At 43.3% G+C, this 71,842-nt stretch overlaps 1 protein-coding gene across 3 annotated transcripts; it reads left to right on the forward strand.

Annotated features, from left to right (window-relative positions):
- The first annotated feature begins 26,277 nt into the window (after nucleotides 1–26,277).
- ENTPD4 (ectonucleoside triphosphate diphosphohydrolase 4) lies at nucleotides 26,278–54,179 on the forward strand. Of its 3 annotated transcripts, none has more exons than XM_058550515.1 (13): nucleotides 26,278–26,370; nucleotides 34,493–34,579; nucleotides 35,765–35,962; nucleotides 36,485–36,690; nucleotides 40,137–40,287; nucleotides 40,794–40,897; nucleotides 42,697–42,756; nucleotides 43,040–43,194; nucleotides 44,804–44,970; nucleotides 48,468–48,792; nucleotides 50,431–50,516; nucleotides 51,702–51,863; nucleotides 53,276–54,179. In XM_058550515.1, the coding sequence occupies exons 2-13, from the start codon at nucleotides 34,572–34,574 to the stop codon at nucleotides 53,502–53,504; spliced, it is 1,851 nt and encodes a 616-aa protein (XP_058406498.1). In that variant the 5' UTR covers nucleotides 26,278–26,370; nucleotides 34,493–34,571; the 3' UTR covers nucleotides 53,505–54,179. The 3 variants fall into 3 exon arrangements, with proteins under 3 accessions (XP_058406498.1, XP_058406500.1, XP_058406499.1); XM_058550517.1 differs by having other exon boundaries at nucleotides 43,040–43,170; XM_058550516.1 differs by lacking the exon at nucleotides 26,278–26,370 and adding an exon at nucleotides 28,010–28,033.
- Nucleotides 54,180–71,842: the final 17,663 nt, after the last annotated feature.

The following is a 71,842-nucleotide window of genomic DNA, read 5'->3' on the forward strand; positions in this document are numbered from 1 at the left end:
GCGGAACGCACACACTTAACCACTAAGCCACCGGGCTGGCCCCCTTGCCTCCCTCTTTAAGGACCCTTAGGATTATGTTCAGGGCCCACCTGGATAGTCCAGGCTGATCTCATCTCAAGCTCCTTGATTTATCACACCCGCAAGTCCCTATTACCATATAAAGTAACATTCACAGGTTCCAGGGATGACTACGTGGGTATTTTGGGGAGGGCTGTTATTCAGCCTTCCACGCTACTCATCAAATCTTGTTTACACTGTGCATTTACTCATGCCTCCGTTTAGCGATGGAGCAAAGACAAACTTCAGACCTCATGCCTGGTACTGGAGACGGGGCTGGGTTGGCAGTGAGGAGCCCTGAGTTTGAATCTCAGTCTACCACCACCGCAGCAGGGTGGCTGGGAACAGATGGACCTGCTCTGAAATCCTGGTCCTGACTTATTAACCAAGTGACCTCGAACAACTTGGGTAACTCATCTGGGGAGTACCTGCACCTCCCGGGCAGAGCCGTCCCTGAGACGAGAGGAGCTACCGTGGGGAAAGTGCCTGGCGGCGTGGGGGTTGAGGAAACAGCTGTCCTCCCTGTTAAACCTTGCTTGTCCTTCCTCCCCCACTTCACAGGGATGAAATGATGCCTGTGATTTTTTTTTTTAATTTCTAAAAGTTAAAAAGAACTCACAAATATAAATTTATGTGATTATAATAGACAAGGTAATTTCAGCTCACCCTCTCATCATGTTTCTCCTAAACTGACAGCTAGGCTTAGGGCACAGAAAGCAATGGGTCTCCACATCTTTAGTTGGAGGGGTGAGTGAAGTTCATGTAGAGAACAGCTTAGGGTATAAATGGATCACAGGGATGAACAAAAAAGAAGAAAAGAAATATGAGAGAATATGGGCTCATGGGGTTTCAGAAGATACTAAGGACCATCTGAGCTCACCTCGCCCTGGATATCATGCTGGATGATTTAAGCAAGTCAGTTCTTTGAGTTTCAGTGTCACCGTCCGTGAAATGGGCAGTGTGAAGAGTATCCCATCTGGCTCTAATTATATACAAATAGCAATTATATGCAAGTCGAGGTGGTGTTTGTGCAGTGTCATGTAAATGGCGTTCTGCTCTACAAATCTAAGGCGGCATCATACCCACGTCTCAGAACGTGCTCAGGAGGGGCAATGATTCTCACGCAACTTCAAAATGTGCCTTCCGCGTCAGCATGGAAACAACGTGCAGCACAACTAAAAGAGGACTTTGCCACAAATAATGTAAACAAGTCACTCTAGATCTCTCAGCCTCATTCCCTTCCTACCTAACCAACACAGACACTTCCTTCTTCACGACGCGCTGCGGGGCTGGGTGCATTCGTACCCAGATGCCTTGAAGGAAAGGCAGCCTGCCAAATCAGGTCAGCCCTTCATCTCCAAACCTCTGGGTGTCTCATTTCAGTCCAGACTCCAAACTCAAACATTGTTTCTTGTTTCTCAGGGATATGGCTTTGAAATGGCTCATTTGGAGACTTCCTGCTCTTAGGTCACCCTGTAGGACCCTAGTAGTGAAAGGATCAGAAGCAGCCAGCTTACTTTTCCTTGAGCGCCCAAGAAGTGAGGGGAAATCTCCCCAGGATGATGCTCTCTGGGCTTTGTCAGCACAAAAGGCCTGAGCAGTAGATGAGCCCCTCCTCTCCCTGGGCCCCCGCTGGGCTCATTGTCGGGTGTAGTCCTCCTCTGCAGTTTGCTTCTAAGGGTCAGATCTCATGGTTTTCTATTCTGGCTTTGCTCCAGCTATTTTCTGGGACGGTCTTAATCTTGGGGACTCAGTGTCCCCACCTTCTCATTAAGTGGGGTGTGCCCAGTTGATCATAGATAAGTAGGATTTTCTACTTGCAATCTTCTAGTACAACCCCCTCATTTTGCAGATAAGGAAACTGAGGCCCAGGGAAGGGAAGTGACTTGGCAGAGGTCGAACAGGGGTTGTGTGTGAGTTTATGTGTGTCTTTGTCTTGTCTCCTCAGCAACTCAGGGGCAAGGGCGGTGGCTTACCTGCCTTTTGAGTCACTCCAGGTGCCCAGGCCCACAGTGGAGTTCTGTAGACCCTTGATCGGGAGGACTGACTGATGGGACAAAGGACTAGTGGGTTTTGTTTGGGGATAAGATGTCAAGTGTTCCAGACTGTGAAGCAGGCCCATGTGGGCAAGTATGAGTGTGGGCTCTGGGCAGCCACTAATCAGCTGGGTGACCTTGGACAAGTTTCTCGACTTCTCTAAGCCTCCATTTCTTCAACTACTATAAGATGCAGATGATGATACCTACTCCACGTGGTCTGAGGCTTTAGTAAGATTTAATAAGCCTGATACACTCAATAGGTATGAGCTTATTTTTGTTTTAGTTCTTATTGTAATTAGGTAGAGATAAGTGTAGGGTCCCTAGGGGAGGTGGAGAAACAATGGAAATGCAGTGGAAAGATGGGGTAAAGCACGGGGAAACCAGTGTCTTGCTGACACTCCTGAGGTTGGGGAACGTTGCAGGATTGCAGGAAGCTGCAGCGAGTCTGGTGGAGAAGGTGAGGGGGAGTGACACAAAGCAACTCCAGGTCCTGTGACTCGCTGCCACTCTGGCAAGATGCTCAGGAGATGCGAGGCACGTGGAGGTTCAGCTGGGCCGTGGAGATAAGACGGGCCAAGTGTACAGCTGGGTGGGCCCCTCTGCTGGGTGGAAACTGAAGGGATACTGACAAAGCTATGGGGGCAGAATTCCCCTCTCGCCCTGGAAGAAAATGGTGGCACAGAGATAGATTGGCTGCAAAGCGCTTTTGAGGAAATCTCATTGAGGTCAAAATGTAGGCACTAAAGCCCAGGTTAGCTCAGAAAATGGTTTCCAGCAGTGTGGCCCTGGGTGACAGGTGAGGTTTGACATATGTGTGGTTCTTCCAGCTCCTGAGTGGGGCCCTCTCCCAGGTGTCAATCCTGTGAGTTATTGCAGTGTCATTGTGTTCTCAACAAACCTCCGCTTATCCCTGCAAAAGTGTTAACTGATAATTAAGCAGTGAGATAATTACCAAACCAGAGGCATCTGACAAGTTAGTGGAGGAAGAATAAAGAGGGAAACCAGTAAGAGCAAGGAAATTGGCTCTGGAATCTGGAAGACTTGGGTCTGAGTTCCAGCTGTGCCACTGCTTTGTTCAAGCTGCATTTCTTTTCTGGGGCTCAGTTTCCTCATCTATGAAATAACAATCTTTCTTGTCCCCTACGTGGAAGGCTCCAGTGAGATACTTGTCTGTAAAGGTGCCTGGTGAACTGTCAAAGGCTGTAAACTTGTAGGAGGTTGTTGTTGCCACTTGTCCCTCCCGCAGGTTGTTTCAGGGAATTCTGAAGTTGGGAGGCGAGTTTTCAGCTGTGCCTCAGATGATAGAGCTGGGGACCCTCGCCCCCACCAAGCTGCATTTGGAGAGAGTGTGTGCCCTCCAGGCTCCAGCCAGAGCCACAGGCCTTCTGAATTAAACAGCCGCGAGCTTGGTTGAAACCTGAAATCCTCTGACCTGATGGAAACCAAGCTTTTCCACTGAATCAGAGCAGGCCTGCTGACAACTGCCCCCTGAGAAAGCGCGGAAGTGAAACCTCTGGTGGTTTGGTCCTGTGCTGGCCACCAGGCCACTGCATCCTTCCAAGGGCCTGCACTCCTTGCAGGAGGCACTCTTCTTACCTGGACGGCCCTAAGCCTTCAGGATTCCCCGAATGTGGGAGCGAAGTAAGACAATGACTCTGCTAGCTCCTTGAAGCTGCTGTGTGGGCACGGTGGTGAGGGGGGCTGAAGGAGAAGTGCAAGTGTGTGTGGAGGTGAGGGAGCGAGAGAGACTGCAAGGCAGGAAGAGAGCACAGGCAAGAAAAGGGGGAGAGGGCCGTTCAGTCTCTCACTTGAAAATGCTGTTTGCGAGTTGGCTGTATGTCAGCCCGGTGGTGGATAGGAAGATGGCGAGAGCAGAGAGAAAAGGGAAAATGAAAATGGGTAGGAGGAAAAAGAGCTGGAAAGACGGCTGTTCAAACGAATATTCAGAGCTGTAGATTCCCGGGCAGGGAATCTTGTCTGTGGCTGTGTGGGAAACCTCTCCTGTCGGGTCGTTTTACCCTCCTGGGTTTACTTAACCAAAGATGTGTGTACAAAGCAATTACAGGGGCTCTTGCCTGAAAAGCAGCAGCAGTTCATTCCAGGTCCTAACTTAAGGCAGGTGCTCTGTGAATAGCAATGGACGGCCAAGGGGTTTCCAGGGATCAGTTCTCCAAAAGAAGCGGGGTCTGGGTCTGACCAAGTTTTATAGCGTCTTGAAGCCCAAGTGAGAGGCCCGAGGGAGCGGAGGAGCCTGGTTTTCTTTGTGGCTCCCTGAGGGCCTGGCCTGGCCTACCCCGGGACTGTGAATGCTTCCCACTCTCAGTGGGGACCACTTCCTGTAGATTCAGGCACATAATTTGCACTCTGCGACAAGGAGGCAGATAGCACAATCCATTTCAGTAATTTAACAGCAAAATGTCCTTCTCTAAGAAATGTGCAGGGCGTGTTTCAGGCCTTGCTTCGCCCATTCTCACACCCCCACTAGGAGTCTAGGGGAATTCACTGTGGCCAACTGACCTACAATGAGTACATACTGTATGCCAGGCAATGCGCTAGGAGCTAAAGATACAACAGTGAACACAGTCCATTTCCCACCCTTCAGCCGCTCTCAATCTTGTGGGAGAGAATATAATCAAATCCGTTTCACAGATGAAGAAACTGAAGCTATAAGACTGTGATGTCATTGCAACATTCATTTGTTCTTTCTTTCATCCATTTACTCAGAAAACTTTCATTGAGTCCACGTGACTCAGGACCTGTACTGGGTGCTGCAGGCTGATACAGAGAAAAGTCAGGCACAACCCACCCCACAACGGGACACCCACACAGAAAACAACAAACGTATGGAACACTTTGGGAGTTTATATTTTGGCTGTGCACTGGAGTCTTATGACTTTTATCTGCATAGTTTCTGCTTTATCATATAAATGCCATTCACTGGGGTAATGGGAAATTATCGAGTGTGTGTGTGTGTGTGTGTGTGTGTGTGTATGTGTGTGTGTACGTACAGAGGCTACTGAATGCTGCCTCAGATCTCAGGGAGATGGCGGGAGAAGGAAGACCAGAAAAGGACATAAGAAAAGAAAGCCAGAGCCAGTTTAAATGATGGGGTGGCACCTGCAGGAGGAGGGGGAGACAGTGTGACCTAGAGCAGGGCTGGGCATTCAACCTGCATCAGGACAGTGGTTAAGAGCATGGACTGGGGATGGTCGATTAGATCTGCCATTTACCAGCTGTGGATCTTGAGGAAGTGGCTCAATCTCTCTAATCAGCTTCCTGATCTGTAAAATGAGGATAACCGTATCTCATAAGGTGTGTACAGACCTTATATTGTGAGGATTCGCTGAAATACTCTGTGTAATATGACTGGGGTGTTGTAGGAACTCAGCAAGCTATTGTCATCCTTCAGCATCATCACCGCTGTCAAAAGTGCCCCACTGGGAAGGAGTAGGAAAGAAGGTGACAGAACAAGGGGATTTTTCTGGTTCGGTTGGGGCGGGGAAGAATGAGTGGGTAGAAGGCCCCCTCCCTGTCTCTCTGGGGATTTCAAGCAGCCATGGGAGAGACCCACACCCTGGGCGGGTCTTGCAGGGCCCAGGCTGTTCCGGCTGGGAGGGAGTGTGTTCCATCCAACCATGAGTGACGGGGGTGAGCCCTTGCTCTGGGGGTGAGGCCCTGGGGCCCTTGAACAAGGGCAGCAGTTTATCAGTCCTGTCTCCACCCAACCCCAGGAGCCTCCCCAGAGAGGGACAGGCTCAGCTCGTCAGTTTCCTCCCCTACAGCAGGTGCTTTTTGTTTTAAAATAATTGTGCATCTTTTTCTATTTACACAAATAATAAATGCTTGCATTTGGAAAGTGTAGAACAGTCAAAACAACGTTTACAGTTACCCTGAGCCTCACCACCCGAAGCAATCACCCTTTTGTCTTCCACACTATTTTTAGTGCATTAGTTTTTACTTTTTAAAAAATAATATAGTTGTAATCAGAATATAATTTTATTCTACTTTCTCACTTAACATTACTTCATTAACAAGCTTTTGTTATTATAGACTTTATATACACAGTTTTAAAACTCTGCCTTTTATTAGATGATGTGTTCCTATCCAATCGTTCCTGCATTGTTAGACTGTTTCCGATTTTACACTGTTACAAATAATATCACGTTCACATCTTTGTATGCAGCATATTCTGTAATATGAATTATTTCCTTAGACTAAATCCCCAAAATGGAATTCATATTGTTAAAGGCACGAACATTTAAAGGCTTTTTATACATATATTAGGTATCTCAATTGGTTTTCCAGTTTTCCATTATAGTATATGTAGTATATGCTCATATAAAAATGTTAAAACATAGAGCTAAGTAAAATGAATGGAAAAAATTATTAATAATCCAACCATCCAAAAATAACCACTGTGACACTTTCATATACTTCCTTCCACATTGTTCTGGGATTGTTTTATACATATAAAAATTGTGTTGTTCACCTATTTCTCCACATCACTAAGAATCCTTCAAAAACATGATTTTTAATTACTACAAAATGGCCCATTGTGCATGTATATCATAATTTATATCTTATTGGTAATTGTGGGAATTTCCCCCCAATGCTTTGCTATTATAAATGACACTAAAGCAGACGCTCAAAGGTCACTACATTCATGAGGGAGACCTGATCTTAGTGGGAGTCACAGAATTATAGATCTCAAGCACTCACGTACCTCAAGAGATGCACTCATTCAGCACCTTGCAACTAGATTCGAAATCGTTTATATACTTATTTCACAGATGAGGTATACTGCCCTAAAGAGAATTTACAGTGGCTTGTACAAGTTCGTAGATCTAGGAGGTATCAAAGATAAGAACTGAAACCTAATGTGTTGGGTCCAACGCTCCTTTCACACATGATTCAATATGATTGTTTTTATTTTAAAAAAGAATTCTTGTTTTCTGAGTATTTTGAGAGCTAGGTGTGCATAAGATGATAATATGTTAAGGGAAGCCTAAAGAAGATTGACTTTTTATTCATTATCAGCCCTAGGGAAGGTCTCTATTGGTGTGTCACAGGTCTCTATCTCGACTCTATCCTGGCCAACATTGTGATGAAGATAAATAAAGCGGAAACATGAAAACATATAACTAATATGCTGAATGACAAAAGCAAGATTCCAAACTTGGACCTAAAGGATGGACCAAAACTCTTCCTATTAGGAAGAAGTATGAAGAGTTCCTTTCTACCCAGAAAGAATTTTTTTTAAAGGAAAGAAAAAGAAACTATACACAGAAAGGAGGAAAATTGACTTGATAGCATGTCTACTAAAAGAATTTTGAAAATGCAGTTCACTCCCTCCTCTTCGTGCTGGTCAACAACGTAACACACAGAGCCGCCAAGCTGCACAACTCCAGGGGCATCATTTACATGCACTTCAGTGAGACAGCCTTGGATACGGCTGCCAAAAAGTTGCAGTGATTTTTGGATGTATTAATAGAACTGTAGGGCTGTTAAAAAAAAAATTTCATGATACTTGTCAAAGACAATAAGGCAAACTTTATTCAAACGGGACTACTACAATGGGTTTTGTAGCAGGAGAGAGATTGGACTCAACTCTGAATACGACAAGGACAAGTGGAGATTTATAGCCAAGGAGCAGGTCAGTGGATGGAAAATTACTGAGGAAGCATCAAGCGTAAGGGAGAATCTAGCTAAACCAACTTGGCAGGATTTTTGCTGAAGGCAGGCCAGGGTAGTAAGATATCGAGTGTGGGGGGATAAGGAATTTGCTCAGAAATCAAGGGTGGGGATTTTTGCTAAACTGACCCAGCAGAATTCTTGTTAAAACTAGACTAAGGTGAACATAGAAGCCCAGGAGTCAGGGGCTAATTGAGGAGAGAGTTCAGATGAGCCCAACTAGAATTAGGTCAAGGAGAGAATCTTTGTCAGGGTCCAGAGTAATTATGCTCAGCCAGGCCTCCAACGGGGCCATATTTTTAGGTGGGTACTGACCAACTTTAGTATACAGAGAGAAAGGTGACCAGGATGATCAAAGGTCTGGGAAACAAAGAAAAATGTCCCATTTACCTTTCAGAAGACATTTATTGAGTACCTACTATGTGCCAGTTGGATAGCACAGAAAACAGAAACTAAATTGCTGTCCCAAAGAACTTTACATTCTGATGTGAATACGGGGAGAGAGAGAAAACAAGCTAGTATATGGAAAAAATAAGCAGGATAATTATAGTATGATCAATACTTGGAAAGAAATAAATGGAGGAATGGTGGAGAGTTGGCTATAACCTCCAGAGCAATTAGTGAGGCAGAGGAAAATCAAGAGTTAGGGGTGTGACAGAAACAGAGGAAATTTAGAAAAGCAGGGAAAGTTTGATTGAGTTTCGTGCTGCTGGGAGCGCAAGGGAGATGGGAACAGAGAAGCAACCACAGAATTTGGCAAGATGGAAGTCATCTGTTACCATAACACTAGGGAAGCTATAGTTGGAGTATTGAGAATGGAAGCCCAGTTGGAGTGGGATGAAGAGAGAATAGGAAGTGAGAAAGTAGAAAAAACCCTTTCCAGAAGTTTTGCTGTGAATGGGGAGCAGAGAATAGGATGGTAGCTAGTGGAGGATATAGAGGCAAGGAAGGATATATTTCAAAAGATGGAAGGTGTCAGGACACAATTGTGTGCTGCTGGGAAGGATCCAGCAGAGGAGGGGAAGTGATGATCAGGAGGCGGGGAGGGAGAAATAGAGGCACATGATCTTTGAGATGGCAAGTGGAGGTGGCTCCAGAGCACAGGTGGAGGGCTTGGCCTTTGAGAGGAGCAGGTGGACTTAGAATCCTTACAAGGGAAAGAAAACAGAAAATAGGAGTTCAGCTCCCAGTAAGTTTGTAGACTTGGTGATAGGAAGATGTCACATGCTTCCATTTCTTAATGAAGTACGAGACTGAAGTTGGGTGGAGAAAGCAGGTTTGAGAAGAGAGGAAGGATATGAAGTAAGTGCCTCGGAAAGTGAGAGTCCACACTGACGGGGAAAGGTAGCAGGGATTGCAGGGTAGAGTAGAATGCCCATTTGAGGTTTGTGCAAGCCTCAGACACGGGCTCTGGCTAAGTTAAGCAACAAATCTGTTGGAAGAATGGAGAGAGTTCACATGGTCATAGGAAAAGCTGAGGGACCGGAGTACCAGGGACCAGCTTAGCACCAGGGAGCTCGATAGCAGGACTCACAGACGGCGGTAGAATGCAGCTGTTGGGATGAATGAATTCCATCCCTCCACATCCAAATTCCAAGGAGAGAGCATCTGACTGGCCAGACTGAGACAAAGAACAATGATTTGATTGAAAGTCTCACCAAGACTGTTCACTGGGAGATGGATACTTTGTCCTGCAAAATTGTGATATTATTACCCGAAGAAGAGGGAAAAGATTCTGGACAGGCAAAATCAGATGACTACTACGTAGTCATGAATTAAACTGTAACCAATCAGTAGGATTGTGTGTTTTCTCCAGCAATATTCAGCCTCTCTGGGGCAAGCTCAAAGAAAGTGGGTCATTGGGATTGAGCTAAATAAGCATTGTGGAATAAGGAGCTTATGATAGTAATTAGACCTTACACAATCATGGGAGGAGCTGGGGAAATAAAAGTCCAAATTTGGAGCTGAAAGGATCAGAGAAAAGCCACTAACCAGCCCTGGCACTGGAACGAATGGGCATTTGCGGGAATTCTGGGAGCTGGCCACATCCAGCTGCTGCAGTAGGACCACAAAGAGAGCTGGTGGAGAAGTCCATGGACGGTTGCTGGCTCTCTCTGCAGCTACTGCCTCTGTGTGTCCACACCAAATTGTCTGGGGTGGGCCTGGGATCACTGTTGGTCAGCAGGGCCAGCAGTTGGGAAGAGTGACCCAGAGAGGGGAAGAGCAAGTACCAAATGGAACCTCTGGCAATTCTGTGTCTGCCTCAAGCCATCAACAACCTTCAGAGTGTGATGGCTGCTGTTTTACTTTGCCTCCCAAATCTTGCACAACTTCACTTTTGGCCACTCTAACCCTGAACCATTCAGAGAAAGGGATTCTGGGAAACACATTTCTCAGGATAAATAAGTCATCAATATAAGACTACAGCATGGTAAATATAATGGAAGAAAAGACATACAAAGGAATTTAGAGTATTTTCAGGGGAGTGACTATAATGATGGATTATAGGATGCAGAATATGGGGATCACATGAATTGGCACTCTCAAGGTCACAGAATTTTTGCCCTGGGGGTGCTAAAGTGAGTGAGCGGTAAGGATAAAAGATGATAGGAGGTGGGATATGAATTTGAGATTTTGGATGTGTTGTGGTTACCAGTGATAACGAGGTCTGAGGTGCCTGCGGTGATGGAGACTCGTGTGTTGGAAGAATCATTCGTGTGGATGTTGACGTTGCTGAGAATGTGGCTAGAGGGGCCAGAGAGGAAGTCAATGGGCCTAGAGCCGCAGTTGTCAGTGTGTGCGTGGCAATGACAGGCAGATTGCGAGGCGGAGCAGTTAGGACAGGTGGTGACCAAGCTTGAAAGAAGCTGGAGAGTTTGAAGTAGAAGGAAGAGAAGTGGTTTTAAAATGGCAGTAGAGAGCAAGAAGCACGTGTTCCATGAGGGCGCAATGAAATGTCCCCCCAGGGGGGTGGCGGGTGAGTCAGGTTAGGGATTAGATTAGGACTTTTCCGTTTCAAATGTCAGAAATCCAACTCAAACTAGGTCAAACAAAAGAAAAGAGAATTTATTCACTCATATACCTGGAAATACAGCAGGTCTGCTGGCTTCAGTCCTGGCTGCATCAGGGCCCCAAACCGTGTCCTCAGGTGCTCTCCTTCAGTCTCCGCTCCCCTCTTCTCTGTGTAGGCTCCGTTCTCAGGCAGCCTCTCCCCACAGCAGCAGATGGCTGCCTAACAGCTCTGGGCGAACACGGTCTTTGGTGCCTGCCTCTACCCTCATCACACCAGTGAAATCCCAACTGGAACCATCAACTCTGGTTAGTGCAGGCGCATCTCTAGGTGGCCAGGCCTGGCTCCACTCCCCACCCGTGGTGCGCAGAACCCACCAGAACCACATGTTGGCAAGTAGTGGAATGGTTCTTCAAAGGAAAGTTGTGATACTGTCTATCATCAAGAGAATGAGGGCAGGGTGATGTTGAATCACTGCTGAGACTGGGATTTGGAGTTCTGGTGGTCACTGAGGAAAACAGGGATATGAGGCATGGTGGCATTGGCACTGATAATTTCTTTAGCGAAAGTGGGCAGTCTTCGTGTTACCTCTGAATCCCTAGAGCACCAGAATGAGGCCTTGGCCATAGCGCCATTTAGCGCTGTGTCATGGTGTAGTGGGGAAGCCAGGGTGCAAGGTGGCCTCCCTGTGACTGTGATTGCTCACTCACTTAGCTCCAGAGAGCTTGTGGTCCAGGAGAGGCAAGGAGTCGTCTGAAAACGTCTGAAGGTAGTGGGGAAGTTTTGAGAAAGAGTTAGGGAAAATGTGATTGATAGTAGCTCTTTGCAATTTGAGGAGCTGACCTCTGGAAGCAGGAGGAAACGTAATCCACGTGGCTCCAGAGCAGAATCAGCACCAATGTGGAGAAGCTAGAGTCAAGTTTTGAGCTAATAATTACAATTAGAACTGTCTAATGAAGAAGTGGGCTCTCTTCCAAGGTAGTGAATTCACTGTCCCTAAAAGTGTTTAAGCAGTGATTTGAATGCCTCTAGTCAGATATTATATAAAGGCTCATATTTTAGGGGTGAGATCAAGGCAGAACACTTTTAAGGTAGCTTCCAGATTTAAGTTCTATGACTTTATTCCCACTCGGAAGGAGGCAGAAACCATAAGCCAAACAGTGCAGTGGCTACATGTTGTCGTCAATATCCTCTCACTTCTCTTTGTTGACTCCTTTTTTTCTGTCTCCAGACACCTCCATCCCACCCCTAGGAGCTTGATGCTCTCGTGATGCCTACTGGATTCCCACCCAGGTTTGCCTTCTAGACACAACGTCCCTGCTGCAAAGTCAGTCCTCTTCTTCTCCATCAAAATGTCCAGGATCTGACAGACGAACAGCCTACTATCAACAAACAATACAGATGTGAACTAACACTGTGAATGTCAGAAGTGGAGAAACTGAGCTGTGTTGGAGGAACTATAAACTTAATTATAAACAGTCTGCCATACATTTTTAATCATTTTTCATTTATTAGTTTCTGTGTTCACTGTGTTAAATATGTTTTGTTAATCTTGTCTCCTCCAATCAGATTGTTAGAACCTATGGGCAGGAGTTTTATGATATAATCTTCTGAATCCCCCACAAAACTTGGTATTTCAGTAATAGGAGATCAGTCGATTAAAATCAAGGTGAGCAGCTCTATTCGTGAGCTGGTTTTTTCATTTGTTCAAAACACGTATGAAGACCGTCTACACGCCAGGCACTGTGGTGGCTGGGAGGGTGTAGAGGTGAGCGGAACGGACCCCTGCTCCAAATGGAGATGCAGTGGGACAGAAAGTGCCCACTGAGCGCTGGGCGCTGCGCTGGGCACGCTGCACCATCATCGCGTTTCACTCTTCGACAACCCCTCGGACAGGGATGATTAGTTTCGTTTTCGAAGAAAACCAAGGCCCAGAAATGACTGCCCAGAAAATGAGAGCCTACACTCAAACCCAAGTCAGTCTGCCTCCACGTTGCCCATAAACAAATAAACAAAATACAATTACAGAACAAATCGGTTTTCATTGGGGAAGACACACTTTTTCTTTGGGGAGCCCCAGGAACAAAAGGATCATTTTTCACCTATGATTGGGTCCAGAGAGTAGAGCAAAAACTGCCTACTTTAGTCCTGGCGGATACCAACATGGAATTCAGCAAAACCAGGGGCAAGAGCGGCTGCGTCTTACCAGGCCAAACTCTGTGCGCGACCCTGCACTGCCGAGGAGGGATAGAGGCGCCGCAGAGGGACAAGTTCCCAGCCCTTCTCGCTGCTCTGCAGTGAGAGCCGCAGCTCGGGTGCCATCTAGTGGTGAGTCCTAAGCCTCGCTGTACGGCTCGAAAAGGATCTGGTGCCAACGTGCCTTCATGATCCGTGAAGAGCTAAGATTGAGAGTCAGCTGTAATGGGTAGGTCCTAAACCCCAGGACAGAACCCGTCATAGCATCCCAAAAGAAATTCATTTGCTGTTCATGTTGCCGTCAGGTCCGTATCCCTGAACTCGGTGGCCTCTCTCAGTCCACACCTTCTCCTTCCAGGCTTTCTGGAAAGAAATTTGAATGCCCTTCTAAACTCTCTTTTGTATTTCCATTCATATTATTCACAAATGAAAAAAAAGCCTCAATCTAGACTTGCAGTTCCAAAACACACACATACACACAGACACACACACACACACACATGCACACACACACCCCACCTGTTGGCAGGGTCATTCATCAGAGAGCCTTTCCAGGGGAACTTTTCCTAAACACAAGAGCCAGGCAGGAAAAATCCAGCAGCTTGGGAAGGCAAAGGGAGAAGGACCACCAAGAAAGAAAATGCTGTTCTTGCAAAAGGAACCCCTGTAATGGGGCATCCTCAGCAGCCACTCAAGGTACCAGGCCACCATCACCTGCTCTCCTGTCCTCTCTCATTGCCTGGTATGCCACAACGCAGCTCCAGCCCCACTTTCCAACAGGGCAGGCAGTTGTGCAGAACCTGGACCTGGACAGGGAGGGAGACAGGCAGTTTCAATGGGCCAGAGATGAAGACTTGGCTTTGGTGTCAGAGGCGATGGAGAGTCTACATGGCATCCCAGAGGATTTTCTCTGACTATGACTGGGTAATGGAGAGTTCTCCAAGCTAGACTGACTTTTGCACTTGATTCACCCAATTTAGTAATTCATTATATAAGTGAATGAAAATGTTATAAATTCTGTGAAATCGCATATTTTTAGTTAAATATATTTCCATTTTAGATCTTGTGGTAGGCAGAATAATCCCTCCCTCCAAAAATGTCCACATCTTAATCCCCAGAACCTGTGAATACATTAACTTGCATGGCCAAAGAGACTTTACAGATGTGATTAAGGTTAAGGACCTTGAAATGGGAAGATTATCTTGGATTATCTAGGTGGGTCCAATCTAATCCCATTAGACCTTTAAAAGCAAAGAAACTTTCCAGGCTGTGGTCAGAGAGAGAGATGACAACAGTAGAAGAGTCCAAGAGATTTGATGTTGTTGGCTTTGAAGACGGAGAAAGGAGGCCATACACAAACCAAGGATTGTGGGCAGCCTCTAGCAGCTGGAAAAATGAAAGAAAACAGATTCTCCCCTAGAGTCTCTAGAAAAGAATGCAACCCTGTGGACATCTTGATTTTAGCCTAGCGACATCCATGTCAGACTTCTGCAGAACTGTAAGATGATTTGTGTTGTTTTCAGCCACCAAATTTGTGGTAAATTGTTACAGAGCCATAAAAGCTCATACAGCCCTCCTGTGGAATTTGAGATCTCCAAGTCTCCTCCTTCAGCGTCAAAACAAGACTCGCCTAGAGCTGTCCTGCCTCTGTCTCTGAGAGGGGCGAGGTCTTTGGATTTTGTTTCAGGACCTGGGGGAAAGGTGTCATTTCTGTTAATCTCTTTTATTACTCAGAACCAAAAGATCTACTCTGTTCCACCTAATGAGCCTCCAATGAATGTCTTTAGGCTCTTCAAAGACTTGGGGGCTGTTGGGGATGGCCTCATCATTGACTTGGACACACTCTAGAAACAGATACATGAATATCTAGTTGGGCACAAATTGGATCGTCTGTATCAGGAAGTGTTGGCTCCTTAAGAAATACTGATTGAATCATAAAGTTGTCCAAACCTCCTTACTGTGTAATTCCATTCTTGGAATTTTTTATTTGAAACTAATTCAAAGAAGCTAAGTAAAATGTGCATGAAAATTTTTATGAAAAGATTATCTGTAACAGTAAAAGCAACAACAATAACAAAGGAAACAGTCAAAATTCCAACATAAGGAAAACTTCAATAAATTACTAATTGATGCCATTATGGAACCATTAAGAATTACAATTATTCATACTATGGAAACATAGGGAAATATTCTCATTATGCTCAATGGAAACAGCATATTATAAAATAGTATTCATTCAATAATCTTTTTTGACCATATGCTATGTATCAGAGATTGTACCAAGCCCCGGGTAATTAAGGTGAGCCAAAGTGGATATATAGACTGAGGTACACCATGATTGCAAAAAGGTAAAATGGACTATACACATGGAAGGAGATGGACCAAAAAAAATGAAGTAAGGTGTTCTGTTAGGGCTTGGTAAATATTCTACTTAACCTTCTGAAATTATCTTTTCAGTTATAATCATTATATTAAGAGACAGGGCAGGAAGAAATCTAAACCTCTGGAGCTAAGTTCCAGCACAGAGCAGGAGTGGCAGCAGGCTCCTTGCTGAGGAAGTGGGGTCATGCATATACTGTTTAGAAACACAACAAACCACAGCCTGGCAGGTCAGGAGGCCAGGCTCTTCCGCAGCAGGGGAACAGGAATCCAGCTGTACACACAGGTCCTTCCCAGATGGGGCCAGCTCTCGGAGGCCACATTCGAGCCTGACCTGACCCCCTTTGTATATTTGGGAAACTTTCACTACACTAGGCATGGCCCTGTGGGATGGCAGCACCTGTCTCTACCTGTCTGCCCAGATGCTGAGAGGTTAACTGTGAAAGCAGATGCTGCATTGCTCATCCTTTTTATGCCGCTGTCTGTGTCAGGCAAAACACATACACTGGGCCTGCCTCAGTTTCCCTGTGTGAACAAGGAAATTCTGGGCTTGCTAATTTCTAAAGTGCCTTCTAAAGACTGGAGCTATGGGAGCTGAGCTGGTCTCTAGGCCAAGTCAGATGAATCCTAAGTAGGCACAGCCCCTGACCACTAGCTTATAATCTGAAAACACTTTTATGATGGTGCCGACGTGAAGAACAGTTAAACGACTGAACAACTCGTGAGCACATGACAAAAGTGAAAGACTCGTTAGCAATGAACGCTAATTGTCCAACACATATGTGTGGGCTAGGCTATTGTTAGGAAGGCCTTTACAGAGCTCTCGTCTTCTCTCTGCATTTATCTTCTCCTACCAACTAGAAGTTGCTTTTGAATAACAATTAACAGCTGACTTTATCAACTCTTATTACATGCCAGGCACTGTGCTTAGCACTTCACTTGAATTATTTCATTTAATCCTCTCAGCAGTCCAAATAGATGGTAACATGGTCTCCATTATACCTTTGAGGAAATGGGAGCTTAACCAAGTTAGTAACTGGCCCAAGCTCTCAGAACTAATAAAGGCCCAAGACTTGGAAATCCAGGTTGAGAATTCTCACCCACGCTGTATCATTGCAATTGGAACTTTGTGTCTGATTAATTCTACTCGTTCTTCCAAATCCAGCAAATAAAACAGCCTTCTCTGCCCTTACCACTGTCCCACCTCCAACCAATCTCCCAGCCTCTTGTGCGTTGTGTCTCTATGGGCTGCTGTTGCTGCCCACCTGATGTCCGTTACCCCTGTGTCCTCCTCTCAGGCTCTCATTTCGAATATACTTTAGCTCTAGTCCTCTCTCCACTGTACCACGTCCTGCCCTCTATGGTCCTCTATACTATACCTTAGGTATCATTTGAAATGTAAGTAGGCATCAAAATCACCTGGAGGCTTGTGAAAACACAGACCACTGGGCCTCACTCCCAGAGTTTCTGATGCAGTAGGTCTGGGGTTGGGCGGATAAGTTGCATTTCGAGCAAGTTTCCAGATGAGGCTCATGCTGTTGATTCTGGTGTCACACTTTGAGAATCCCTGCCCTGGGGAGCCTGCATTCTACTATATTTTCCTGCACTGCCAACCTTCCCCCTAAACAAACTCTTCCCAATGTCTTATACAGGGAAACCTGGCTTTCCACGGAAGGCACTCGACCCAGGGGTTTTTCTCCTAGATCCCTGATCTCAAAGCAAGGAAGAATGGTTCCCACTGATACTTCTAACGCTGTTGTCTCACAATTTCTTTATTCTTCCAACTCCAATAACCATTTCCATACCAGCTGCTCATAGCAAATATGGCTATTTCCTGCCCTCCACCCACCATCACAAAGAAGAGAAGGATTTCCAGCCACCATTCCAGGTAACCCTCACAGCCTATTTGCTTCTTCCCAACTACTTAGCTGCTAGAGACTGTCACAAAACTAGGACTGGTTCCATTATGTATTCGAGCCTCCTAACCTCAGATGGAACCTCACAACTGCTCAGTTATCTTTATAATCAGTCTTGGTTGATTCACCTGTCACCTTCCTGCTGGCTCTATTTTAACCCCTGCCAGTCCCCTCTAGCCCCTACCTCCTCCACTCCCTCCTCTCTGGGTTTGTGGCCTTGCCACCAAAATAGCTGACAAAATGGAGATCAGCTATGAGCTACCTCAGTGTCCATCTTATTCCCTTCAAAATAGCTCTTCTTCTTCACTCATTCTCCCTTCCTTCCTTCCTATTTCAAAAGAAGAGGAGTTTTCAAAACCACAGTGGATACCACCTCACACCCATCAAGATGACTACTATCAAAAAAACAGAAAATCGCAAGTGTTGGCGAAGATGTGGAGAAAATGGGACCCTTGTGCACTGTTTATGGGAATGTAAAATGGTGCAGCTTATGGAAAACAGTATGGCGGTTCCTCTATTAAAATTTTAATATTTTGATTTAATTTAATTTTAATATTTTAATATTTAAATTTTAATTTCTATTAAAAATAGAATTACTATATGCTCCGGCAATCCAGCTTCTGAGTATATATCCACAAGAACTGAGAGCAGGGTCTCAGAGAGAGATCTGTATGCCTGTGTTCATTGTGGCACTATTCACAATAGCCAAAATGAGGAAGCAACCCAAGTGTGCATCAACAGATAAATGGCTAAACAAAATGTGGTATATACATACAATGGATATTATTCAGTCTTAAAAAGGAAGGAAATTCTGACACATGCTACAGCATGTATGAACCTTGAGTTCATTATGCTAAGTTAAATAAGCCAGTCTCAAAAGATAAACATTGTATGATTCCACTTTTATGAGATATCTAGGGTACTCAAATTCATAGAGACAGAAGGTAGAATAGTGACTGCCAGGAGCCTGGGGGGAAGGGAATGGGGAGTTATTGTTTAATGGGTACAGAGTTTCAGTTTTGCAAGAGGAAAAAGTTTGGGAGGCTGGTTGCCCAACAATGTGAATATACTTAACACCGCTGAACTGTAGTCTTAAAAATAAAGATGGTAAATTTTATGTTGTGTGTATTTTACCACATTTAAAAAAAAAAAGAGGAGTCTTTCCTTCTCCTCACATGAATTGTTCTCTTTGTGTCCTCAATCTTATCTCATACCACCTTTTCCAGGAGGCTATTCCTTCTGTTTCTCCCTTCTAGGATTGCTACAGACATTTGAGGGCCGGGGCTAAGAGTACATGCATATATTTAGAGATGTTGAAAATTATAAACCCAGGTAACACACAAGTAAATAAAATATTTTATCCTTCTAACTTGAAAAATATATCTTTGTAACAACAAAACAGAAAAGTGTGGAAGCTGTGGTTTCTCTAACACAGAAAGTCAGTAAACTACCAACGCTCTGGCTTTGTCCTTAAGCTGCGCTCTCCGCACTCCACCGGCCATTTCTGCACGGCAGAGCAGCCCAGGCCAGGCCACGCTCTGGGGCCCAGCAGAGGTTTCCACAGATCAAGGGAAGCCTGCACCCTCTGGCAAACTTCTTTGCCATGAGCAGGCTATGCATTTCTGCAGTAGCCACGGAGCTGAGAGTTTTGCAGTCACACGGGGCCTGGCTCTGAGAAGAGCCCCACTTTTGGTTTCATGTTCTGCTGTCACTGTCTTCAAATTCTTAATATTTGAACAATGTCCCTGTATAAGACATTTCAACATTTTCATTTGCACTGCGTCCGCATGTTATGTGGCCAGTCCTAGAGAGCCACACACTCCTGAGAGAGCCTGAACCTCAGCCTGGGGACAGGGCCGGAAGGGGTCTGGGGACTGCTCCCTGAGTCCTCAGGTCCTTCCTGTCCACTCCCACTCAGCCTAGAGAGAGGAGCTGCTTTTCAGCACCTGCTTCTTCTGGACTCCTTTGTGAAACCTCTTCTTTTAACAGTTAACCACCTTCTACTAGTTTACAATTGTTTGTACTAAATGTTTCCTGTTCAAATAACGTATATGCTTTCTGCCTCCTGACTAATATAGGGAGACAGACAGTAAACTAACAAAATAAGAAAATATATAGTATGTAGATGGTGGTACATGCTACAGAGGAAAAGTAAAGCAGAGAATGGGCATAGAGAGTGTAGGGTAGCAGGGGGACAGCTTGCACTTTTAATGGAGGTCAGAGAAGAATGTTGGACTGAGAAGACACATTTGACTCCTTGTCCCCAATTCCCACTGAAATGACGAGAAAGTGTAAAAATAAGGTTCAACCTGCATCATTCAAGTGGAAAATTCTCCATCCAAGTCCAGAAACTCTAAGGAATTTTCTGCTAGACACACAGGGCACGGAGGATGGGAATATTGTGAGGAGAGATAAAGCTTCTCCCTGGATCACCCACTGCTTTCTCTCCCTTTCCTGTCCCCTCTCTTTGTTGACTTTGAAGGGTGGTAAGCAGAGAAGTGACCTCTCTTGCCAAGCTCTATCTATATTCACAGATGTCTCCCTCTGATCAGGAAGGAAAGTAATATCATTCATTCATTCATTGATTCATTCACTAATCACTTGGAAAACATGTTTTGAGGACCTCGTATGTGCCTAGCACAGTGCTAGGTACCTACTGGAGGGTATGAAGTAGAAGACACAGTCCCTGTCTTCAAAGAGATCACAGATTAAGGGGGGAGGATATGGGAGATAAGACATGTATGCAAATAAGTATTATGCAAAGCTAAGAAGCATAATGAGCAAGTTGGATAACAAATATGAATTCCAAAGACTGACAGATAAAGCTGTTGGCCTGACTTGAACAAGAGGAAATGTTCAGTTTAGTTCAAGGAGACATTATTGAGCAAGTACTCGAAACAATACAGCATGGATTTCAAACAGGGATGAATTTGGAGATAGGGCAAAAGTAGAATCGTTGCAGCAGGAGGGGGGGTCATATCTATTTCTGCATGTGAAAGGCAAACTAGTTGGAGTCCTCTTAGTTCTGTAAGGCATGAGAGGAATGCATCATGGGCACGTAAAATGTATTTGTTGAATTGAACTCACGTTTGCTCCAGGCAGGAAACAGAGGAATAAGATGGTAGAAAAGACCAAAAGCAGTTACACCAAACGATGGTGCTGAGCGATGAAGGGGGAAGACTTTCTCGCCTGGGGAGGTTAGGTACAACTTGACGATAACAAAACTTCAGGGGGGCAAATTGAAGGATGCATAAGAGGGTTTTCTTCTAGGCAGTCAAGAAAGAGGGAATTATACCAGTCATAGTGAATGTGTATAAAGACACAGAGGCATGAAAATAAGGAAGGATCTGGGAGCGAGCAAGCAGTTAAGTACATTTGAACACAGGGAATAATATAATGTATATTGGAACATCAGATGAAGCTGATACTGAAGAATGTGGCTTATATCTGATCAGAACAGCATGATTCATGTGCCAATCATAGTAACCAGGGAATGAAATTACTCTGCTTAACCAGGCCAGGGTCATATTTTCTTTTTATTTCTTCTGAGGAAGATTGGCTCTGAGCTAACATCTGTTGCCAATCTTCCTCTTTTTGCTTGAGGAAGATTCGTGTGAGCTAACATCTGCACCAATCTTCCTCTGTTTTGTTCAAGGGTTGTTGCCACGGCATGACCGTCAATAGGTGGTATAGGTCCATGCCCAGGATCCGAACCTGGGCAGCCAAAGAGGAGCATGCCAAACTGAACCACTAGGCCACGGGGCCGGCCCCAGGGTCATATTTTCTGACCCAAATGGACTGAGTGTGAGATAGGCATATTCGTTCCTAAACTTGAGGTGGTTACCAAAAACAGAGGGATGAGTCCTAAGCAGCAAAAACAACCATGTCCACTCCCTGCTGGTGTGTGTGTCTAATGATCCATATGACCTCTTTATGGTACTGTTGATCATGCTGCTATGATGAAAAAAGTTTAAAGGAAATTCTGAATTTCAATGTTGCTTTGAACAAGTCTCTTGCTCTTTCTGGATCTCAAGTGCATTCTCTCCATAATAAAACACCATAAAATAGGAATTCTCTTGCCCCATTCCCTGCCCTAGGAATGCTGGGCTCATAAATGAGGTCATGTCTGTCAAGTTCTATGATCTCCTTAAAGTCAAATTTTATACAAATATATAGGATTATCAGCCAAGTTGCTCAAAAACTAGTCTGTGCATGAATGCATTGGAAGGCAAACAGGACCGGGGGAGGGCAACAGGACTCATCATTTCCAAGGGCCACTTGATTCCTTTGTTTCCATGACATCTATGGAAACAAATGCCTCACAGTTACCTCCCGCAACACCCACACACTGCCAGGAAGGACAGTGTAGCCAATTTAGGCTCCCTGGAATGAAAGGTTAAAACATTTGGAGAGCAAAGCCAGCAGAAGGCCAAGCAATTGCCATGTTGGGGGGTTTTTCAGAAAGACAATTAAAAAGAAATCCTATTTGGGTTTTAAACACTGATGGTTATTCACTGGCCCTGATCCATTCATCAAGGTTCCCACATGCACAGTTCTAAAGGAATCTGGAGTTCAACAAAAAAATGAAAGGGCTCTTCCATCTCATGTTTGATTTTATAAGGAGAAGGAGGGGGAAGAGAGGGGAAGGAGGAAGGGCGAAGAGAAAGACCTTGTTTCTAGTCTTCTCTTTTGTCTCTTAGAAATCTCTTTTGTCTCTTAGACCTGGAAAGGAACTTAAGAGGTCAACCAAACCACTTTCCCCCTCCCTTTTTAAAATTATTAAATTATTAAAACGTGGATGGTACGGACCGACAAGGTAAAAGAAATTTTCTAAGCTTACACGGTCAATTAGCAGCATAGTGGTGACTAGGATTCAGGTGTCTGCCTCCAAGTTTGGTACTCTCCACATTCAATCATCCTGTCTCCCTCCCAGTTCTAGGAGCTTGAGCAAGTCACTTTGCCTCTGAGACCTCAGCTGTCTCATCTATAAAATGTAAATGAAACCTAAACTGACTAAAGAAAGACAGCTGGGAAGTATGACCTCTTGAGGTCCCTTCTAGCTTTCAATCAACCAGTCAGCAAATATTTTTAAAGACCTAACAGCAAGTAATGGAATATCCAGCAAAGGTAATTTAAACAAGTAAAGGCTTTATTTTTCTCTCATACCAAGAAGTCAGGAGGTAGATCCAGTGGCAGGTACTAGTTCAGTGGTTTAATGATGCCATGATGGACCCAAGCAACACAATCTTTCTATTTCATCATATTTAGTCTTGGCTTCTTATCTGCCTTACTGTTGCCTCACGGTTGCAAGATGGTTTCTGTAGTCCAGGTGTCACGTTCTTGCTCAAACTTTCACTTAATACTTTTAAAACATGTGATGAGTCACTTTGATCTGGCAACCATGCTGTAGTTCTTTTGTAGATACCCTTCAAACTGAAGAAGATCATTCCCTTTATAATTGAGAGGGTTTTTTAAAAATCATGAATGAATGCTGAATTTTGTCAAATGTTTTTTCTTCATCCATTGAGATCATGTAAATCACATGATTTTTCTCCTTTATTCTGTTCATGTAGTGAATGACATGGATTGATTTCAAAATGTTGAAGCAACCTTGCATTCCTTGAAAAAATCCCACTGGTTAAGCTATCTTATTCTTTTTAGATATTGCTGGATTTGATTTGCCAAAGTTTTGTTAGAATTTTTGCATCTATGTTCATAAGGGATATTTATGTATAATTTTCTTTCCTTTTTATTTCTTGGTATCAGGATTATTCTGAACTTATGAGTTAGGCCATTTCCCTCCTCTCCTGTTTCTCAGATAGTGTTTATGTAAGATTGGTATCATTTCCTTCTTAAACGGTTGATAAAATTTACCAGGGAAACCATCCAGGCCTGGAATTTTCCTTTGAGGACCTTAAAAGATATAGGGCTATTCAGATGTTCTATTTCTTCTTGTCTAAATTTTGGGAAATTGTGTTTTCTAAAAATTTTTTCATTTCATCTAAATTATTGAATGTATCAGTATAAAACTGTTCATAATGTTTTATTATTCTTTTAATTTTTGTAGAATCTATGAGGATGTTCCTTTCTTGTCTTTGATATTGGTTATTTGTGTTTTCTTTCTTTTTTCCTGATCTGTCTCACTAGTTTATCAATTTTGTTAATATTTTCAAAGAATCAAATTTTGGTTTTATTAATTTTGTCTAACTTTTTTTCTAAATTATTTCCTTCCTTCTACTCTCTTTGGGTTTAACTTGCTTTTCTTCGCCTAACTTCTTAAGGTGGAAACTTAGATAACTGATTTCAAACTTTTTTTTCTTTACTAAAACAAGCTTTTAAAGCCATAAACTTCTGTGAGTACTGCTTTAGCTGCATTCCATGAATTTTTTTTTTTTTTAAATTTCAGGTTGCCTTTATTCTTTTTTTGTTTTCCGCCCCCCAAAGCCCCAGTAGATAGTTGTATGTCATAGTTGCACAGCCTTCTAGTTGTTGTATGTGGGATGCGGCCTCAGCATGGCCGGAGAAGCCGTGCGTCGGTGCGCGCCAGGGGTCTGAACCCGGGCCGCCGGTAGCGGAGTGCGCGCACTTAACCGCTAAGCCACGGGGCTTGCCCCCATGAATTTTGATGTATTGTATTTTCATTGTTATTCTATTTGAAATGTTTTCTAATGATCTTAGATCTGTGCTTGGCATAAAGTAAGTACTCAGTAAATATTATCTCCTGTTAACTCAGTTTTTTGTTTCTTTTGTTAATAAGTGAGAATAAGTTGATGGATCACTCTGAGAGTTGTGTTCCTTTCCCCTTCAGAGTCTCTTTGCTGTTTCCACTGCCTGAACAGTACTCCTTCATAAATGGCCTGACTTCATCCTTCTCTAGTTAATTCCTATCACCTCTTGAGTGTGACCTTAAACAGCACTTCCTCAAAGAAGCCTTCCCTGATGACTCAGACTGGGATGGTCCTCTCATGTACCAGGTTGAACAGCGTCCTCCAAAAGCTCATGTCCACCCAGAACCTGTGAACGCGACCTTATTTGGAAATACGGTCTTTGCAGATGTAACTAAATTAAGAAGAGATCATACTAGATTAGGGTGGGCTCTAACTCCAATATGACTGGTGGCGTTATAAGAAAAGGGAAACGTGGACACAGAGACACACAGAACACCACGTGACAACAGAGGCAGAGACTGGAGGGATGCGTCTACAAACCAAGAAATGCCAATGATTGCCAGCAACTACCAGAAGCTAAGAAGAGGCAAGGAAGGATTCTCCCCTAGAGTCTTCAGAGAGAGCATGGCCCCGCCATCACCTTGATTTCAGAGTTTTTGCCTACAATTCTGTGAAAGAATAAATTTCTGTCACTTTAAGCCACCCAGTTTGGAGTAATTTGTTGCAGCAGCCCTAGAAAACTAATATACCACATTACATGTTTTCATACTTTCTGTATACTTTTCTTTCCCAGCTCTTATCAGATAATTATTACACAGAATTATCAGGAAGTAGTGATGGTGTAATAATTCTAGTCTGGCATTTTAGTGGAGGCTCCTTAAGAGAGACTACCATAATCCAAATCAGTATCTCAAATGGTAAAGACTTTGAAGGGCACATAATTTTGAGGGAGTATGGCCCTAACATCACAGCATGTTGGTAGGCGACTACTTCAGCTTCTTCAAGCTAGCCTGCGATACATATCATAGAGGTTTCTAATGTGTAAACTATCCAAACTGGTCATTTTTTTTACACCAACACATTGCCATACAAGGCACTGAAGCAGGAGTCAGAAATATTGGTTCTGCTCCCCCCTCTGCCTCCAAGGGATCTTGGGCAAGTCTCTGGGTTCCAGGTTCCTTAACAGTAAAAGGAGGTGGTTTGGACTAGACAGTTTCTACAGTCTCTTTAGCCCGAATATGCTGTGCCTTTATGATTCTAATGTGCAGCAATAGTAAAAACTCAGTATCTACTTCTAAAGCACAAGGCTCCCTCCCTGGTCTCTGCTGGCCTTCTTCCATGAACAGTATCTGAATCCAGGGAGGGAACACTACCACACCGAGACGACCCAAGCTGGTGCTGGACCAAGAGGATTCCGCTTAAAATGTGTAACTCCTAGTTCTGTCCAAGCTTGTTTCACTTGACAGAAGTAATGGAGTAGACGTTTTTAGGGCTCTCATTTTAAAAAACACTTTAAAGTGGCTAGGCTGGCTAGTCACCTTCTATCTCTGGACAACACTATACTCACCTGTAAGAAAAGAGGGAAAAAAGGAACTCGCACTTCCCAAGGTCTCTTCAGTTGTTTCATGCAAAGCTCTGCGACTTTAAGGCAGTTTTTTGTCAAGCTAGAGAGAGGGGCCTTGTGCTAAGTACAGGTCATGGGGTCAACCTCAGGAACTGGAGCTGTTCACCTTACTATTTCTCCATAACCACTGCGCGCGTAAAGGGAGTCTGTTTCCCTCCGAAGAGGCTCTAATATTGTAGATGCAACTTTTGGCAAGGATGAAATCCTGGCTCTTACTAATTACGCGGACCTTAAGAGAGTCCCTGAATGAGTCTGAGCCTATCTCCCCACCTGTAACATAGAGATAGCGCTGGCAAAGTTGTAAAAACGTCCACAGTCGCGCAAAGATACCTAGTTCTTGTTCAGTTTTCAAGCCTTATTTTTCAGAATCCTTAAGAGCACAAAGAAAAGATAAACGGCAGCATCACAAGCACACTGCGGCTCGCCGACAACCAGACGGGCTACGAGCGGCGGTAACCCACCCACAGCACTGCTTCCTGCCGCGACGCCACTTTCACTTCTGCCAGCCACGCCCCGAGCCGCGCCGGTGCGGTTGCGCCGACCAGCTCTGCACTCGACGCCACTCATCGCGGCGCAGGCCCCGCCCCCGGGAGAGGCCCCGCCCCCCGGCGTGCGCGCTCCCGGCGCGGGGGGTAACGCGGCGCGAGCGGGGGCGGGGCCGGGGGCGGGGCAGGGCGGCCGGTCGCTTCCGGAAGCCGGCCCGCGTTGCTGCCGCCGTTTTGCCGCGGTGGTCGGGATGCGCTCCGCTCACGGCTCCCCGCTCTCCGGAGCCTCGGGCGGTGCCGAGCAGGTGAGGCGGCTTCCTGGCGCGGACGAGGGGAGGGCAGCGGCCGAAGCGGCCGGCCGGGGCGAGGACGGTCGGAGAGGGGGGCCCGTCGGGCGGCGAGGGATCCACCCCTGTGCCCCGGGGCCTCAGTGCTGCCCACGCCGCCGGCGGTGCGGCCACATCCGGGCGCCCCGCCTCAGCCCGGGCCCCTGGCGGCAGGTGCTCCCCCGGCCCCTGGCAGGAGGAACCCGGCGGCCGCGCCTGCTCCAGTGACCACGCCGGACTGTCCCTCTCACACGGAGTGCGGGCGCCGGGCCCACGCCGGGGAGGGACCTTGCCAGGGAGAGGGGTGCTGCACCAGGGACCCGGTGGTTCTTGCCTGACTCCTTATCAGGACGTTACACGTTCAGCATCGTTTCTGCTTTGCTCTTCTTTTACTAAGTTTCATGCTTTAGATTTATCCTTGGAAAAAATGGAGCTAATTGGGCGATCAAGTGATGGTGAGAGCAATGTTTCGCAAACTTGAGTAATGCGTGGACACCTTTTAAAGGGACGGTTCTCTAGAATACGTCCCAGAACCCGGAATCCCCAGATCCCAGTTAGACGAGCACTAGTATAGAGCATTTTCAGAGAACGTTATTACTGTTAGGAAAGAAAAGAGATGCTTTACAATTCAGGAACTTTCATGCTGGAAGGAAACGAAATTATTAAAGAATTCTGTATTAGAGACTCAAATCTCTAGTTTAAGTTGACATTGCGGTCTTTACTGTGTTCTGCGTTGAGTAATGAATATACCTTATTTTCCAGCCTTGGATAGGCCTAAAAGAATCATATTCTTTGTGTTATCTTATATTTGATGTTATCTTGTCTTTGTGTCAGGTTTGTTATTTCTGTTTAACACATTAGCAGAATTATAAAATGGAATAGTAATTTGTATAAGTAGTTTAATTGTTTATTTCTGTGTTTAAGATTGATTTATGACTTGTATCTGTTGCATATTGAGTCTATGGTTTTCATTCTTCTAGCTCTAATAGGAGTGCATGATCTCAACCCTTGTGTATATAGTCTAGAAAGAAGAAACAAAAACTAAAGTTGACCTAAGGATTTACATTCTTTACATATTTATTCAGCATGTTTATGTAAAATGGACTATACCTGAAGAAAGAGAAGATTCAGCATGTGGGAAGACATTAGAAAGTATAACATTAAATCTTGGCAAAGAAAGACATTGACCTGTGCCTTGAAAGAAGTGTAATGTTGAGAGCAGGACATATTAGTTTGGAGGAAGTGACATTAGTAACGGCCAGAGGCAAGAATGAGAACAGCTTGTGTGCAGAGAAGAGACCCACCTCGCTAGAGCAGAGAGATGTTATCTGGAGCTGAGGAGAGAACAGATGGGTGAAATAAGATGGGACCATTTGATGGATGGAAGCTTTCAGAGGCCACACAGGGAAGTTGGTGTTGACCCATAGGTTGTAGAAGGGTCTGCAGCTGCTCATAGTTTGAAGAGGTGTTTTATAAAGAGGTATTTCCAAAGAGTGATGTTCACAGTGAAGGCAGAAGGTGCGTGACCCACCTAGAGATCTGTCTTGAGGTAGTGATGTCTGCTATGGTCGTTTTAGATGTGTGGACTGTTTGAGGAAGAATTGACAGGACCTGATGAATGATACAGTATGTCAACACACAGGTAAGTGGGAATCAAAGTTAAGAACCAGGTGACCCCGATAGTGATACTCCTCTTAGACCTGGAGAATTTGGAAGGTGATGTTAGTGACCCCAGACAGACTTTGACTAAATGAGTCTGTGGTGATGGTGTCAGTAAGCTCAGGATATGGCACTGAACTCGAGGAAAGTCAAAACTGCAGATTTGGGAAACTACAGAGGTGCTACAGGAAGAGTGTGACCAGAAAAAGATCATTTAAAATGGGGACCAGAATTTTGCAAATGAATAGTGAGAAGTAGGAAGAAGTTTGATTAGGACTTGATATTGAAAAATAAAATTTAAAATTTAAAAATAGATATTGAAGAAAATGTAGGTCATAAATGCAACTATATGCATACTTCTTAAAACAAAGAATGAATCAAGAATCAAGTTGATTTTATGTATTTTTGCCGTAACTGAGTGCCACACAGCAGCCTTCACCTCACTCTGGCCTCTCACTCTCACAAAGACGTTTATTTCTTACAAAATTCTACCTAAGTGTGGGCTTCTTTGATTTTTCAAGGTCCTCTTGTAATCTTTTGATATTCACATCATTCTCTTTCTTTTTTTTGTGATTAGCCCTGAGCTAATATCTGTTGTCAATCCTTTTCTTTTTGCTGAGGAAGATTGGCCCTGGGCTAACATCTGTGCCCATCTTCCTCTACTTTGCATGTGGGATGCTGCCACAGCATGGCTTGATAAGCCATGCGCAGGTCCATGCCCGGGATCCGAACCTGCAAACCCCAGGCCGCTGAAGCAGAGCATGCAGACTTAACGGCTGCGCCACCAGGCCAGCCCCCATATCATTCTTTTTTGAAGTGCCCTTTATGTCATCTCACCTTTTCTTACTCAGAGCTCTAGCTCTTCCAGGGCCTCATTTGTGTATGATTTTGTTGTGTGTGATTTGAGAATTTGCTAATGTCTGTTGTGTTGCATGCTGCATTTTTTCCCAGAGGAGGCCTTTCACTTTGCAGTTGTTGTATTGTTTTTACTGATTTCCTTGGGACTATCAGTGAGAGACTAACTGACAAAGACAATGAGCTATGACCAATGGGCTTTTACTCCAGTGAAGAATGTTCAGCTCAGGAGGGCCCACTAGCAGAAATGATGAGAGTTAATGCCTCCCTCTGGTGATAGGTCTAACACAGTTTAGGCCTTTTAAAAACATGGCAGTTTTATGGAATATTACTAAAAGTTTGCCTCCCCATACTCTGGTGCCAGGATTCTTAGCTGCAAATACAATTGGAGTTTATATTTTAAGATCAAATTACTGTATTGTTGACTCCTGAGTAATATTCAGCCGTACTTTTTTCCTAAATAAAAGCAATTACTTCAGCAATTTATAAGCTGTCCTATTTTCTCTTTCTTTAAACACAAATTTTGTAACTTAACAAAAATAACTATCCTTTTTGTCGAAATCCTCACATATCTCAAAGAAAAAATCCTAAAACAAACACTAGATTAAATAACATTTACTAAATTTGCTATAATTCTGACAGTGCCTCTTCTCCTTTGAAATGTATTCTCTTTTCTCTTCCCCATCCCAAGTCTACCTCCCACCCCCAGCAATCTCTGCCTGTTAACTTGCCTTCATTGTGCTCTTCTCTGAAGTCGTTTGGAGTGTGTCAGATCATTTAACGTTGCCTTCTGTTCTTCTCTTGATTATTTCCTGGGTGTTAGTATTTTCTTTGTAACCAATCTGCAAACTCCTTGAAATCTGGAGTCAGGTTTGCTACTCCTCTCTGCCCTTTGTGTCACTGCATAGTACTCAACATTGAATCATTAAAGTTCTTTCTTCCCCCAAGGACCTTGACTTTAACTAAAACATTCTTTTCTTTTGTTCTTAGTTCAGCTATCACAAAATTATCGATTTTAAAAAATGTTCAGATTGAAATTCCTGTCATGGAGAGTTTTTAAGATAGCCTTTCTTGATATATCCAGAAGAGGCTTTGGTGCTGGAAACTGGCGGTATCAGTCAAAGGTAGCTGGTTAAAAATGGTTCTATTGTTTCTTCTGATGATAAAATTAATATATGCCCTCTAAGAAATATAGGCAAGCCTATGGGAGAAAATAAAGGTTATCCATTATCTACTCAGAAATAATTAACCAGTGTTAATATTTTGGTTTCTCTCCTTCCGTTTTCCCCCTCTATACATGATATAGTTTTTTCGCATGAATATATCATGGATATCTTTCCATGTCAATAAATATAGATCTGCATCGTTACCTTTAAGAGTCACATTGTATTCCATTGCTTAAGTGGACCGTGTGTAATTTCACCCACCCCCTATACTGCACATTAGTAACAATGTTTTGCTACTATACACAATACTGAACTGATGAACAGCTTTATGCATTTTTAGTGAATTTACGTATCATTTCCTAAGGGTGAATTTCTGGAAGTAGGAAGTAGAGCAGAGGGGAAGGACGTGTAAAATTTTCATGTACGTTACCCATATGCCCCAAAAGGTTGGCTTCTGTTTAGAGTCTCTCCAACAGTACTCACACCACCTTCCCCCCTTTTTGTTAGCAGAGGATCATCAGACATTAATCTCTGCCAATCTGATGGTGGCAAAGTCTTGTTTTTATTTATATTTCTATAGATACTCATGAAGTTATATTTTATCAGCCATTTGTATTTCTTATTTTGTTAATTTCCAATTATCTTTGCTCATTTTTGTGTTCCAGTGTTTCTTTTATTTATTTATAGTTGTAAGAGTTATTTACCTTTTGGCATATATGTTACAAGTAAGTTTCCCAAGCCTTGTGTTTTTTTCACAAATACACAATAATCTTTTCAATATGATAGCCATTGCCACATGCAGCTATTTAATGTAATTAAAATTAAATATTGAGTTCCTCAGTTGCTGTAGCCAAAATAATCTTAAAAGAATATTGAGAAGGGATTTTTTTTTAAAGACTCAGAAGTCTCAAACTCATATGTAGATATATTTTGTTTCATTTATGGTTTGAGACATTCATGTCATTTGTAGACAAGCCTTACCCATTCCAAGATTATATAAATATTTACCTACATTTTAATCTTACATTTATATGGATATTTTTAATATTTAAATCTGTGAGCCACTAGAATTCTAATAAAAGGTGTCATGTAGTAATGTCACCATATTCAAATGCTAAAAGGTAGCTACTTTATAAAAACATATTAAAATTCATTTAAACATTCAGGTAATTGACATTTTTTTTCCTTTTTGTGTGAACTTTTAAGTCACAAATATTGTTTGTCCTGAGTTTTGGGTACATGGTATAATATGGACACCATATTAAAACCTGAACTAGTTAAAATGATTTTTCCTCCTTTGTCAGGTAGGCATTATTAATACTTTTTACTCTGTAATATATCTTTGTATGTGTGTGTTGTATCCTCTCTTCTGTATTATAAATTCTTTAAGGGCTGGCTCCATATCTGACTCATCTTTCTATCTCCCACTCCCAGCCATCCGTGAAACAAACAGTAGTTGCTCATTGCTTGTGTGACAGGCACTGGTCACTGGGGAAACAGACGAATAGGAGGCTTTCCCTGTCAATGAGGGGCTTGCCGTGTAATAAAAAGGTCAGCTACAAGTATAAAACTGTAGCCCACGGCAGTGATGAGCAAATACTCTGGGATATGAGGGTTAGGGAAGTCCTGACAGAGGAGCCACGCTTGACTTGTGTCACAGAGAATATATAGGCATGCCAACAGATGGATCCAAAAGAGAGAGTCGTTCTACAAATGCAGAGGAATGCGGGGCATTTCTGTGACTTGCAGCTTGTGTTCAGTATGTCTGGAACATAGGGTACATATCTGTCCAGTCCATCTCTCATGGGACAAGACTAGAAAGATAGAGGCTGAATCACTGCTGTCTAATGCAGAAGCTCCATGTGGCTGTTGAGCACTTGAAATATGGCTGGTGCAGCTGAGGAATTTTTAATTTTAATTACATTAAATGGCCACACACGGCAACGGCTGCCATATTGAACAGCATAAGACTAGATTGTGAGGGACCTCCGTTACCATCCAAAGGAGTTAGGACGTTTTCCTGAGTGAGAGAGGAAGTGAGGTGTCATGGTTTCTGTTTGTTTTGGACAGATCACTCTAGTGTATAGGCTGTTAACCTTTTGGGTCCCAGAACTCTGACACTTGATTTCTTGCCAGGCACTTTCCTAGGGTCTGCAGTGCTGGGAATGCAGCAGTCAACCAAGCAGACATACATCTGGCCCCTCGTGGAGTTTGCATTCTGGAGGAGGAGACACAGGAGCAAGAGAAATGCAAACACACACACACACAGGATATTAGAGGACCAGGATGAGAGCATGGATTCTCACGTTTGAATCCCAGCTCTTTTATTTATATCACCTTTTATTGTCTGTGTGATCTTAGACAAGTTGCGTAGCCTCTCTGCCTCATCAGTAAAATGTTGTGCAAATAGTGCCTACTTTGTAGGCTGTTAGGAGGAGTAAATTAATATTTGTAGAGCATTTGAGCAGAGCCTGACACTTAATAAGCACTATATAAGTATTTAATAAATAAGTAAATGCTAAGGAGAAGAAATAAATCAGAGAAGGGAGATAGATGTTGGGGAGAGCTTGTGTTATAGATAGGGTAGCCAGGGAAGGCCTCCCTGAGAAGGTGACATTAAGGACCTGAGGGAGTGAAAAAGTGAGCTGTACAGATTATTTCCAAGCCGACGGAGCAGCACGTTCTGAGACCTGGAGACTAGACAGTGCCTGGCATATTTGAAGACAGCAAGGTTGCTGGTACGGGTGGAATGCCCTGAAAAGGAGAGAGGAGAGGAGGAGTCAGAGCGGTGACAGGTGGCGAGATCCTGGAGCACTACTTAAGCCAGGGTAAAGCCTTTGCAGTTTACTTTGAGTGCAGTGGGAGCTGTTGGAGGATTCCGGTATCAGGGTTGCAAGATCCTGGGCCTGAGCCAGGACAGGGATGGGTATCAACTTCAGATGAAGAATCTGCGCCTTGAGTTATTGGATGATGGGCCGGCCCCGTGGCTTAGCGGTTAAGTGTGCGCGCTCCGCTGCTGGCAGCCCGGGTTCGGATCCTGGGCGTGCACCAACGCACCGCTTCTCCGGCCATGCTGAGGCCGCATCCCACATACAGCAACTAGAAGGATGTGCAGCTATGACATACAACTATCTACTGGGGCTTTGGGGGGGAAAATAAATAAAATCTTTAAAAAAAAAAAAAGGTATTGGATGAAGAACTAGACCACTGAGTTGAGACCTCAGGTAGGATACCAACTAGTTAGGCTACTGTTCTGCTAGACCAGGCCAGAGATGAAACTGACCTCAGGCAAAAGTGATAAGAAGAGGGACAGATTTTAGATAAACTGAGGTTAAAGAAATGGCAGGCATCTGTCAGAAATTGGCTATGGCAGATGAAGGGGAGAAAGGGGTCAGGCATGACTCCCTAGTGTCTGGTGTGAGCAGCTGTGGAACTGAGATTGAGACTGCAAGGGAGGAGCGGGTTGGGAGAAAAGAGAGTGAAGATTGCAGTTTAAGAGTTCAGTTTCAGAAATATTTTTCGTGGGCCTGTGCCACATTCAGATGGAGATATGAGTAGGCTCTGGAAGGTGGCTCAGAAGAGAAGCCTGGGGTGAAGAAAGAAATTTTTGGATCAATCCAATAATTGATGCAGTAAATGAGGTTGACGAGGAACCAACATCAGAGTTAGAAGAGAATGGAGCCAAGACAGAAAGAACCCTGGGGAACAGAGCAGACAGGATTTGCAGAAACGAGGAGACTTGGAGGATCCTGAGAAGGAGTGTTCAAGAGCTAAGAAGCAGACTAGGGGAGACAGTCTTGGGAGGCCCTGAAGAAATAAAGCAGTACCACAAGACTAAAAAAGATACAGACTATAAGGCGTCCTTTGGATCCGGCAGGTCGGAAGGAGGCCCTGGCTGTAGGTCCGTGTTTTCTCCCTGGTTTGAGGTCTGGGAGCTGGAGGAGTGGCAATGACTGTGAAAGTGACCGAGAGCTAACTAGGAACATAGTACCTGACATTGTATTTTGTACATTAAAGAAAGATCTAATAGATACCAGTCAAACGAATGGATATTTCAAATTACCATGCAATTAATTGTTCTGCCTACCTACTACCCCAACCCCTGATCTTTAACATTCAGTACCGTAAGGTGGTTAAGACCTATTTGGTGACCTGGTATTTTTGGGTCAGAGATGTGCTTTTAGGTAGAGAGCACTAACCGGTGCCAGACTCTTACCATCTCTTGAGTTAGGCCTGTATCTCTGACAGCATGAAATTAACTTAGAAATGTGTTGCTCAAAGTAAGCCTTTCTAACAGCTTCAGTGCAAGGATCACATACCGGGTTATGTGTGGTTGGATTTAAACATTGGCACTTGAAAAAGAGCATAGACGTTTTCTCGGATTGTGCCATCTTTGTGACTTTTCTCACTTCCTGGAACAGGAGGCTAACTCCGGAGGACCCCATTGTTTCTGTGTGAGGACTGACCCCCAGAACATTGCCTGAGCTCTGACCCATCAGTATGGGGAGGTGAGTGACAGTGCCTAGTCGCTGGCACCGTAAAACCCGAGATTTCAGTGCCACAGAAACAGCTTGTGAGGCAAAAAAAATCTAAATCCCAAGTGAAAAGTGTTCAAAGTTGTGCTACACTATGTTTGACACCTTTGTTCTTCCAGGGCCCCAGTGACGTCCTGTCACAGAAAGAAAGTGATAATGCCAGGTGGATTCTGCAGGGTTAATGTAGTTTACCGTAAAGGCCATGCGGGTTGGAATCTGCAAGCGGCTGTAGTAAGCACAGGATAACCATGTGTAAGCCTCGGAGGTGTGGGGAGGGGATGCTAAACCCCAGGGATTGGACCAAGAACCCACATGGAGACCAGAAATGACAAATGGGAAATTCCGTTGGGTAGCAGGATACTTCCCCTCCTGTGGGATATTTTAGTCCAGGAAGCACTCTTTAAATGAAGAGTGTAGAAATTAAATGTAAAGCAATAAAATTTATTCTAAAGGCAGCAAGGTTTTTTTAAGCCTTTTTTTTTTTTGTCTCTCATTCCTGACATAAACTGAGAGGAAAAGTGTTTATTTGCAAAAATGTCTTAGGAGTATTTCTAAAAACACAGGACATACAAAACTCATTTATTGACTTTGTTATGGGGGTGTTGTTAAAGATACTGTTTTCTCCCGTTTTCTCACTCAATCATCAGGGAGAAATTTGCCTTGGAATTCAGTGTTAAGAAAATCTTATTCCTCCTGGGCTATTTATATTTTTCTAATCTAATGGCAAAGTTTTAGCCACTAGGATGCTCAGCTGGCTTTGCGGGCCTACCTTATTATATGCATTTTTGTGTACTAAATTGTCCTTTGGTTTCATCATCCTTAAACCTGGTTTCATTATAGATTTATTGTATTGAACTTGTAAGCCGTCTCTGTTTTTTTGGAACAAAGCAGGGTACAAATAAAAATCTACATAATGCTCCCAAAAAAGAGGGGAAAACACAGAAGTGTCATAACGATCAGGGCTTAATTCTGATTCATATGATTTCATAATACTGAGTTATATAGCAGAACAGCAATATGGAAGATGCTGGTATACAGATACCCACCCGCAGGGAAATAGGGTAGCTCAAGCTGACTGTGTTATTTTCCGGTCAGTTTAGGCAAGGGGAGGCCTCTTTGGAGCAGATTGCTTTAAAATCTGTTTTTTTGGAATTTCAGGATTGGCATCTCCTGTCTTTTCCCTGCTTCCTGGCATTTTAGCATCTCTCCAGCAGGGTGTCCTCGAATTCTGAATACCAGTTTACGCCAGATTATTGTAATTAGCATTCTGGCTGCTGCTGTTTCACTTTTATACTTTTCTGTTGTCATAATCCGAAATAAGTATGAGTGGCTATCCAGAGACAAGAAGTTTCAAAGGTAAGAGAAAAAAAATATTTATTTTCTAGATGAGATGCTGTACCTTCATTTCATGGCTTCAAGACTTTTGGGATTAGGTTGGAATTTAAGGAGCATGTGGCTTTAGGAAACAGATTCTGTGCTGAATACAGCATGGCATGAAAAATTAAACTGTTTGAAACATTAATTGTTAACCACCAGATCCACATCATAAGAGGATTTAAACATAAGCTTCTCCTGTGATATCCTAAAAGCTGATTTTGCAGTTAATGTTGATGGTTTGGAAATAGAGTTTTGCTTTTTAGAACTTGTTTGAACTTCTTTAAAGGAATAATGAGTGTGTATCTGACTTAGATTATCACTGCTGCTTGTTTTGTTTTCTTTTGACTCTTTAATCATTTGGCAGTTGTAAAAACATTACAGTGGTGCCACTGCGCAGCCTAGAAATCACTGATTTGACATTTGTTTATCGTGTTTGCTCTGTTAGGTTTAGCGTGATATTCTCTGTCTCACTAAAGGTGTATGTTTGTTTTTCTAAACAAGGTACTTGGCACGAGTTACTGACATTGAAGCTACAGACACCGATAACCCCAATGTGAACTATGGCATCGTGGTGGACTGTGGTAGCAGTGGGTCTCGAATATTCGTCTATTGCTGGCCGAGGCATAATGGCAATCCTCATGATCTGTTGGATATCAGACAAATGAGGGATAAAAACCGAAAGCCGGTAGTTATGAAAATAAAACCTGGTATGTAAATGATAAATATGTGACTGGTAACCAGGTTCTGTCCCGTCATTCTCTGTGATGTCTTTCACATCTTTCCATTTCTCACCCCAACGTCATCTCCCTAATTCAGAGCTCACACCAGGACCCAGTTGGTCTCCAGGTTTCACTTTCTTTTCCCTTTTCTATGCGTCCTGTATAAGGTGACTAACACCTTCATCAAGTATCCAGAAATCAGGTCTGTCTTTTTGTCTCCCGCGGCGTTTACCGTCGGGCCTTCCTCCTGGTGTCTGCTCACATGCTTGCTGCTTGGCATCAGTTACGGAGGGATTTTCCCTCTCCAAGTAGTCCCTGGTCTCTCCCCTTAATGACAAGGTAATTTCAGGTAACCCATGGATAGCTGTTCTCTAATACATTAGTATGTGTCATTTAAAAAATAGCTGCCCCAGTATATTCCTGATCATCTAGAGTATTTGATAAGGGTCACCATAGAACTTAGAAGAGCTGGTATCATGTCTAGTTTTTAAAAATATCAGAACTTCTAAGTCAGAGTGTCATGTAAAAATTGGGATTTGCCTTCCTCGTTGGACTATTTAATTCAGTGGTTCTCAACCTGTTTCTGTATCTGCACCATTTCATGGGCCGCACCCCACTGTCAGGATCAGTAGGAGTGGAAGGTGTCAGGAGGACCTTGGAATAGGCATTTTACATCTTGATAGTTGATAATCACTGGTTTAAAACAGTGGACCATAGATCTTAATAGAGATTTAGCACTTTTATTTCATCTTGCTAATATATTAAATAGTAAAATATTAAATCCAAACAACCCAAGGATTTTATCTTTTAAAATATTAGAGAATACTGATAAAAATTAATCATAGCTTATTATCTCCTATTTCAAAAATATAAGGGGCCGGCCCAGTGGTGTAGCAGTTAAGTTCATGCATTCAGCTTTGGCGGCCGGGGTTCGCCGGTTTGGATCCTGGGCATGGGCCTGCTCACTGCTCATCAAGCCGTGCTGAGGCGGCATCCCACATAGAAGAACTAGAATAACCTACAACTAGCGTATACAACTATGTACTGGGGCTTTGGGGAGAAAAAGGAAAAAGAGGAAGATTGGCAACAGATGTTAGCTCAGGGCTAATCTTCCTCAAAAAAAAAACACCTGCAAAAAAAAAAATATGTATATATATGTAAGTGAAAGGAGAGTCAGTTTTAACATGACAAAATACCTATCCTCATCAAACGGTTCCCAGCCACGTAGACTGCAGACCCCTGGAGGCTTACTCATTCTTCATTGAGTAATTCAGGCCCCACTTCCTTCTTCGGCATCCTTGAACAAGCTGATTGTTCTTTGATGCTTGGGCAGCTGGGCACCAGCATATTGCTCAGAAAATTCAAAGTCTCTACTGCATTTTTCAGGTTAAAGAGAGGGAACTTAATCTGAGTCTCTTGAACAAACGTTATTTTGATATCAGCATATATTTCCATGAATGAAGATCAATTTTTCTGTAGGTCTTAGTGAATGACTTTTAAATTTAGTTTCCTGTTTTCCCACCCCTTAAATTTTTATGTATCCCTGATCTAGAAAGATTTTCAGGACTAAAGTAATAGTGATCAAATAAAAAATTCACCAGAAGATTAAAAAATAAAACTCTATAAAGCACTTTGCATTTCATCCAGTTTCACATACCAGTGTTCCATCAGTGATTAAACTGCTCTTGTGGAATAAGATGAAAACTTTCATGCCTTGGTGTTGTCCTTTGAGAACCAAGGGACAGCTACAATAGTATCCTAGGGTATACACCTGACTCTCATTAAAATCAGACTTAACATGATTCTCTCTGATGCTAAGAAGTGTTTGAAGTGGAAACTCAAGTACCTTTTTGTAGCGCTTCTCTGTCCTAAAGTGTGGACTCTCCTGAATAGCATTACAGCAAAGCTCTAGAAATTTTCTTAATAGATTCTGGATAGTTTTGGGCTTGGTGTCCAAATTGAAATAGCATTGTATGTGGAGTCAGAAAGTCTGGCTTTTAGTCTGTTTTCTGCTGATTACTTTGATGAATCACTTAATCTTTCTGGGTCCACAATTTCCTAATGTATGAAATAAGGAATTTGTGGACTTCTGAACACCCCTTCATCTTTAATACTGTAGGCTAGAAGACAGCTGGAAATATTCATTCCCTTATATACTCATTCAACAGCTATTTGCTGAGCACCTCATATTTGCCAGGTACTGTGTTAGGTGCTGAGAATATAAATTTGAACAAGCCACAGTTTGTGCCCTTAAGAAACTTCTAGTTGAAATGAGACAGGCGAGTAAATAGGTAATTTTGATAAGGTGTGATGAGTGCTACAGCTAGAGGTAGGGGTGAGTGCAGAATGTAGTGCGAGCTCATCTTCAGGGTTCTGTTAGGGAAGACTCCGTACAGGAAGTAGCTAAGAGGATGAGCAGGAGCTGCCCAGGTGAAAAGGGGTGGGAAGTGGATAGGGAGGCAGACGAAGAGAAGCTCTTCCTGGTGGTGGTGCAGGGGTCCTGAGGCCAGAGTATGATGCATTATGGAAATTTTTATTCAGTATAGTTGAAGTTGAATGGAAGGAACATGGGAAATGATAGGATGGGTGAATATGCAAGGCAGGTTATGCTATTCTAGATTTGAGCTTTATGTGGAGAGCGTTGAGGAGCCGCAAAAGAATTTTAAGCCAGGAGGAGACACCCTTTGCATAGGGAATGGTTGGGGGATTGCCAAGACTGGAGAGTAGGATGGTTGCAGCAGGCTGGGAGGGTGGTGCTGTCCAAAAGAGATGAAGAGAAGTGAAATAATGTGAGAGGAACCAAGGAGAGGCAGTCAGTGAAACCCAGGATGCATGTTGGGGTCAGGGAGAGGGATTTTTATCCAGGATACTGGCTTGGGCCGCTGGATGGCCGGCGGTGGTGGTCGCTGAAGTAGATAACAAGCAGTAAGAACAGGTTTGTAGTGGAAGTCGAGTTCAGATTTGCATATGTTGAGTTTGGGGGTCTATGAGGACAAGCACGTGGCCATGTCCAGTGGACAGTTACCACATAGTGATCTGGAGGTTAGGGAAGAGATCTCGGTGGCTGCTGGTACTTGGAGATCCAAGACATGTAGATGGTGATGGCAGCCGTGGGAGTGAGTGCTGCCTGAAGAAATGGGAACACGTTTCTTGAGGGCAGGGATGAGTTCCTGTGCAATTGATCCCAAGTGTCTGACACAGGAGATGTTCAGTTAGGTCTGTGTTTTGTGATGACTGAGAAGAAGAGAGCGTGGTACTGAGCATTTAGTACCACCATCATTTAAGGAAGAGACTAGAAGGAGTTGCCAGAGGGGTAGGGAAAAACTAGGAGAGTACGATGTGTAGCTTGCATTTCTTTCAAACGAGCTACACTGAAGAAGCAGAACTTGTTAGCTAAAATATCCACCTGCTGACAGAACAATTTTTTTCTCTAGGCATTTCAGAATTTGCTACCTCTCCGGAGAAAGTCAGTGATTACATTTCTCCGCTCTTGAACTTTGCTGCAGAGCATGTGCCACGGGCAAAGCACAAAGAGACCCCTCTCTACATTCTGTGCACAGCTGGAATGAGAATCCTTCCCGAAAGGTAGTCCTCCAAGGAGGGCAGGCCAGGCCTGGGGTGGGGGTGGGGGTTTCTCTCCTACTCTTCTCCTTCCTGTCGCTCCTCCCCCTCTTCCTCCTCTTCCATCATCTTCATCAAAAGGAAGACATTAAAAATTCTTTCTTCAAATCTGTAATAGTACCAGAAGTTTTCCCTTAGCCAGAACTCACCAAATATCTTTGTATTTGTTTATGACTGTAAATAGTAAACTATAAAATTGTCATTTTAAAAAAACTGATTTTCTATTTTATTAGTTTAAGGATTGTTTGCAGTTGTGGTTTTACATCTAGGAGTCACAGGATTTCACACAACTCCTGAAGATGCCATCCTAAAATAAACAGTCGTTTCAATGAATTGCTTTGGTTTTAAAATTAACTGTTTCATATAGGATATACCAGAGCCACAGTTTGGGGGTTTTTCTTTTCTTTTTTCGAAACAGAAAAATTCAGGATGTAATACTTTGATATGTAGAGTTTTGGGCTCTCTTACAGCCAGCAGAGAGCCATCCTGGAAGACCTCCTGACTGACATCCCCGTGCACTTCGACTTCCTGTTTTCTGACTCTCATGCAGAAGTAATTTCAGGGAAACAAGAAGGTTGGTATATTGGTCTTCAGCTTGAAATTTGGGGAGCTATTCCTTTAAATCCTCCTCATTTTCCCCAGTGTACACTTTATGAAATTACTCTTAATACCTTAAAATTTGGGAAACCATAGCCTTGGAATATTATAATTTTTAAATGACAAAATTAGTTTCTTACATGACTGGTCTTTATTACCCAAACATTAAGCCATTAAAAAAATACTTTGTTTTCACCACATTTAGGAAATATATTTTGGACTCATTTTGGTAGAAAAAGTTTGTGTTTCTTGCCTGAGTTATACAGCTTTCTGGAATTATGTTAATTACTGAGCTATTGGAGCCTTCTGCTGATTTACTTGCTAGGACAGGGAAATTATTCTTGACTTTGATACACTAAGAAAGTATTAGTTCTGTTTTCAAAGAAATGATTCTACTTGAAAATAAAATGACAAGTCAGTGCAGTTTTTTGGGGTATAGCTTGCTAGAAATGGAGACCAAAAAGCCTTTATTTCAAAATCATCTATCATTTCAGCAAATACTCCTCTGTGAACGGCACAGTAGAGAATACAAAATTGGGTGAAATTCAGATATTGCCATTGAGCTGTTCACAGACAAGTGAGGTACACAGTTAGCTGCTGTGTGAGGTAGAGTTTTAGGTACTGTAAGATGATAAGGAAAAAGTATGGGAGTTCAAAGGAGGGAGACAATTTTTTTTCTAGCTAGGGGCATTGTGGAGAAAGTGACATTTGAACTGTGCCTCAAGGAATAGTTATAAATACAGCATGCCAGAGCATTGTAAGGGCAGGGTTCTGAGAGAGATAGGAAGCACGTTCCAGACTGAAGAAATGATCTCAGTCAACATAGGTAGGAAAGGATGCATTATGAATGGAGGAACAAAAATGTTTAGCCTGACTGGATTCTGGCCCTTCTGAAAGGTGGCTGGAATATTCAAAGTTGGACAGGTCTTGGAAGTGTCAGGCTATGGAATTTGGACTTTGTTCCGTTGATCAGTCCGATAGTGGAGGAGTGGACTGGAGTGCGAGAGTAGGGGCAGGCAGATAAATTACACGGGCTATCACTGCCTCTCTCTCTAACGGCTTAAATCAAGGTGGTAATACAAGTGGGTACCAACTGGGTGTAGGAAGTGTAAAAAGAGAATCAGACTTGGCAGCTGAGTGGAGGTGAGGGAAAAAGGAAAGGGAAGAGTCAAAGTTAACTCTTTTCTTTTTCTTTTTTTTTTTTGTGAGGAAGATCAGCCCTGAGCTAACGTCCATGCCAACCCTCCTCTTTTTGCTGAGGAAGACTGGCCCTGGGCTAACACCTGTGCCTATCTTCCTCCACTTTATATGGGACGCCACCACAGAGTGGCCTGACAAGCAGTGCCTTGGTGCGCGCCCGGGATCCGAACCCCGGGCCGCCAGCAGCGGAGTGCACACACTTAACTGCTATGCCACGGGGCCGGCCCCCTAACTCGTTTCTAAAACTTTGGAATTGGTAAGTTTAACTTCATGAAAAGTTAAAACTCCACTGTTTCAAAACAACCCATAAATTTCAGAGAGAAACTAGCACTTTGGGTATTATATTTTCAACCTATATAAATGAGATGAAACTATAAATTTTTAAGTTAAGAGATTTTGGAAAACCACTAAGAAAAGATAAAATACATCTGTAGAAATGTGTTACTTCAAGTGATGGTTTCACAGATTGTCAGGGAGTAAATAAATGAGGTGTTGGCACAGACTGTGTTGATAAGAATTATACAAAATATTTTACGGCTGTGTTCTTCTTCTCTTCTTCCTGTGAAATGGTCATAGGTGTGTATGCGTGGATCGGCATTAACTTTGTCCTTGGACGGTTTGAGCATATTGAAGATGGTAAGTATCACGTTTCCAGCTAATGTGTCTAACTGGAAATTATGGTTTTTTTCTATTTAATCCAAAGAATAAAAAGGGAGCTGAGTTTTGTGACACAGCTGTGTGTGTAGGAGTAGAGTGAGAGGAGCTGCTGTTTCACACAATTAACTTGATCTCAGTTGGGAGGAGTGCGCTGGATTTGCTGGATATGCTTGAGACGTACCATGAAAACAAGGTGACTCTTCAGAAAATCCCAGTTCTCTGGATTTGTTCTGTTCCGATGGCTGTTTCTTGTTCTTTCCAGATGATGAGGCAGTTGTGGAAGTTAACATTCCCGGTAGTGAAAGCAGCGAAGCCATTCTCCGTAAAAGAACGGCTGGTATTCTCGACATGGGAGGCGTGTCCACTCAGATAGCGTATGAAGTCCCCAAAACTGTAAGCTTTGCCTCCTCACAGCAGGTTATTATCTGTACAAATTTCCTTCTGTTTGCTTTGGTTTTCATTTAACGTGTCTCCATCCATTTTTGTTTTGTTTCTGAGTCTGAATACATCTTACTGTGCTTGCTGAGGTACCGCCTTCTCAACCCAGGAGAAAAGAGGCAGGAGGGAACCAAGGCAGACCTCCACTGACGTGTGTGTGTGTTCGTTGAATCAGCTGGTTTGCGTTCTGAACTGAGGGGTTCTCTTTGGTATACATGTCATTCACATCCCTGAGCTTTTGTTTATATTTTCTCTGCAATCACTTCCTTTCTCAACAGGTATTGTAAACCTTAATCTAATAGCATCAGATTTCTTAAGGTATAATTGGGGAAAATACTTTTTTTTGATGACTCAGGCAGCTTTTGACTTTGGAAAGGGCTGAGGTTTGTATCCACTGATGGTTGACTGACTTTTCTCCATCGTCTTCAGTGCTCTCAGTCACTGCCAGGGCAGCCTTGTATAGAGAGCACCAGGAGAGTTTCCAGGCATCTCTTGAATTGCCCCGTGTCTTTATGACTCTGTCCATTCAGCTGTGAATTACTTCTGAAGCCTGGCCTCCTGCACTTCCCGTAGCACAGCATGCTGGTTAAAAAGACTAGAGCTGGACCAGTGCAGGCTGCGTCAGCACCCTGTCTGTCCTCGCTAGTTGTGTGACCTTTTGTAGTCTAACTTCTTTGAGCTGGTTTCTTTATCTATAAATGTGAATGCAAGTACCTCCAACATAGGGTTGTCATGAGGCTGAAATGAGATAGGGCATGTAATGCATCGAACGCACTGCTGGGCACCGAGTGTTTGCGCCATAAACATGATTGATATATTTATTAAGCTCCTTAGAAAAATGCTTAGTAAATTCAAGTATTACAATTTGTGTTTCCTACTTCCCATCCAGACATGCCTCTAGAAACTATTCCACTCTGTAAAAAGTCACGTTTTTCCCTGAAGATAAAAAATACATATAAAGCAAGTTTGGAAAAAATACTGAAAAATCAGGATTAAAAATTTCCCATGGATGCCTCATCCAAAAAAATCAGTTAGCATTTTGGTGTATTTCTTTTCATTTTTCTTTTGCTATTTATAGTTTCTAAAAATATGCTGGTTATAATTGATCTTAACTGTTTATATGATTTTGTGTTCTTTATTTAACAGCACATAAGCATGTTCTTCCATAAACTGTTAATTACCATAATTAATTAAACCTTCCTTGGAGTTGTTTATTTGAAGACATTCAGTTTTTTCTGTCACAGAATTGCAAAGGACATCTTTGTGTATAGAGACTTTTCAATGTTTAGGATTATTTCCAAGGCATAGGATTTCGTAAATAGATGTACTAGATCAGAGGATATGAACTATATCGTTAACTTCCTTTTTCAGAAAGTCGTGACAGTATCACAAATGTGCAGCACATCTGAAATTTCTTAAGTCAGAATTGTTATGTTGAGTTAGGGATGCTTAGAAGGATCCTTGGGAAATGCAGAAGCAGACATTTTTGATCCTTTTAGATGAGAATCTTTTTAGATCTTTCTGTTTAACAGGAAATAATTGTTTTTGTTTTGCTTAAAATATTAGTTTGTTATCCTTACGTCTGCAGGAAGAAGTAGCTAAGAACTTGTTAGCTGAATTTAACTTGGGATGTGATGTTCACCAAACTGAGCATGTGTACCGAGTCTACGTGGCCACATTTCTTGGGTTTGGTGGCAATGCTGCGCGACAGAGATATGAAGACAGAATATTTGCCAACACCATTCAAAAGAACAGGTAAAGCACCTTCCACTAGTCGGCAGTCACTTTCAAACCTAGGTCTCCCCTCATAGAAAACATATCCAGGCAGAGCAGGTGGTAGCTTTTTATTCCCCTGCCAGCTGAGCTGGGAGAAGAGGTGGAAGGACACCAGGGTTCTGCCTTCAGCCCAACATCCCAGCAGGCTCTAAAGGAGGATCTCTCTCTCAGACTCACACCTCCCCTGATGGATTAGAAATTGCACTCTCAGGATATTAAAATAGTTTTGAGCCTGGGTAATGCTATTCCAGATTGCAGAGTCCTTGGGGAACTCAACACCTGGGCCACTGCAGATGTCCTGGAGGCCTGCAGTAAGTGAGGATAAAATTGACTTAGGGGATCCGCCCCGGTGGCCTAGTGGTTAAGTTCAGCACACTCCGCTTCAGCGGCCTGGGTTCAGTTCCTGGTGCAGACCCACACCGTTCGTCTGTCAGTGGCCATGCTGTGGTGGCGGCTCACATATAGAAAAAGGACGATTGGCAGCAAATGTTAGCTCGGCAAATCTTCCTCAGCAAAAAAAAAAAAAAAAAAAATTGAATTAGGTGATGTTCTGGCGCTGTTATTGAAAAACAGCCCATGTAGTTGTTAGTGGATATGACCATAGTGAAGGAAGTTATTCAAGAGAAAGAAGTGATCTAGGAGTCAAAGTTAGTGGTTGTAAACATTTTTAGCAGTGAAACTTAAAAATGAGTTTATGGGGGCTGGCTTGGTGGCGCAAGCAGTTAAGTGTCAGTGTCCACGCTCCGCTGCCGTGGCCCAGGGTTTGCCGGTTTGGATCCCGGGCACATGCCAACGCACCGCTTGTCAAGCCTTGCTATGGCAGCGTCCTGTATAAAGTGGAGGAAGATGGGCATGGATATTAGCCCAGGGCCAGTCTTCCTCAGCAAAAAAAAGGAGGATTGGCAGACGTTAGCACAGGGCTGATCTTCCTCACGGGAAAAAAAAAAAATAATGAGTTTATGAAGATTCTGGGATAGAAAATACATAAAACAAATAAAAGCAGCACTTTATCAGTTTAGATTTATTTTATAAGTACATAGCAATTATTTATTTAAAATTAATCCATAAGAACAGAAAAGCCATTTGGATGAATAAAAAAATCTGAAATATTCTATTAATTACTGTTTTGTTTTGTTTGTTTTTATGAAACACTTTTGAGAGGAAAAATCCTAATTCATAGAGATAAATGATAGTATCTTTCCTTAATCAGTTTAATCTTAAAAAACCTGTGGAGGGGCCGGCCCGGTGGCGCAAGCGGTTAAGTGCGCGCGCTCCGCTGCGGCGGCCCGGGGTTCGCTGGTTCGGATCCCGGGCGCGCACCGACGCACTGCTTGGTAAGCCATGCTGTGGCGGCGTCCCATATAAAGTGGAGGAAGATAGGCACAGATGTTAGCCCAGGGCCGTCTTCCTCAGCAAAAAAAGAGGAGGATTGGCGGATGTTAGCTCAGGGCTGATCTCCTCACAAAAAAAAAAAAAACCTGTGGAGGCTTAAACTTGAAGAAAAACCAAGTCAGAGCCATTCAGTTCCACATTTTCCAGAAATTCACATATGTGAATAAGAAAAACTTGTCCTTTGTTTGCCCAGATATTAGTTGAATAGTGTGAGTTACGAGATCGGTAGGCCCATAGTATCTTTTTAAAAGTGGTATGTTATATGGGGCCAGCCCTGTGGCGCAAGCGGTTAAGTGTGCGCACTCTGCTGTGGCGGCCCGGGGTTCGCCAGATCGGATCCCGGGCACGCACTGGCTCACTGCTTGTCGAGCCGTGCTGTGGCAGCATCCCATATAAAGTAGAGGAAGATGGGCACAGATCTTAGCTCAGGGCCAATCTTCCCTGGCAAAAAAAACAAAAAAAGAGGAGGAGTGGTATCAGATGTTAGCTCAGGGCTGATCTTCCTCACAAAAAAAAAAAAAGTGATATATAGCACATTTTTGTATAATTTTTTATAATAATCTTAAAATAGAAATATTTTATGAGTAACATTTGAATCAGAATTTTGGAGAAACACCTTTTTCTACAACCTGAATTTTTACTAATTGGTTTTAATGTGAGGAGGCTTGTATAATGGACAATTCAGTGCTACTTCTCAATGTAGATAAAGGGCATCTGGAAGCAGTAGTATGAAGCATATGAAGCATACATTGGACTAGTCTGGGGTTTTTATAGTAATGATAAATGTTAGTCATCACTTTATACGTATGTCATGAATTGAGCCTGGAAGTGCCCATTTATCTCTTTGCCATTAGTAGTGATGATTGATTTTTTAAAATTAATTAAACATTTTTAATTAATGGCAAAGACCTTAAATTATTACATTCTAGAGCATTTTGAGTTGCCCTGATCCTAGGAATAAACAACTTGTCAATTGAGTGGCAAATGAAAACTTGACGTACTGCTCATGACCAGGAGTTGAATGCAGGCACTCTCCTCACCGTTAGACCCCCTTCAGGCTCGTGTGACTTCGTGGTGTCAGACACTAACGTAACTCCAGTTGTGGTAAGCGCGTTCCTGTTTCTCAGTTGTTTAATGATGAGACACATAGTAGGACGACGGATCTTAATGCCCAGAAATGTCCCTGGGAAGTAGTTAGCATAGTGCATTTCAGAGAACAAAGCTAAGATTCCTTGTCTACGGGACTTCTCAGAGCCTGTAGTACTAGAAACTGTTACCTGCAGCAGTTGGGATCAATAGTTAACTTTTGAAAATCAGTTAAAACAGAATTATAAAAATAGAATCAAACCTGAAGCATTTTGTTTTAATTTGTGTATTCACTTGCCAATCTTTTGCTCTGTACTCAAGTCCTTTCTTGGGCTACAGCCATCATTTCTGTGGCATGCACTGCACCCCCTCATGGTAATGTCATTTTGGCTTTCTTTAAAGAATACCAAGGACTTAAAGACATCTGTGAAGCAGTTTGACACCAAGTTCTTCTAGATTTTTGCTAATTTTTCCTAATTTCTTTTTTATCTTGGTAATACCTAATTTGACAGCAGTTTTATAGCAACTTGCCTTTTCATATTTTTCTAAGGCATCTAACCTAGTTATTGCAGGACCAGTTACTTCTTTTCACGGTCACTTTTCATTTGTATATAATTAAAATCACAAGCTCTAGTGGCAAAATCGGGTTGGGGACAACACATTGGCGGGCATTCGACTGCAGTGACCGTGAGGCTGAGAGGAGCTGACTGACCAGGAGCACGGCAGCCAGGGGCACCTGGCTGTCTCACAGGGGACGGGAAGTGGTGGGGCATCGGCCCAGGAGGCTGTTTCACTGGACTCGTTAAGGTGTCTGCTGTACGCAGGTGTGTATCGTGGATCTCCAAGAAGGGCTCAAGTGCGTATTTTCCTAACTTAATTACCCCAGAACCCTTGTGTCCCCACAGAACACCTTGCAGGACTCGTGTTCCACAGAGCGTATTTGGAAACACTGATTGCAGCCACTTCTCCAAAACGTGAAGTTTCTCTTTGTCCTGTAGGCTCCTGGGAAAACAGACTGGTCTGACTCCTGACACTCCGTACCTGGACCCCTGCTTACCCCTAGACATTAAAGATGAAATTCAGCAAAATGGACAGACTGTGTACCTACGGGGAACAGGAGACTTTGACCTGTGTCGAGAGACTATCCAGCCTTTCATGAATAAAACAAACGAGACTCAGACTTCCCTCAATGGGGTCTATCAGCCCCCAATTCACTTCCAGAACAGTGAATTCTATGGCTTTTCTGAATTCTACTATTGCACTGAGGATGTGTTACGAATGGGAGGAGACTATAATGCTGCTACATTTACTAAAGCTGCAAAGGTAACCTTCAAGGAAACCGTCTTCTGCTTGCTTTTGCAAGACTGCGTGGACAGCGGCAGGTTCCATCCTCCCTTCCCGTTTGGAGGCCCGGGTCAAGAGAAGGAAAAATGTTGGGAGTTCTGTTCCCTTGGTTGGGCAGGAGAAATAGTCACAGCAGAAGTAAAAACTCCACTGTGAGCTGACTTCTGCCCCCCACTCCATGCACTGCTCTGGTCACCAGTGGCTTCCAGATTATTGTCTTTTGTATTTCTGTAATAACGTAATTATCTGACAGTGCTCCTCGCAGCCTTCCCATCTCTTAGCTCCGGGGCTCCTATTCTCTTGTTCTCCCCTGCCGTTCTGACAGTTTCTTAGGCTCTTTCTTGGGTTTTCCCCCTTCACGCCCCTTAAACCTTGGTGATCCCAGACATCCACCCTTGGCCCTCTGACCTTCAAGTTCTTGGATGGTCTCATCCATGCTCAGGGTTTGCTGCTACCCCTTGAGAAGAGACTCCAGTCCTGACCCCTGCCCAGTGCCTGCTAGATTTCACAACTCCAGACAAACCCACCATGCTCTCCCCATGCTCCTCCTGTTATGCTGTCTCGGTTAATGGCGCCACTAACCCCCGAGTCCCTCCCCAAAACCCGGGAGTTACAGGCTTCTCCCTGTCACTCATTCATCCCTCACTATACACCACCGTATAGCCAGTCATCAAGCATGTTATTTCATGTCATAAATATTTCTCAAACCCCTCCCTGCCTTCTGTCCTACTGTCATTGTCCTAGTCCAAGCCTCTGTCTGAAACACAAGTATAGCCACCTGCTCGCCTATTTAAAACCTTCAGCGACTGCCTTTTGCTTCCAGGATAAATTCCAAATGCCTTAGCAAGTCATCCCCACCCTGTAGCCTCCTCTCCCACCTATCATTTATACTCTAACCCCATCAGACAGCTCTTCATTTCCCTCCCACCTGTGCTACTCCTTGTCTTGTCTTTGTTCTTGGTGTTTCCTCTGCCTGAAATGCCTGTCCTTACCCTCTCACCCCAGGCTGAGTGCTGGGCTCTGTGTTCCCTGTTGCAAGTTTCACCACCTCTCTGTGCTTCAGTCTCTTCATCCTTTAAATAGAGGTTAGAGGAGTAGCTGTGTTGAGGAGTTAAGTGTACATTCAGAAAAGGCACTCACTCAGCGCTCGGTGCATGTTAGCTATGAATATTACTGTTAGTACAGAGAACGGCCCTTCTCTTGAAGACAAAGCCTTAGTCATTTTCTGTTCTCAGAACCTTGTACCATGTGGCCAAAGACACAGGCACTCAGTCTGAACTGCTTCACTTTTCTAAAAGTTTCTGCCTGTCGCATGCAGTCCTAGGGGGAGAAACTAAGTGGTTTAGGAGAGGTTGGTTGTGGGCAGTGAAATTCTCCCTAACAATAACTTTAGCAGAATTTTAAGGCAAAGAACAAGCGTTGTCTTTGCTAATCAGCAGGTATTCATGGAGTGTTTTAAGTCTTGTCTTCAGGGTGCACGTATATGTTAAGCTGGTGTTTCCTAATTGGAAGGATATGTTTGTTGTGAATATGAATTTGGTAAACCCTTTTTAAAATGAAAAAAATGTTTAATAAAATTTTGAATCTGGTGATTTATTTTGGTGAAATTTCTTTCAGGATTATTGTGCAACAAAGTGGTCCATCTTGAGGGAGCGCTTTGACCGAGGGCTGTATGCCTCGCACGCTGACCTCCATAGGCTGAAGTAAGTCATGGGCGGCCAGGCCCGGGTGTTTCCAAGAAACCATGGGTTCAGTATTGGCCCCCTGGCTTGCCACACCCTGGCCCCAACCTACCTTTCTATCCTCATCAATCACTATTCCTCCTCATCTGCCCTGGGCTCCTTTCAAACGGGACAACAAATGTTTGTGCCCAAACATCTGTTATAGTTTTTGCGCCTCCTTCCACCTGTTATTGCCCTGTTCAGCCTTCACTTATTGAAGGCCTGCCCAGGCGTCAGAGTCAGGTCAGATGCTGGCCCTTTCAAATCTTCTTCTGTCTATTCAACCAGACTCCATCCCTCTCTCTGAGTCTCCAGAGTGCTTATTGTGTCTCTCTAGTGGTGTTTTCATATTTTGCTTTGCTTTTTACTTGTTTGTAGCTTTTTAAAAAATTCTCTTTTATTATGTCATTTAAGTACATTGACTTATCTTGTTATTATATCTTATTACTTGCTTAGCCCAGAGCTTGCACAAAGTAAGCCTCTGAGGGTCCGGCCCGGTGGCGCAAGCCATTAAGTGTGCACGCTCCGCTGTAGCGGCCTGGGGTTTGCTGGTTCGGATCCCGGGCACGCAGCGAGGCACCGCTTGTCAAGCCACACTGTGGCAGCGTCCCATATAAAGTGGAGGAAGATGGGCACGGATGTTAGCTCAGGGCCAGTCTTCCTCAGCAAAAAGAGAAGGATTGGCAGATGTTAGCTCAGGGCCAGTCTTCCTCACAGAAAAAAAAAAAAGTAAGCCTCTGATAAATATTTAGAATCGTAGAATATGAGAAAAGGAAAGGAAAGGGACCTGAAAAGGACCCTGCTACCTTTTCATTTTATAATAAAGAAACTGAGATCCAGAGGCTGGAACTTAATCGATATTTATTCAATGAATAAATGATGGAATGCCTGAGGGAAAAAACCTGTCATGGCAACAATGTATTAAATTATACTGAGACCGAGTTTCATGAGCTAATTGATTTTAACAGGCAAACTGTTCATGTTGTGGGATAAGGGACATAAACCAAGTCAGTCAGCTTGAAACGCGTCTGGTTGGTTTGGCTGCTCAGAACACTGGCCGCCTGAAGCCCTTGCAGCCACGATGGTCACAGGGGAAGGCTGTCTCTGTGTCTGGTTCATTTTGACAAGTGAATCAGTCCCGCTTATGTTTGTGCTTGGTGTTCATAGGTATCAGTGCTTCAAATCTGCCTGGATGTTCGAGGTGTTTCATAGGGGCTTTTCGTTTCCTGTCAGCTATAGAAATTTAAAGACAGCCTTGCAAGTTTATGACAAGGAGGTTCAGTGGACTCTCGGAGCAATCCTTTACAGGACCCGCTTTTTACCCTTAAGGTATGGCTGTGACTTGGTAACGAGAATCAAACAAAAGATGTTTTTCTGCAATTCTGATGCATCGTGGCAACTGTGGTTTGTGGATGTTGGGGGTGGTGGTGGTAGCGCTGGCTGTGGGCAGGGTTGTAGAATTCCCCGCCTCCCACAGTGTGTCCTCCCTTCCCACCTTACCCATCCATCATCCGCAGCACAGAAGTGTTTGATTATTCTCACTGTCTGTTCCCTAACTCCTACACAGAAGAGTTACTGCCAGGGTGCTTAACCTTTGTGGCCTCGGGTCCCTTCTTAAAATACTGTTTTTAATGCATAATATAATACATAGGTTACAGGGGAAACCGTTGTGTTAAAATATATTTATCAAAATATTACAGAACAAATTCGGTATATAGTAATATATGTCTTTATTAACTCATTAAATAACAAGATCTAGCAGCAGAACTAGTAATTTCTGTAATTTCATTGTAGTGATCATGTTGATGATATTTTGAGGCATTTGTAAAACACCATAATATGCTACACAAGGTCTGGGAGTTTCACTGGAAACAAGGTCAGAGTCGTGCTATAGTCTTGTCTGCCTTCATGGTCTAAGGAGATACTGCATTTAGTCAGAGATTGGTGAAATAAAGATGCACGTTTTGGGCCGGCCCCGTGGCTTAGCAGTTAAGTGTGCGCGCTCCACTGCTGGCGGCCCAGGTTCGGATCCCGGGTGCGCACCAACGCACTGCTTCTCCGGCCATGCTGAGGCCTCGTCCCACATACAGCAACTAGAAGGAAGTGCAACTATGACATACAACTATCTACTGGGGCTTTGGTGGAAAAAATAAATAAAATTATAAAAAAAAAAAAAAAAAGATGCACGTTTTTCCCCATTCAAGTTCACAGACCTGGCTGTCAGCTGACCCCAGGTAAGAACCCTGGTTCACTGACAAATGAGGTACTAGCTTTTGGGGGGTTTTGGGGGGTCCCCTTCATTTAATTGAGCATCTCCCAGCAATACGTTTAACTGGGTTAACTGCAAAAGATGTGAGTATTCAGTATTACTGGTCACAGACGTGGTTTGATTCCACGTTGGCTTCTGTGTATTAGTGAAACCCTCACAGTTCTTCTACACTGCTATAATTTTTGTTACCCAAATTATACTGATAACTGCTGCAGACTTAGGAAAACACTTCTACATGTTATCTCCTTAATACTTACAGCCACCCTCTGTAAGGCTGTAGTAGCCTACATTTTAGAGGTAAGGAAACTGAGCCTCAGAGACTGAGGTGACAGTTCTTTTCTGCAGAACCGTGTCCTAAACCAAGTCCTCCAACCCATGTCCTGTGCACTGTGACCTCGCGTTCCTCACCTGGTTAGTTCTCAGTTCTCTCATCTGTTCTGTTTGTTCTGTTGTTTTGTTTCCATGTGGGCAGAGATATCCAGCAGGAGACCTTCCGGGCCAGTCACACTCACTGGCGGGGCTTCTCCTTTGTCTACAATCACTACCTGTTCTCGGGCTGCTTCCTGGTGGTCCTGCTCTCCATCCTCCTCTACCTGCTGCGGCTCCGGCGCATCCACCGCAGGACACTCCGCGGTGGTTCTGCCGCCACCCTCTGGCTGGAGGAAGGCCTTGCGTCCCAGAAGATTGCTGGTACCTTATGAGCTGGAGTTGGAGAGCCCGGGGAAGTCTTGCTAAAGGAAAAGCCATTTTTGCCTCAGGGTTTCTCCTCTGTATTCTCATTTGGTTTTGTTTTTCCTTTCCCTTTTTGTTCCTTGAAACAAAAACACAATCGGTAGTTTGTAAGCTCTGCTGTCCTAGAAGTATTGCCTTTAGCCGTTTTGTATACAGCTTTAAAATGAGTAGTAGGGAAAGGGAAAATCACTTCATTTTTGCTGCGTAGGATATCTGCCAAAAATAACTAAGGTTTTTGGTTTTCAGTTCAGTTTTAAACAGACGCACTTTGGTATTGGAGGGAGATGGCAAAGGGTTTTTTTTTTGTATCAGTGGAGGTAGGACTGAAGAGTGATACTTTCACAGAACCAAAACACATCCCGGCTGAAATTATAATCCTCTTTGTTTCCTCTGTCTTGACGCTTAGTTTTTATTTATTGTTCAGGTCTGTTGCTATATGTTTTCTTTGCAGGCTTAAAACATCAAAAGCATTTATATCCAAAATAGAGAAAGATAGACACCAGGAGGTGCCTATTTTTAAAATTGATCATGAAGAGACCTGAAAAATGTGAAATAATAACTAGCGCTGTGTGTGTCTGTGTGTGTGTGAAAAATGCTAATGAAGGAGAATGAGGGAATACAGTGCTCTTTCTTTTAAAAACACATACTGCAGAATTTACTGTTTCGTTTCATTTTACATAAGAAAATCCCCATTACCATTATCTCTTCCTGACCACAGATAATTACTTTCTTTATCCCATCTTGCAGTGGCCTTGGAACGCTTTGTTTTTGAAGGAGTTGGAAAATGTGTAAAGTTTCACTGGTTTTGATGTTGTTAGAACTAGAGCTGGTGCCAGCGACAGGTTCTCCAGGATTTCTTGGTAGGACGTTTTTGCTTGTTTAGTTGGCTCGTTTCTCCCAGCTTCAGGTTGCTGCCGCCCTCAGTTAAAACGGGCTCAGCAGCTTTGTTTCGGAGACGCCGCACTTAGCTCGCCAAGGTCTCTGTTACTGCTGAGGGTGAGGCTGTGTGGGCGATGCCGCCGCAAGTCCCGACTAAGAAAGGTCTGAATTTAATGAGTAATAAACTCACATTTTGAAGAAAACAAGTTTGACATTTTAAACAAAAATCTTAAAAGGACAACTGGATTGGCATATGTGAGATTGGTTGTTTTTCACCTATTCATTTATTTAAACCTTTGGGAATTCTCACAAATAGTTTTTGAGGTGAAGTTCTTTTTGTGCATGTGGGTGCACGTGTGTGTGCACACACTGCTTCTTAACTCCAGAGCAGTTGAATTCATCTAGTTGGTAGCAAGTGTGTATTTTAAGAACCATCAGCGGCGTTTAAAAAAATTCAGTGATTAGAGAAAGAATTCATATTCTGAAGCCCTTCTTTAACTTAGAAAAAAAGTTAGATTTTATTTTGTTTATTAATTACTTAAAAACATGACATACTATATATATTGATGACTTAAATATTACAGATCTATGAAAGAATGCAAATTCTCTTATTCTCCTCTTCAAAATGTATCTTATAACAATGAAAAAATTAATGGTAGCATGTTTACCTCTCAACCGGAAGGTTGGCAGAGCTGTATGGTATTACAGCATCTAATGTGTCAAGTGTCTTATTTCAGAGAGGATGGGGATAAATGTCCCTTGGAAAGATCCAGCTTCTGAAATGCTGGTCTCCAGCTATTTAGATCCTTATCAAGACACAAGTGAGCTGTGGCATAGTGCCCCATGGTAGAGTGAGCTGTGTCATAGGGCCCCATGGTAGAGTGAGCTGTGTCACAGGGCCCCATGGTAGAGTGAGCTGTGTCATAGGGCCCCATGGTAGAGTGAGCTGTGTCATAGTGCCCCATGGTAGAGTGAGCTGTGTCACAGGGCCCCGTGGTAGAGTGAGCTGTGTCACAGGGCCCCGTGGTAGAGTGAGCTGTGTCACAGGGCCCCGTGGTAGAGTGAGCTGTGTCACAGGGCCCCGTGGTAGAGTGAGCTGTGTCACAGGGCCCCGTGGTAGAGTGAGCTGTGTCACAGGGCCCCGTGGTAGAGTGAGCTGTGTCACAGGGCCCCGTGGTAGCGTGAGCTGTGTCACAGGGCCCCGTGGTAGAGTGAGCTGTGTCACAGGGCCCCGTGGTAGAGTGAGCTGTGTCACAGGGCCCCGTGGTAGAGTGAGCTGTGTCACAGGGCCCCGTGGTAGAGTGAGCTGTGTCACAGGGCCCCGTGGTAGAGTGAGCTGTGTCACAGGGCCCCGTGGTAGAGTGAGCTGTGTCACAGGGCCCCGTGGTAGAGTGAGCTGTGTCACAGGGCCCCATGGTAGCGTGAGCTGTGTCATAGGGCCCCATGGTAGAGTGAGCTGTGTCATAGTGCCCCAGGCGTGCTTCTCCTTGAATTCCCAGGTGGGTCTCGGTCCTGCAGACTGTGGGCGGCATTAGTGGTGAAGAGGAAGTGAGTTTACACTTTAGCTTTTCTGCCACCATCCAGTTGGAGTGGTATGGCCCTAACCTGTAGAATGAGCATTTTTAGGTGCCTGGAGTATGTCATTTTGCCTTTAAAATCAAGGCAAGAATAAGCCAGCATAGGCACAGATTTAAATAGGCCTACCATAAATAACCACTTTTTAAATAAAGGATGCCAATTTGGTCCAGCTCTGTACTGTTGAGGGAGCAGAGGAGAGACAGACTGTGAGGAGTTCTGCGTTTGGCCTGGCCTGAGGATTCCTCTGCAGGGACCTACCTACTCTCCAAAAGAGTCCCCAGATTAGGCTTCCAGGGCCCAGACAGCCTTACACTTCACACAGTTAGGTGCCCACGTTCCCCTGCCAAAGAACTCCCTGGAGCGGGCTTGGCAAACTTGCCACAGGGAAAATCTGCAGGCCCCTTGAGCTGAGGATGGCTTTTCAATTTTTAAAGGGTTGTTAAAGAAAAAAGAGGTGAAGACTATGCACCAGAGGCTATATGTGGCCTGTAGAGCCTAAAATATTTACTAACTGGCCCTTTACAGAGGACATTTGCTGACCCCTGTGAGGACAGTCCCATTGCAGAAAGGATGTACAGTAGCTACTCTTAATTCAGGAAGGTGGTTAGGTGGCACAAAAAGGCGGCAAGAGAAGTGGCCTAACATCAATCTTAAAGTATTTGTTTATGCACCAGAATTTCACTTCTTATCTTTTCCTCTAGATTATTTTCAAGATCAGTTTTCTAATAAACCAAGAAACATGCTCCCCCCACCCAAATTTAAAAAGTGCTTCTCAGGAGGGCTCGCTCTGTTGTGTGGAGAGGTGGTTTGTCACCGCTCTAACCACAGCAGGGAGACAGCCAGGCGCTTTCCCTCGGTGATGCGCGGCTGGGCTGGGCTGGGGTGAGAGGCCAGCATGGAGGGGCTTAACTCAGGAGGAGGAGAATTAATGTCAGGTAAGGGCTGACCAAGGAGGCAATAAACTCTGAATACTGTAATAGAAAGTAAAAGAAATTGGACTGGTGGGAACTTGCTACAAGCCTTGTCAAAGTCAAGCGCGTGTGAGCTGGTAGAGGCACTCCCGCAGTCGGCGTTCTGTCCGTCGTCAGGCATAGCGTGTGCTGCTCCTTTTCAGGCCTCCAGAGGATGTTCTCAAGGATTGTACCATCTGTTTAAGGACGTCACAGTAAAAGTACAAACAGACCATTTGTACCACTGCTTTTTGCACTTTTCATCCAAAACTGCTGGCTTTCAACAGCGCTCCCCAACCTGGGGGCAAACTGAAGGGGCTGCTTGTGACTCGGCCTGGAGACCTGGAGGCTGAGATCCCATGCCCACCACCCTCTGTCGACACGTGAGGCTCCACAGCTTTGCACGCAGGTTGGCCAGCTCTAGATGGACAGATACTTGCATTTTAAACTCAGGCCTACATAGACTAGTTTTCCTTATAAAAAGCGTGTGTCACTTAGCAAGAAACTCTAAAAGGCAAATGTGTTTTCCAAGCTTTTAAAAAAAAAAATCAGCTTTACGATTTTGTGTGGTAATGTGCAATGCAGCAAAACTACCTATAAGTAAATTATTTAGTTATTTATTTCTATTTCAGTGTTTTGTTTTTTGTGATATTGATTTTCCCTCTCAGTAATGAATGATGTGACCAAGCAAGGAGAATTCTTTGTTCTGTTACTAAGACTATTTTACAGTTAGGAATTATAAAAACTAAGGGAGCATCTTTAGATGTTTTTTATTTAAATGATGTTTTCCATTCAAGGTAGGAATAAGTATCTTTGGGGGACTGTTGTGGTGTCATATCGCTTTCTGTACTGGGCAAGCTCACGCTGTCACACTTGCACACAGAGGGTGTTGAGAATCAATAAAATGGAAGTGCGTTGATGGCCCAGAGACTGTGTGAGCTTGCTTTTTGTGATTTACAGAGATTTTTCTCAATGTTTGAATCTTGTTACCTGTTAGAATGCTTCACTGAACTTGAATCTATGTTCAGTAAAATAAATTGTGTGAGTCTGACTACGTCCTCAACACGTTTGCTGTATTTGATGTTCATATAGTGAAGCCCTGCTGTGTGCATTATGGAGGGAGGGTCTGTGCATCCTGCAGCACAAAAGCCAAATATTTCACAAGAAGAAATAATTACCAAGGTGTAATATTAAGCCATTCATCAACAATAGAGGCCATTCTGAGACAACTGTTCGTGAGGTTATCAATTTAAGGTACCTACCAACTTTATATATATAGACAAGATGAAGTGAAATTAACCAACTTTTAGGTACTTTCTCTCATAAATAGTAAAATCAAATGCTGACTTTATGTTACACCATTTTGCGGTTAGATCTAAGCTTGAAGCCATTGGCTTATTTCCAGAGAAATAGGAATCTTATTATTAATGTTACTAATAGCTACTACTATACTACTATACTAATAACTATTAGAAGCTACAACTCTTTTTCAGCTGTTTGAGAGTATATAAATAGAGGTTTTCCTGGAAGAGGAAGGTGGTCCTGAGCCATAAGCTGAAAATAGGTGATCGAGACAGATGGGAGGGAAAGGGGACCAACCATTAAAAACAACAAAAATAAAAGCCTAAGAAATATGTCTGAAAAGGTGATGTAGGGGAGCAGAATTTGCCACCTCAACATGTGTCTCTTTGGCATGAGGATTATTTTGGGCTGGTTATTTTTCTAAAAACTGCAGACATGGGAAAAGCTCTGAAAACCAACTAGAAGTTACCTTTTGTAAGAGACATTTACATTGGTAAGGGAAATCTCCATTTGTAAAGATATCTCCCTCTCTGTACCAGGAAGAGGGGGTTGACCTTGTCTCTAGAAATTCTTATCAAACAGGGAAGGCAAGGACTAAAATCTGCATAATGATCTTACTCTTGTTTACTGTGCTTTTCTGGTAATCTCCCATAACTGACTCCTCCACCCCCAACATCCTCCTTTGTCTTTAGCTGCAGATGCTATTTAAGGTGGCATCCTTGGCCATTCTGGTCAGTTATGCAGTTTTTCTGGGTTTCTGCGATGTATACATGTTATAAAGCTTTGTTTGGTTTTCTCCTGTTGTTGTGTCTCATGTCAATTTAATTCATGGCCCAGCCAGAAGGACCTAGAGTGGGTAGAGGAATTATCTTCCTCCCTTACAGTGAGTATAAGGCAGAGCAAACTGGGAGTGGAGAGGGAGCACAGAAGCACGGTGCTCAAGGCGGTGAGAGCAGGAAGAATGGCATAATAATGTTAAAAGGACTTACTTAAGTAATTCTTGAGATCATGAAATAAATATAGGTCTTTGTGCCTGAGGGTAAATACATTATCTAAGGTGTCTAAAGATGTCTAAATTTTATTCCACTTGATAGAAGAGAAGTTAAGTGCCAATTTCCAACAGCTACCCCATGTTAACAAATCTGAAAGGCAGTGGTTTTGAGGTTTTGTTTGTTTTGCATGTGTTTCCATGTGTCCCGTGAATCTGGAATGCACAAGTGGATCTTTTTTTTGAGATCCTGAAATCCTAATGGTTTGCACAGAGGGGTATATGACACTCACACTGTTCTGGGAGCAGAGACCTGAACGTCATCTCTATCAGTGTGGGACTGTCTTATGGAAAAGTCATCAAAAGACAAAGGAGTGGCCTTTAATCCCGAAGCCCAGTTTGGCAGATAAGGCGATTTGCCTGGAGCATCAGTGTCAGGATGAAATGCAATGCCTTGACGGGTCCTCTCAGCCCCACCTTGTCTGAGAGCCTGACTTCCTCAGCCAGTGATCTGCTCCTCTGAACAAAAGAAGGGTTTATCTGTTGAGGCGTGTTCTTTTGTGTTTAGCCAGGTTAGCTCCCCTTTGAATTAATACGTCATTAAGGTTGATGAGGACCTGCCGCAGGGGAGGCGGGTGCTCTGGCCTCTCTCTTTGCCCTTTGCCCTCCGTCCTGTCTGGCAGGTGAATTACATCTGGGCTCCAGACTGCACAGCCACTTAAACGTTTCTGTCAACAGCCCGTTGTTTGTAAGAGACCCAGATAAGAAGCTCAAACAAGAAGACCCGGCCCTAAGAAGGGTTTCTGCCCTGAGAAAAATTCTGAAAGCTTTTCACAGAACACAGTGGTGATAGGCACAGAAGACAGGCCTCTTGTTTAAATACAGAAACTTGACTAAATGGAGGGAGAGGAGAGGGTTTTTTTCTTCCTGAAAAAAGGAGAAGAGGGAGAAGTTGTCTGTGGCCAGGTCGTAGAAGACAAAAAATTCCCAGTGTGGGACTGCTACTGAACCAGAATGAGTTCGCTTCCTGGCAAGTTAAAATCAGACTCCACCAGAAGTAGTTGTCACACAAAGTATATTTGCAGCAAATAGGAGACCACGTGGAATCATTTCTAAAATCGTGGCGTCCCTGAACAAAGGGAAGCAGGTTCTTTTATTTCGAGTGGGGAATGAATATGTAGAAATTTTGTCATCACATGTGGAGGCAGGTATTAGCTGGCGCAGTGCAGTCTGAAAATATGTTCTCACATACATTGCATGTTATGTTAATGAGGCCTAGGCTCCTCCTAAGGCGGAGATTATAGTATTAAAATGAGAAAGGGGGTGACTTCAGATCATCTCCAGACCCATCTATGCAGGCACTGCTCTTCCAGTGGGGCTCAGTCTGAAGGTTGATGCTGGTATCTCTTCTGGAGGTAGCTCTGAAAAACAACATTGAGGGAGTGTTAAGCACCTTTAGCTCCTTTGAGCTGTGTAGGGAATGCACCAGTGACAGGACTTCCTCTTTCTTTTATATTTCCTGGAAGTACCCAGGCTGGCTCTGGTCACTGTTCTCCCAGGTGTATCATTGGTAGTTTGATGCTGCCTTTCACCCCTTTTGGCCTTCATGATAATCGGAGTTTGAAGTGGGCGACTTTGGAAAGATTAATCATCCTCTTCCTGCCTGTGATTACACATGACTTAAACTCCACGGACCAGGCTCAGCACTTTCTCCTAAGATTCCGTCTTCTCCACCTGACACAAGCTTTATTTATACCTCAACTTTAGGTTCAAAAAGATTGAGGCACTTAATCATTTAATGGGCTCTACTCAGCCTCATAAAGTCCTTTATTTTGGTCATAGCAGTGTGGGGGATCAGAATTGGCCACCTCAAAATATGTCTCTTTATCTTGATTATTTTCAAGAACACAAGATTCTGAAAGAAACTTTGACCTCCCCCCAACTAATTGCCTAAAAGAAATTTAAGATAGAAGTCCTGTCTCCAGGACAGGCCATCACCATAGATAACTCTGGGTATTGATAGGCTAGGAGGGTCCTTGCTAAGCCCATTCTTATCAAAGTTCTGTTTACCAAACATTTGCTTTTCCATTTCCATGTGAATTGCCTTCCTCCTCTTTGAAGTCCCAAACCACTACCCCCAATATCTTTGTCTTTAGCTGAAGATGGTATTTAAGATGAGAGCCTCTGCCATTTTGTTGAGTTACCCAGTTTTTCCTGGGTGTCTCCCATGTATACATGTTATAAAGCTTTGTTTGATTTTCTCCTGTTATTCTGTCTCATGTCAATTTAATTCGTACCCCAGCCAGAAGGACCCAGAGTGAGTAGAGGACATGTCTTCCTCCCTTGCAGCAGCACAAGAGAATTTTCTGGAAGTTCCTGGTCATTTTCCATAATGTTCAAATCACATTTTAAAATTCTCTTCAACCTTCTGTGGCCCTGTTGTCCATCAGTGTATCTGTTGCATCCCTGAACCTTCTGGAACATGGATCTTGATGTGTTTACTTTCTTTATTTCTGTATTTGTAACTAATCCCATAAAAGAACACTTTCTAGCACATAGTGCTTCATAAATATTTGTAGTAATCAAAATCTGGTTTCTTTGTCAAATCACCTCTTCAGATTTCTAGGGTTTGTGAAACAAATATTCTACAAATCTTTTATTCTCAATCTACTTTCTTCTTTCCAGATTGCAGAATTTTGTGCAGTATTAAAACCACACACAATGTGTCAATGCAAAGTAACCAGTGACCAATATATAGATAAGAGAAATAAGGTGAGTTTTACTTGAACCAGAGTGAGGATTATAACCTGGGAAGGTCTTAGAAAGCATTCCGGAGAAGCATGGTTTTCAGTACAGTCTTATACCTTTTGAGAACAAAGGACATACATTAAATACGTTCAGGATACATATTCATCATAGTTTCAAAGACGTATTCAGTTGCAAATTAACAGGTCACGATGACCCAGATTTCAGAAAAGGGACTAATCCAGGTGGTTACCAATAAAGTGTAGGAGGGGGAGTATGCATTCTCATCTTAAGAGAGTGCATTCTTTAATGGTTAAGCAGATGTACAATGTATGTTTGACAGGCCATACGTCAGACTTCTTTAATTCAAGCTGAATCAGTTTTGAACCCGAATAGTTACCTCATACACCTGAATATGTGAAAATCTCTTGTCAAATGTGATGCGAAGGGTGAAATGGAATCCAGGCCCCTCAGTCATCTGTCCACTTCGTCCCTCCCACGATAGAGTTGCATTTTAAAGCTGTGTTTAGAAAGCTTAGGGGAACCGAATCTACTGCAAGTAGTTTCCTTTCTCCTTATCCCGTTCAGTCCTGAAACAAAGGAAAAAGAAGGCCCAAAATTGGGTAGTGATGAGTAGAGACAAGGTAAGATGGGTGTTTCCCGAAGCTCAGCTTAGAGAAAATAGTTTCTGTATACTGATCTTGTACTAAGCACAACTTCAGATTTCTTTTTACTCTAAATTGTCCTTAAAAGTTAGTCACCTTTTAAACCACCCCCCAAAGCACCAAATTTAAGGGGGAAAAGGATTGATTTAGCTACATCGAAAGTAAGGATTTCTGTTGAACAGCCATCACAGTTAAAGCTAAGAGATGGCAGATGAGAAGGTGTTTGCAGTGACTAAAATTGAAAAGGGATTAATATATATTGTACAAGGTTTCTTGCAAATCAATAGGAAAAGGGAAATCAAAAGGCAAGTGGGCTACGGGTATTAATAGGTGATTCACAGCAGGGCAAGCCTGAATGGTGAACAAGAAGAGAAACAGGGATCCAGAGAAGTGTTGATGCAAATAATCCACAGTCAGTCTATAAATCAAAATTGGGATGAGTTTACTATGAGCCAGGTCTGAGGCCTAGCGTGGGGCCCTCCTTCTCCAAGGAAGGAAGGGCACCAAAGAAGTGGGGTGCACAGAGTGGTTATATACCGTCTTGGAACAAAGAGCATGCATCACATATGATTGGAATGTCCCTTTTACAGTTGTCATGAGATGCTTAGCTGGCACAGCATATCGCTGGTCAGCAGGTCGGTGGTCACAAGGTGAGTGGTCACAGCAGGTCAGTAATGAATCCTTAGTTTAGGGAGGGATGCTTATCCTGAAGGAAATGCCAATATGGGGAAGGTCACATCCCTGTCTTTAGGGGCATCATTCTTGTCTTTGAGACATAGGAAATATTTAAAGCAGGGGTACAATGCATGCTCAATAGGCCGCATCAGGTAACTTGTGGAAAAAGAAAGTCAGGCTGAATTAGTTTTAAACCAAATGGCTTCCTCATATACTCCAATATATCCTATTGCTTTTCATTTATTTACCAGAAGTGCAAATGAAAATAAAGAACCACTGCCTTTGCCCCTCAGAATGACCAAAGTTCAAGTGTTGGCAGTGGTGTGGGCCCAGTAACTTAGGTATTGCTGGTGGGGTAGCCCACCACAGGCACTCTGGAAAGCAAGCTGGCGGCACTTGCAAGTGTAGCTGTGCACATGTCCAAGAGCCAGTGTCCCCAGAGCAGTGTCACCTGATCCGTGGGGGCTGCAGCAGGATGCTCTCAGCAGTGTGGTCGGACTCACTGTGCTGTTGGAGGCAAGCAAGGTCTTGGATAAGTACAAGGTGGCAGGTGCATACTGCTGCACACTGTGCAGCCGGTGGAAACAATGACCTGGAGGTAAGTACAGCGAAAGAGAGCATCTTAAAAATAGCGTTGAATACTTAACAAAGAAAGAAATGAGACTTGTAGCGCAGTGCCATTTATGTAAACATAAGGCACACAACATGATACATCATGAGGACTATCGCACATTAAAATGGATGTTATGGGGGACACAGATTGGGTACAAAAGGAGGACAAAAGATAAAACCGGTCTTGTTTTAGACTGACCAACCACACCCGTTTGCTCGAGTCTTTCCTGGTTTCAGTACTGAGATCCTCACATCCCAGCAAAGCCGTCGCTTCAGGGCCAGCGGGGATGGTTGGTTACCCATCCCCACCGTGTCTCTTCAACATGGCAGCCTTGAAAAACCTAGTTCAGATCATGACACTTGTTCAGCAAAACCCATCCAGTTGCCTCTCCGTTTCACTCAGAAGAACTAGTTTTTGTAATGGTCTGTAAGGCACACACAGCATGCCTCCCCCGCTCCACACCTCCCTGACCACGTCTGATTTCTCCCCTGGCCTCTTTCTGCTTCAGCCCTACTGGCCTCTGGACCGTCAGCAACGTGCTTTCCCTGGAGGCCCACCTGGCCACCTACTTAAAACTGATGCTTCTACCCCTCCCCAGCCCTGTCCAGCACAGGGTCTGAGACACAGTAAAGGCTCAGTAAATACTTGTGGAATGAAAGAGGGGCCGGCCTGGTGGCGTAGTGGTTAAGTTCGCAAGCTCTGCCTCTGCAGCCCGGGGTTCACGGGTTCGGATCCTGGGCACGGACCGACGCACTACTTGTCAAGCCATGCTGTGGCGGTGTCCCATATAAAGTAGAGGAAGATGGGCATGGATGTTAGCCCAGGGCCAGTCTTCCTCAGCAAAAAGAGAAGGATTGGTGACAGATGTTAGCTCAGGGCTAACCTTCCTCACCAAAAAAAAAAAAAAAACACTTGTGGAATGAAAGAAAAGTCAAGATCCCTGCAGGAAGGGATAACAATGGGCTGAGAACCAAGGAGTATGCTTAACCCCATCGTCTGCCCCTAGGATGTGGGGCAGGAAGCAGGGCTCAAACTCCTTGCTTCATTGGAGGGGCAGTGCTTCCCATGCAGAATCATCCTAATAGCATAACAATAGCCTGTGCTGGGCCAGGTGGGCTGTTCTCAGCACCTCATTACCTCACCTCACACACTCCTGAGGACAACACAGGAGGACGTGCGTTTATTCTCGTTTTCAGGTAGAGGAACAGACGTGGGGAGGTGGTGCACCCCGCCCACAGCTGCCCAGCTACCAGGTGGTGGGGCTGCGATTTTGAGCCTGGCAGCTTGGCTCCAGTCTGTGCTCTGGGGCTGCACTGTCCAGTACGGCAGCCAGCGGCCACTAAGGTGGTCAGTCCTGACAGATGGCTCTAAGTGCCAAATATACGCCAGATTTCAAAGACTTCGTCCAAAAAGTAATGAGTAAAAGATTTCACTTTGTTTACATTGGTTACATAAGACATGATACCATTTTGGCTATTGAGTTAAATTAAATATATTAGATTAATGTCACCTGTTTCTTTTTACTTTTTTAATGTGGCCACTGGAAATTTGAATTAGCTGTGTGTGTCCACATTGTATTTCTGTTAGACACGCTGCTCTTGGCCCTTGGACCAGCAGCACCAGTGTCACCACGGCCTGATCACAGTGCTGAGTCTCGGCCGCCTCAGACCTCCTGAACCAGGTTCTCCCTTTTACAAGCTCTCAGCTTGTTCATGACGCACACTGAAGGTTGAAAGTGCTGGTCCAGACCAGGAGTCGGCAAAATTTTTCTCCAAAGGGCCAGATAGTCAACTCTTCAGCTTCGCAGACCATGACTTCTGTCTGAAACTCACTTCATGCTGCTTCGTCGTGTGAGATGGCCGTAGACAGTGCCTAAGTGAAGAGGTGTGCCTTTGTTCCAAGAAAACTCTTTTTTTTCTTTACAAAAAGCAAGTGCTGGGCCAGTTCCACCCGTGGGCAGTAGTTTGCCACCCCTACTCAAGGCCACTCCCCTGTGCTGCACCTAACACCAGGAAGGACCTCCTGCCTCCGAGATACCACTGCCTCTCATTTCCTTCCAGACCCTCCCCTGAGAGCTACAGACACTTGTTTCTGTTTCCTACTAGAGGTTACTCAGATGTCCCATAGGATCCTGAAACACGTCCAAATGTGAGCCCTTCCTCCCCCACACCTCCTCTCTCTATGCACCTGGTGGCTCAGACTAGACACCTGGAACTCACTCTAGATGACTTTCTTATCACCCCCTCTCTCCATCTAATCAGTCACCAATCAAGAATCAGACCCGCCATTTTTCTTGGATATAAGGTGCAGCCTCCATCATCCTATCTGGATGGTTTCCCGTCAAAGCCTGACCAGGGAAGGGCCTGAGTGGCAGATCTGGGGCCTCCCCTCTTCAGGGGATGAATGACTGCTGTCCAGCTACAGAAAGAGATGTCGCCCCCTAGTAGCTGCTCTAACTCTGTGCTTCTCTCTCTGAGAACCTGGGCCACCTTTCTGAAGAAGCAGTGCATCTTTTGCAATGTAGTCAGAAGCTAAAAGTAGTCATTTTATGGGTGGAAGTCCAGAAATGTTGCATGAATTGTACAAAGTGATAGAGATAGTAAATGTGAGGGTTTTCACAGGCTCTTGCTTCAACTCCACTGTTAGTGAGGAACTGAAGAGATGTGACAACGTGACCAGTTAGCTGCTCTGGATGATAAGCCTTGGTCTTTCCCAGGCCCCTCCTCTGGGCGTGTTCACTGCTGACTCATCAGAGCTGAGGTGGGCCCCGGACCTGCAGAGCTGAGGTTTAGCAGGCAGACTCATCGCTCACTCTCACAGATGAGTCCTAACCCGTGCTGGTGAGGTGTGACTGGCAGGCTAGCAAGACATTCACTTCAAATCAGCATATTGGAATAGCAGGTATATTAGTTTCCTGTGGCTGCCATAACAAATTACCACAAATTTGAGTGGTTTGAAAGAATAGAAATTTATTGTCTCCCAGTTCTGGAGGCTAGAAGCCCAAAGCTGTCGGTAGGGCCACGCTCTCCACTAACGCTCCAGAGAAGAGTCCTTCCCAGCCTCTTCCTAGCTTCTGGGGGTTACCGGGCAATCCTTAAGTGTCGTCCTTCACTCCACTCTCTGCCTCCATCTTCACACTGCCTTCTCTGTGTGTCTCTTCTGTGTCTTCAAATCTCTCTCTCCTTATAAGGACACCGGTCATTGGATTTAGGGCCCTCCCATACAATCTCATTTTAAGTTGATTACATCTGCAAAGATCTGATTTCCAAACAAGGTCACATTCACAAGTACTGGGGATTAAGACTTCAACATCTCTTTTGGGGGATGTAGTTCAAACCACAACAGCAGGTGATCATTTATTAAGCACCTTCTAGGATGAAATAGTTCTTGTAATGAATTAGTTAACTCGACTCCTCAGAAATGTAGGGAAGCCAGTATGAGGCTTCGAATTCACTATTGTCATAGATTTTAAAACACTTTTCCCAGTTATTATTACATCAAGCAGCAAAAATCAGTTTACTACACTTGAATAATGTGCCAAGCAAACTTAACATATGGACATTTATAGAAGACATACTTTTCAAGCACATGTAGAACATTCACAAAATTTGAGCTTAATAATTTTTGAGCAATTAATTTCACACAGACCACGTTTTCTGCCCACAATATCATTATGTTAGAAATTAACAACAAAAGATAATTTTTAAAAACCACTTAAGGGGGCTGGCCCCATGGCCTAGTGGTTAACTTCGGCATGCTCCTCTTTGGCGACCAGGGTTCACAGATTTGAATCCTGGGCGTGGACATACACGACTCATCAGCCATGCTGTGGCAGTGTCCCGCATACAAAATAGAGGGAGACTGGCATGGATGTTAGCTCAGGACTAATCTTCCTCAAGCAAAAAAAGAGGAAGATTAGCAACAAATGTTAGCTCAGGGTGAATCTTCCTCAGCAAAAAAAAACCTCTTAATATTTGAAAATTTATAACACATTTCTACACAACTCATGTGCCAAAGAAGAAATCATATTAAGAATTAGAAAATAATTAAAATTGATCATTAATGAAATACTACATCTGAAAACTTGCTGGATGCAGTTAATGTTGTGCTTAGAAGAACATTTATGGTCCTAAAATGCAGATATTAGAAAAGCATAAAAGATAAAATTTAATGAACTAAGCAGAAAAAGGGCAACAACGCAAGAAAAAAAAACAAATAAAACAAATAATAAGAATAGAAACAGAAGATCAGCAAAGCCAAAAGTTGGTTCTTAGAAAAGACTGATAAAATGGACAAAACTTTGGCAAAATTGTTCAAGAAAACAGAGAAGGCACAAATAAACAATTTTACGAATGAAAGAGAGGTATAACTACAAATAAAGCAGATATTAAAAAGATAAGAGAAAATTATGAATGTATTAATGCCACTAAGTTTGAAAACTTAAATGAAATGAACAAAATCCTATTAACCAACTGATTCAAGAAGAAATAAGGAACTTGCATAGTCCTGCATTCATAAAAGAATGAATGAGTGATTTAAAATCTTCTCACTGGGCCCAAGTAGTTCTATAGGAAAATTCTACCACTATTCAAGGAACAGATCATTCCAGTCTTATACAAACTTTTGCAGATAATATAAAATAGAGGGAACATTCCCCAACTCTTCTGTGAGGCTAGCCTGACCTAATGCTAAAACTAGAAAAAGACAGTGGGAAAAGGAAAAACTAAGAAATGTCTTTAGGTAACTCAGTACCTTAATAATAAAGGAAAAAGACCGTATGATCACATCAATAGATATAGGAAATGTATGTGATAAAATTCAACATGCTTGTAATAATAAAAATCGACTTACAACAAGGAGCAGAAGGGAATTCCCTGACCCTGTTAAAGGTCATCTACCACAGTGTCCAGCAAGCCTGACCAGTGGTGAAGTGCTGCAGTCATTCTCTGTAAAAGCAGAAACAAAGCCAGGGTTCCCACTAGCACTCCTTCTAGTCAGTCTCTCCTTGAATGACCAGGCCTGTGCACAAGACCAGGGAAAACAAACAAAATTGTAAGAATTGGAAAGGAAGAAATAAAATTGTCATTTTTCACAGATATGCTTGTCTACATGGATTCTAATAAAAGAACGTCTGATTTTATTAGAATTAATTGGAGAAAAAAAAGTTGCTAGATATTTTAACATCCAAAAAGCAATTGCATTTCTATACATTGGCAACAGAATTAGAAAATGTAATTTGAAAAATACCATTTATAATAGCAATAAATAATACAAAGTGCTTAGAGTAAACCTAACAAAAGATAGGCAAGGGGCTGGCCTGGTGGCATAGTGGTTAAGTTTTCAAGCTCCACTTTGGCAGCCCAGGGTTCTCGGGTTTGGATCCCAGGCGCAGACCTACACGCCGCTCATCAAGCCATGCTGTGCTGGCGTCCCACAAACAAAATAGAGGAAGACTGGCACAGATGTTAGCTCAGGGACAATCTTCCTCACCAAAAAAATAAATAAATAATAAAACACTAACTTAAATTTAAAAAAAAGAAAAAAAAAGACAGGCAAGACCTTTATGCAGAAAATTATGCAGTTTTCATGAGAAACAATTAGGAAGACCAAAAATGGAAAAATATACCATATTCATTGGCAGAGATGCTTAAGATAGCAATTATAAGACATCAGTTCTCCTCAAATTGATCTATAGATTCAATGCAATTCTAATCAAAATTCTGAGAAGGTTTTTAATAGAAAAGCTGATTCTAAAATCTATATGGAGGAGCAAATGGTCAAGAATAGCCAAAGCACCCTTTAAAAACACAAAAAGTGAGACTCTCTGTCATACAGCGAACGTGTCGTAACCTGTCATCACATGTCATGTTGTTCTCATCTTTAATACAGTGTGGGTGGTTCTGTGCTCCGTCCAGTTCTGGCTTTTGCTGTGACCACTCAGCGGTCAGGGGGGAGATGTCTCCTGGTTCAGTGTTGCTCTAAGGTGATAACTGTATCTGAAATGCTGCTGGTTAATATGCCTACATTTGAATACATCTGGCAGGATGGGCAAATTAAGACAAACATTCCACTAATTAATGCTAGGTGATTCATTTTTCTCGTCAGATTGGCAAACATTAAGAACCGGTGCCATCCATTTCTGGTGAGGGTATGGCACAGGTGGGTGCTCTCGTCTTCACTGCTTGCTCCTGGGAGTATGAACTGCTATAATCTTTGGCAAGTAATCTGGGAGTACTGATTAAAATTTAAAATACTTACCCTTGGGGCTAGATCATCCCACTCCTAGAAATCTATCCCACAGGAATGAGAACACAAGTGTGTATATTGCAAGATATATAGCTGACCTGTGTGAACTTTCCTGATGTAGCCGGGCATGGTTCTATGCTCCTCTTTACATGTAGGACCTCATTTAATCTCTACCACAATCCCAGGAAGCAAGAATGATTACTATCCTCATATTTCACATGAGGAACTAAAACTGAAGTAAAGCAATTTGGTAAAGCACATAGCTAGGGTGAAACTAGGATTTCAACCTCGGCAATCTATCTCCACAGCAAACAGTCTTAAACATAGAATTGATTGTAATTGCAAGAATGGAACAATCTGAATGCACATCCACAGTGGAATGAATGGCTGAATAAATTAGGAAATTTCCATGCTACAAAATGTTACAGTTACTAAAAGGAGTGAGTTAGGTCTAAATAATACATTTAGACCTTGGAAAGCTGTCTCTGATACATTTTTAAACAGATGAGCAAGTTTCAGTGTAATTTGTACATTACTAAAGCATTTAAAAAAATCTTTACATGATCCATTTTGATATATTTGTATAATAGATCAAATAACGGAGTTATTAATATTAATCCTTCTGGGCTATATTTGTTACAAATATCTTCTTCTAGTTTGTAGCTTGTATTCTCACTTTCTTTAAGCTGTATTTTGGTGGACAGAATTTCTTAATTTTAATGCAATAAAATTTATCAATTTTTTTGGAGTTAATGCCTTTGGCATTTAGTTGAAGAAACTATTCCTCACCCCAAGGTTAGAAGGGTAATTCCCTATATTGTCTTCTAAAAGTCTTAAAATTTTGACTTTGACACAAGTTATTAATACCCCTGGGACTGATTTTTGAGTATAGTGATAGCTACGAATCCAATTTCACTTTTCCGTATAGATCACTAAAATTCCAGCCCTGTTTATTGAATAGTCCTTTTTCCCAGTAATATGCCTTGACACTTGTCACATATCAAAGATTCATAAATGAGTGTGACTGTTTGCAGGTTGTTCTGTTTCATTGTCAATTTGTCTATCCCTATGCCAATACCATACTTCTTTAATTAATATAATGTTATATTATAATACATCTTTTATTCTGGTGAGTCAATTCTTCCCACTTCATTCTTTTTCTTTAGAAGTATCTGGACTATTCTTGATCCGTTGCTTTTCCATGTCACCTTATAAAATTTCTGCTAGGATTTTTACCAAAGTTGAAATAAACCTATAAATCAACTTGGGGAGAATTAGAGTCTTTATGAGATTCAGTCTTCTTAATCCATGAACATAGCATGTCTCAAAAAGAACAAACAGCCCAGAGAAAACATTGACAACCAGCCCCAAAGGAAAAATGAAGAGAAAACCATGTGGCAACAAACATGAAGAAATACTCAACTTCCTTAGCAATCAGGGAAATGACAATCAAGATCACAAAAGGACACCATTCTACACTCATTCAAATGGCAAAATTTAAGATGTCTGATGGATTTGGGTGAAGAAGTGGGTCGTTTCTAACTTGCTGGTGGGAGGGAGAGTGGAACAGCTACTTTGGTAAACATCCTGATATTATCGTGTCAAGTTGATATTTACATGTTCTAGGACCCAGAAATTGCAATGTAGGTGTACACACAGCCTATAG

Source organism: Diceros bicornis, chromosome 11 (assembly GCF_020826845.1).
Source record: "Diceros bicornis minor isolate mBicDic1 chromosome 11, mDicBic1.mat.cur, whole genome shotgun sequence".
Classification (NCBI taxonomy): Eukaryota; Metazoa; Chordata; class Mammalia; order Perissodactyla; family Rhinocerotidae; genus Diceros; species Diceros bicornis.

Bases quoted from the DNA above. Each gene is read 5' to 3' on its own strand.
- ENTPD4 (XM_058550515.1), top strand. The intron at 42,757-43,039 runs GTAAGTATCACG...TGTTCTTTCCAG, and splicing joins GTTTGAGCATATTGAAGATG to ATGATGAGGCAGTTGTGGAA. The intron at 43,195-44,803 runs GTTATTATCTGT...TTACGTCTGCAG, and splicing joins GCTTTGCCTCCTCACAGCAG to GAAGAAGTAGCTAAGAACTT.